Source organism: Cyprinus carpio, chromosome A17 (assembly GCF_018340385.1).
Source record: "Cyprinus carpio isolate SPL01 chromosome A17, ASM1834038v1, whole genome shotgun sequence".
Lineage (NCBI taxonomy): Eukaryota > Metazoa > Chordata > Actinopteri > Cypriniformes > Cyprinidae > Cyprinus > Cyprinus carpio.
The window spans coordinates 26,955,531-27,027,619 of record NC_056588.1 but is presented as its reverse complement, the minus strand read 5'-3'; the positions used below and the strand labels follow the sequence as shown (position 1 = coordinate 27,027,619).

Sequence of the window (72,089 nt, the reverse complement as noted above, 5' to 3'; positions counted from 1 at the left end):
ATACCAACTTTTGGCCACTGGTCAAAGGCGGAAAAATGCTTCCACATCAACTGCCTGGAAATGCTAGCAGTGTGTCGAGCCTGTCAGTTCTTCCTGCCAGTCCTTAAAGGGCACCATGTCATGATCCGGTCAGACAACATGTCAGTGGTGTCCTACATAAATCGCCAAGGAGGCCTCCCCTTGAAGTGTCTCTTCATTCTGGTAGAGCTCCTCCTGGAATGGGCTCAACTCAACCTGCGCTCACTGAGAGCGGAACATATACAGGGCAAAATGAATCAAGGAGTGGACATGTTATCAAGGAGCAATGTACACTCAAAGGAGTGGATGCTACATCTGCAGGCCTCAGAAGACCTCTTTGCCTCAGAAGACAACTCTCACTGCCCAATTTATTACTCGAAGAACAAGGATGTGTTGGCCTACGATTGGCCCAACCTCCTTCTTCACATACAATATGGGACAATATGGAACCCTCGGCCTGATCTATGGGCCCTACACCTCTAGCCGCTCGACGGGAGCCTTCGAGACTCATAGAGTGAGTCTTAAACACAATTTCGGAGACTAGAGCCCCATCTATGAGACGCCTCTACATCCTTAAGTGGTCTGTTTCTCCGCTTGGTGTCTAAACCACGGCAAAGACCCTCCTACTACCAATCTGTCAGAGGTGTTGACATTCCTCAGCTATAGCGGCCTCTGATGCCCCTACTGTGGACCAATCGGTGGGCAGAAACAGCGTGGATATCCACTTCTCAAGGGGCGCCAGGAGGTTGAACCCGCCTCATCCCCTAACTGTCCCTTCATGGGATCTGCCCACTGTGCTGAGGGCCCTGAAGGGCCCTCCTTTTGAGCTGCTACAGTCTACCAACATTCGGTCACTGTCGCTGAAGTCTGCTCTGCTTCTTGCACTAGCCTCAGTTATGCGAATCTGGGACCTGCAGGCACTCTCTATTAGCCCTGCCTGCCTGGAATTTGGGCTTGACGACTATAAGGTCATCCTGAAACCAAGGCATGGTTACGTACCAAAGGTGTTCTACACTCCATTCAGAACACAGGTCATTATGCGTTCTGTGTTTCCTCCCTTTTCCTCCCTCTGAAGAGGACAGAGAGTTAACTTAATTCCCATCATATTTCTGATGTTATCTATCAACCTAATCTGATTAATTCGATCGTTCACGTTTATTCTAAAACCGCAAGTGCATTCGTTAGCTGACCTGCTTGTAATTAGTATTTCCATTCTTGTCCTATTGCTGTTTTCTTTTTCTCTCTCTCTCTCGCTCCATTTCTTTTCTCTCTTGCTCCATTTTTTTTACAAGTTCATCAAACAACTGTGGTAAGAATCATTCATCAATCACGGTGAGTAATTGCTTCTTCTCCTGCTATTGTTGTTTGCACTGCTAGCAACATGTTTAGTTTATCTCTCGCAATGAGGGATTCACATGTGATAAATGCAGGGAAATAGTTAGGCTGACAGAGAAGATTTCAGAATTAGAGACACGCATCCAAACTTTGAGGATAGTAAGAATGTGAGGGGTGTAGATACGGCTTTGGATGCGACTAGCTCAGGGAGTCCTGTACATTGTTCGGTTCTAGTTACAATGCCTCTGCAGCAGGGCAACTGGGTGACTGTGAGGCGGCATAGTCGTGGGTCAAAACACAGCTCTTCCGTTCCCATCAAAACATTAATCAGGTTCTCCCCACTCAGTAACACGGAGAACCCTGATCAAAGTGTTCTAGTTATTGGCAATTCTATTGTACAGAATGTGAAAATAGAGACACCAGCCACCATAGTCCAATGTTTACCGGGAGCCAGAGCGCCTGACATCTTGGCAAATTTAAAAGGGTTGGCTAATGCCGGCACTAATGATGTTCGACTTCGCCAGTCAGAGATCACTAAAAATAACATTAAAGAGGTGTGTGAACTTTCAAGCATGATGTCAGACACTGTAATATGCTCTGGTCCCCTCCCTGCTTACCGTAGTGATTAGATACACAGCAGACTGTCATCACTCAATGGCTGGATGTCTAAGTGGTGCCCGCAGAATAACATAGGTTTCATAGACAATTGGACAAGTTTTTGGGGCAGACCTGACCTGCTGAAAAGAGATGGTCTTAATCCCTCCTGGGATGGTGCCACTCTTCTATCTAGAAATATGGCACACAGTCTTAGAGTGTGTACTTGACTAACTGGGGCCCAAGTCAGGAACCAAACAGACTGGCTAAACCGACCATCTGCTAGTCGCCTCACATCCCAGAAATCAGTTAATTCTCAGCACATAGAGACTCTTTCATCTAGATTTTGCACTATAGAGACTGTGTCTGTTCCCCGAACTAGAAAAACAAAAAATGTCCAAACCAATTTAAAAGTCACAACCTAACTGATGTTCAACAAATAAAATACAGATGTAATACGGACAAACTAATAATAAAGCTTGGCTTATTGAATATCAGGTCCCTTTCTATGAAAGCACTTTTTGTAAATGATATGATCACTGATCATAACCTAGATGTGCTCTGTTTGACAGAAACCTGGCTAAAACCTGATGATTACATTATTTTAAATGAGTCTACCCCCCAAGATTACTGTTATAAATGTGAGCCATGTCCAAAAGGTAAAGGGGGAGGTGTTGCTTCAGTTTATAACAATGTTTTCAGTATTTCTCAGAGGGCAGGCTACAAGTGCAACTCGTTTGAAGTAATGGTGCTTCATATAACATTATCTAGAGAAACACATGTTATTGATAAATCCCCTGTGATGTTTGTACTGGCTACTGTATACAGGCCACCATGGCACCTTACAGACTTTATTAAAGAATGTGCTGATTTTCTATCTGAATTAGTGCTGGCTGCAGATAAAGTTTAATTGTTGGTGATTTTAATATCCATGTTGATAATGAAAAAGATGCATTAGGATCAGCATTCATAGATATTCTGAACTCTACTGGGGTTAGACAACACGTCTCAGGACCTACTCATTGTCAAAATCATACTCTAGATTTAATACTGTCACATGGAATTGATGTTGATGGTGTTGAAATTATGCAACCAAGTAATGATATCTCAGATCATTATTTAGTCTTGTGAAAACTTCATATAGCTAAAGCTGTAAATTCAACTCCCTGTTACAAATATGGTAGAACCACAACTTCTACTAGGAAAGACTGCTTTGTAAACAATGTTCCTGATTTGTCTCAATTCCTCAACATATCCAATAGCTCAGGAAAAACTTGATGTAAAAGAAACTATAAACTCTCTCTTTTCAAGCATTTTAGATACAGTTGCTCCTTTACGCTTAAGGAAGGTTAAGGAAAACAGTCTGACATCGTGGTATAATGAGCACACTTGTACCCTAAAGAGATCAGCCCAGAAAACAGAGTGCAGCTGGAGGAAAACAAAAGTAAAGGTATTTTGTATTGCTTGGTGGGAAAGTAACCTATCCTACAGAAAAGCATTAAAAACTGCTAGATCTGATAACTTTTCATCTCTTTTAGAAGAAAACAAACATAACCCCAAGTATTTATTCAATACAATTGCTAAATTAACGAAAAATAAAGCATCAACAGGTGTTGACTTTTTCCAAAAACACAGCAGTAATAACTTTATGAACTACTTTACTTCCAAGATCAATACTATTAGAGATAAAATTGTAACCATGCAGCCGTCAGCTACAGTTTTGCATCAGATAGTGTGCTATAGATCGCCTGAGGAACAATTCCACTCATTCACTACTATAGGAGAGGAAGAATTGTATAAACTTGTTAAATTATCTAAACCAACAACATGTATGTTAGACCCTATTTCATCTTAGCTCCTAAAAGAGGTGCTTCCAGAAGTAATAGATCCTCTTCTGACTATTATTAATTTGTCATTGTTATTAGGATGTGTCCCAAAAACCTTCAAACTGGCTGTTATTAAGCCCCTCATCAAAAAAACACAACTTGACCACAAAGAACTAGTTCATTACAGACCAGTCTCGAATCTCCCTTCTCTGTCCAAGATACTAGAAAAGGTAGTATCCTCACAATTATATTCCTTCTTAGAGAAAAATGGTATCTGTGAGGATTTCCAGTCAGAATCACAGTAATAAGACTGCTCTAATTAGAGTTACAAATTACCTGCACTTATCATCTGATCGTCGCTGTATCTCTCTTTTAGTGCTATTGGATCTTAGTGCTGCATTCAACACTATTGACCACAACATTCTTTTGAATAGACTAGAAAACTTTGTTGGCATTAATGGAAGTGCATTAGCATGGTTCAAATCGTACTTATATGATCGCCATCAGTTTGTAACAGTGAATGAAGAGGTCTCATATCGATCACAAGTGCAGTATGAAGTACTTCAAGGATCAGTACTATGGCTGTTATTCTTCACGCTTTACATGTACCCGTTGGGAGATATCATCAGGAAACACAATGTTAGCTGTCACTGTTAAGCTGATGATACTCAGCTCTATATTTTTTCGCAGCCCTGTGAAACATACCAATTTGAAAACTAGCGGAATGCATAGTCGATATAAAAAACTGGATGACGAGTAATTTCTTACTGCTAAATTCTGAAAAAAAAAAAACAGAAGTGTTAATTATAGGACCTAAAAACTCTGCATGTAACAACCTAGAACACTGTCTAAGACTTGATGGCTGCTCTGTCAATTCTTCGTCATCAGTTAGGAACCTAGGTGTGCTATTTGAAAGCAATCTTTCCTTAGAAAGCCACGTTTCTAGCATTTGTAAAACTGCATTTTTCCATCTCAAAAATATATCTAAATTACAACCTATGCTCTCAATGTCAAATGCAGAAATGTTAATCCATGCGTTTATGACCTCAAGGTTAGATCATTGTAATTATTTTTTGGGTGCTTGTCCTGCACACTTAATAAACCAACTCCAGCTGGTCCAAAATGCAGCAGCTAGAGTTCTTACTAGAACCAGGAAGTATGACCATATTAGCCCGGTTCTGTCAACACTGCACTGGCTACCTATTAAACATTGTATAGATTTTAAAATCTTGCCTATTATAAGCTCTGAATGGTTTAGCACCTCAGTCTTTGAACAAGCTCTTGTTACATTATAGTCCTACACATCTGCTGCGTTCTCAAACTCTGGCAATTTGATAATAACTAGAATATCAAAATCAACTGTGGGCAGCAGATCATTTTCCTGTTTAGTGCCCAAACTCTGGAACAACCTACCTAACATTGTTCGGGAGGCAGACACACTCTGTCAGTTTAAATATAGATTAAAGACCCATCTCTTTAACCTGGCTTGCACATAACACACTAACACATTTCTAATATTCAGATCCGTTAAAGAATTTTTAGGCTGCATTAATTAGGTCAACCGGAACCAGGAACACTTTCCATAACACCAGATGTACTTGCTACATCTTTAGAAGAATGGCATCTACGCTAATATTAGTCTGTTTCTCTCTTATTCCGAGGTCACCATAGCTGCCAGATCCAGTCTGTATCCAGATCAGATGGTCACTGCAGTCACCCGGATCCAGTACGTATCCAGCCTAGATGGTGGATCAGCACCTAGAGAGAACCTCTACAGCCCCAAAAGTCAACTAGATGAGTCCCAGATTCCCTGTAAAGACCTTGTCTAAGACGGCCACCGGGACAAGACTACAGGAACCAGTTGAGTCCTCTGCACAATGTGACTGCAGCCTGGAATTGAACTGCTGGTTTTGTCTGGCCAGAGGAGAACTGGCCCCCCGACTGAGCCTGGTTTCTACCAAGGTTTTTTCTCCATCATGTCACCGATGGAGTTTTGGTTCCTTGCCGCTGTCGCCTCTGGCTTGCTTAGTTGGGGACACTTCATTTCCAGAGATATCGCTGACTTGATTGCACAGATACTATTTAAACTGAACTGAGATGGATGATGACATCACTGAATTCAATGATGAACTGCCTTTAACTGAAAAATAGGTGTTTACTGTTGTCATTTTGCATTACTGACACACTATTTTCCTAATTAATGCTAATTACAGTTGCTTTGACGCAATCTGTATTGTTAAAAGCGCTATATAAATAAAGGTGACTTGACTTGTCTTGTGAGGTGGCTGGCTGGGCCTCGCTGTCCACATTTGCAAGGTTTTACAACCTGCATTACACAAACAGATCTGACATACAGCCCTTGAACATATCACTCAAGCTCAAGGCATTAGTTAACATCTCAGCTCATGACCCCTGGGTGCTGAAGTTGCAGGAGTACTTTGGAACTATTAACCAGGCCGGGTGTGACCTCAAGAAGCTCAGCCTGTTTTAGCCTTGGGTTGTTGTTAAATTCTCTATAGGCATTGTTTGCTTATGGACGTTATGATACTTATAGTCATTTTCTCTACCATAGCACGCCGTGATTGTACTGTTTTCCCATAGCATCTTAGCAGATGCAGTACGAGTGTAGTATCGACAAGGAACATACTCAGTTACTAACATAACCTCGGTTCCCTGAGATACGGGAACGAGAACTGCGTTGCTAGCCATGCTATGTAGCCACATGACTCAGTCGTCGCATTATTCGAAGTAACCTGAGAATCCTGTGGCAAAGCTATATAGCAAGATGCCCCGCCTATTCTGATGGACTTTGGCAGTCCTTGTTGCTCCACTGCTGAGCCATTGGTTCATTTTAGCAGTTTCACTGTGTGATTGAATAGAATAAGGGCTTTTTCCCATAGCGTCTTAGCAGACGCAGTAATCATTGCCGTATCTCAGGGAACCGAGGTTACGTTAGTAACCAAGTATGTTCTCCCACTGTTAAATAAAAGAATAATAATAGGCCACAGTATGTTCATAAGTGCTAAAAACACTTTTGCATCCACATACAGGTGTCAACCATAGGCACCCATAATAGACACTAAAATTAACAATGCAAAATTCATGCTAAAAATCCAAATTAATTCTAAATTTTCTAATCATTAAATGCTGTATATTATGCAGGATGCACCTCTGTGTGTGTGTAAGTTTAGGCTTTTGCACTTAAAAAAAATAATAAAAGTCAGTGGAATAACAAAAGAATGGTATTTTAGCCAGTACCAAAACTTGTTTTGATAATGAAAGGGACCCTCTGATTGGTGGAAGTGTTACACCTTCCCATACAGTGGAAATGAACTTTGCATGACACAATGTAGTTTGACTAGACAGGTAAGACAACAAATAGAAAACGTCAAAACACACACAATTCATAGTTTTCAGTCACATGATAGCTCGAAGACCTGGCAGACAAAACATCCATTGAACTGCAGCATAAGCCTGTCAAATCTGTTCCAATACAAAAATATTTAGATCACCTCTCAAAAGAATAAAACAAAGATATGTGTTAAAAAATAATTTTTTGGACATTTGAAATGATTATAAAGGGAATTACGCAATATTTCAATCACAAAAAACAGCGGTACATTCTAAAACATTTAATGTGAAACACTTAAAGTGCCTTTAAAACAGTGATATTAAAAAGATCAAATTCAGTACAAACCTTATTGATGATGTGTGCTTTATGCAGGAAAGCAAATGTGCCGGGAATATGAATACAATGCACTAAATGGTTAAGCATCTTCTTTACAATGTTTTTTTTTTTTATGGGAAAACATTTAATATTAAACTTTGCACATCGTGTTTATATTCTTGGTTCATCTACTTGCCTGTACAAAGTATGCATCATCAATAAGGTGTATACTGAATTTCGCCTCTAAATATCACTGTCTTACAACATTACTACTTAATGCACCCTTCGTAAAAAATCACTGGCGGGTCTGTGGAGGAAAGCTTTTTTTTTGCCCTCCATGTGAGCATACCTGTAAGGGTGTGATGTCATGTGAAAACTATCAATTGGAGGGCCTGAACTATGTGTCAGTGACCCAACCAATGGGGTTACCATGGATCACTGACTACACTCACTTCTTGATGTTATTGTCTGCCATCCCTTATAAAAAATAAGTTTATTCAAGTGTGCTATTAGTATACTTCTTTTAAACTAAAAATAGGAAATATGTTTTTAGTTTACTTTTTATGTACTTCTCAGAAATGGGCTTTATGTACTCCTCAGAAATATACTTAAAATGACATTTAAGAATACTTGACATACTTAAAAACTTAAAAGTCTAAATACAGTATATTTGAGCTATACTTGTGCTCCTAGAATCCGTGTTTTCATTGTTATACGGTAAAGAGTGCTAGTACACATCTTCTGTACAGAATTTCCAAAAAAAAAAAAAAAAAACACAAGTGAAGAAAAAGAAACAACAGATATTAACATGTAATCTAACACGATCATCTGACATGAAACAGCATCAAAACTGTAACGTTAACAGAATAAAATTTTGACCGATGAAGAGGTTAAAATTACAGTCAAGCTTTAGGGTGTTGATCGACTTCATCTAAGTTTTGATTATCATTGTGAATCCAATTCATAGTCTTTTTTCAGCTTTTTGTTCAAAATTTTATTTCTTTATTTTTTATGAAACTTACCCACATTAAAGTGTTTAAAAAAAAAGAATGCATGAAGCTAGAATAAAATGTTTTTGTTTACAAGCAGATACTCTGTTCTTTTCTTTTTGATGTTTTGTATATTCAGATATTCCTATAACAAAATATATACAAATTAAAACCTAAATAGGGACATAGTATTATACTTAAACTATGATGTAAAGTTCACTTAAAGAAAACTTATGAGTATACTTGCAGTATAAAACTACTAAACTAGTAGTTTACTGAGACTATACTTCAAAGTGTGCAAAGTATTTAATTAGTAAACTCAGTAAACTCAAAATCAGTATACCTATGTTCACCTTTAGTATAATTGCAGTACAAACTACAAACATAGAGGTAAACAAGTTGTGTACTCAAAGTTTGCTACTGTTATACTTAAAGTATACTTAAAAGTATACTTTTATATACTAGAATGTGGGACAGTTTAGTCCCAAGGAGTATTGAAACAGTACACTTACAAGTATACTACTAGAACACTGATATTTGTAAAGAAAGTGAAGTGAAAATCGTGACATTTGCCAAGTATGGTAACCCATACTAGGAATTGGTGCTCTGCATTTAACCCATCCAATTGCACACACACAGCAGTGAGAAGTGAACACACCGTGAACACACATCCGGAGCAGTGGGCCGCTATATATCCAGTGCCCGGGGAGCAACTGGGGGTTCAGCGCTGTTCATTCACTCCCTCCCACCTACAACTCCTGCCAGTAGCGAGACTCACACCTGCGACCCTCGGGTTACAAGTCCAAATCTCTAACCATTAAGCCACAGCTGCCCCCCTACTTGCTACATAAAGTATACTTAAAAATATACTTGAACTTTACTTATGTATACTTAATAAAATAAACTTGAAGTATACTACTTTTTGGTAAGGGAGATATAATTCTTTTTGGTAAGGGATATCATAAAATTTTACTTGACTTGGTTTGTTGGCAGGCACAAAAAAGAGGGTAAGAAATTACAGACACATACTGTTTTTGACATATGTTATGAGGAAATGTTGAATATTTTGTAGTAAAATCAGGGATGCGTTTAAATTATTTTTAAACTTTAACCACTCAAGCCACTTAACAAGATCTTTATTTACATGGATGATGTGGCAAGAGGACATAGTCTTCTTAAAGGAGGGACCAATTTCTGTAGAAGGTCATGCTGTCACAGCTTTTCACCAAAGATTCCTGTTGCAACCTTGCCTACTTCATTTTTACCAGCAATGCATCCCTTATAAAACAAAAATATATGGGAACATTTTTGTACAGTTTACCTTTGCCCATACCATTGGATTCCATCTTTGGGTCAATTGGATCCTACACACAGTATCATATTTTATTAAATGTACATCTATATATTATGATATAAAAATGCATAGATTATAGTATATAACTAAATATATTTTTCAATATATTAAATTTTTCAATATATGAAAAGCTGCAATTTCTTACATATTTCATATATTGTAATATATTAAAACAATATTATTCTTTATATTTTCAGTATTTATTAAATAATTTAATATATTGATTGTTAATATATAAAGAAATATATTTTATTTGTGTAAATGAAGACCCTGGGTGAAAGAAAGACACTGGGGGAAAAAAACTTTCTTGCTTGAGTACATTATCTTTTAATTAATTTATGGATCCAGCACCAAAGCTAGCAGTTGGTTGGTTAATAGAAGTGTCAATAATGGTTTTCAAAACAACAACCTGAGTGTACAGACTACTACACCACTGCTGCAATGAATGAGCCTGATTTTGTTTGTTCTGAAATTTGGTGAATGCTATGACTCTGTCAGAATGAAAGTGCCTAACCATCCAGCTAGAATATTTCCATTTGCGGAGCTTCAGTGTCATTGGCTCTTAAATTATAAACTCATTTGTAACTCCATTTTCTAAATGAAAATATATTCTAAATATACACATGTAAATACACCCGTGGCCATTTGTTTATTTGAAAATATGTCTGAAACAATTTCAGTTTATTTTCTAATTTACTTTTTTGCAACCATTTAAATTACTAATATTTCATTATATTATAGTGGAAGTTTTACAAGTGTCTGATTTTTTTTAGAGAGCTCATAAAAAAAAACCTGAAGATCAGAGGCCTGTTGCATGAAGCTGGTTTCAGTTGCTACCTAAGTAAGTGTCAGGATATAGACAAGAGGCAGAGGTAAGTGAATCCAAACAGTGTTTTATTTAAGAATCACAAGTCCAAGGTGAGTTTTCAGTGACTTCTGGTGCAGGCTCGGTGCAGATTACTCAGTGCGGGGCTGAATGCAGATGAGCACGTCTACTCTAGATATGTCAATGCCAAGCCGTCACAGTTGGTTAGTACTTGTCTCTTTCTTTCAGATGCGGACGCAACCAAGCAAGCTCGGAGGAAAACACTGGGAGTTCAGATGGAAGCAGGAGGACAATGACACAGAGGTTAGTGTTTCAAAGGTGAGTATACGTTACGTCCTTAAATCCATGGTGCATCAGCAGGTCAGGAGACAACAGCATATGGTCTGTTCCTGTTGGAGGTTTGATCCTGAACTGAGGCTGTGGTGAGTGTTTTATGGTGTACTGTGATGAGGTTGCTAATGGTGAGCAGGTGCGGGTGATTAGTACTCTGGGGAGAGTGATCGTTGTGAAGTGGATGGGACCTGGCTTGACTGGTCCCTGACATTACCCACCCCCTCCAGATTCCACACCAGCGGACCTTGGACCCCGACGTTGTAGGGTCCAGCTGGACCCAGGCCACAGCCTTAATGGCCGAAGGTGGAGCTGACAGTGGGAGGAGCCATGGAGGACTGGCTGCCGACTCCAGGGAGCCGACCAATGGCGGCGGAGCAGGTGGAGGAGGAGCCCGAGGCGGAGACGGAGAGCCGAAGAGCCAGGGTGACGGGGAGGATCTGGAGGTCCTAGGCGGAACAGATGGCTCTGGTGACCGACATGGAGATGTGGATCCGGAAGGTGGAGCCAGAGCGACAGAGGACTGAGGTGGAGCCAAGGGGATGAAGGAGCCTGACGGAGCCAGAGGGACGAGGCAAAGCCAGAGGAGTGGAGTCCTGAGGCATAGGATGGACGACGCCAGACCAAGGTGGAGCCGGAGGGACGAGGGAGCCAGGCGGAGCTTGTGGACTGCTGGGCCATGGCGGAGAGGGAGCTAGGAGCCATGGTAGAGCCGACGGGTCAACGGGCCGAAGCGGAGTCCAGGCCTCGGAGGCTGACGGTGAAGGTGAGGGAGACTCCGGCCAAGTTGACACTGGAGGATGGCAGTCCCGTGGAGCTTGCACCACAATGACAGTGGGCTGAGGGCGAGCAGAAAGGCTGCCAGATGACAGCGGTGGAGGAGGCAGGAGTGGGTGGGAGGGAGGGCATTTTGGAGGAGCGGCCACAGTAGGACACCTTCTAGGAGCCGGCACTGGAGCGAGCTGGGGTTCAGGGGCCCTCCCTGGGCTCGACGGGGGATCGGGAGCCCTCCCTGGGCTTCACTCGGATCTTTTGCCTTGATGTAACTGTAATAATTGATCACAGACAGATAAATTGCCTACTGGAAGCCCAAACACTTCTTTGAAATGGCTGATGAATCTTTGTAATGAAGAGGTGATCGCAGTCTCTTGAAACCACAGTGTTTCAGCCCATCTTAACGCTGCCCCGGATAACTGCAGGATGATAAATGAGATCTTGGATCTTTCCGTGGGATATTGGTGGGCTTGTTGCCCAAGTGCGAGTGAGCATTGTGGTAGGAACTCGTTGCGATCTTCCGCCCGTCCTGAGAAGGGCGCTGGTCGAGAGACTGTGTTGGCAATGTACACCAGCGTGGGAGCGGTGTTTGCGGAAGCACTGTCTTCGGGCTGCGTTGGATTCATAGTGGTGTTGGTCAAACCTTCTGTAAGGATATAGATGAGAGGCAGAGTTAAATGAATCCAAACACAGTGTTTTATTTAAGAATCACAAGTGCAAGGTGAGTTTTCAGTGACTTCTGGTGCGGGTTCTGTGTGACTTCCTCAGTGCGGGGCTGAATGCAGGTGAGCACGTCTACTCTAAATATGTCAATGCCAAGCCATCACAGTTGGTTAGTACTTGTCTCTCTTTCTTTCAGATGCGGACGCAACCAAGCAAGCTCGGAGGAAAACACTGGGAGTTCAGATGAGCATCGGATCACAGGTAACAGGGGATTAAGCAGGAGTCCTGGAAGCAGAAGGACAATGACACAGAGTTTAGTGTTTCAAAAGTGAGTATACGTTACGTCCTTAAATCCGTGGTGTATCAGCAGGTCAGGAGACAACAGCATATGGTCTGTTCCTGTTGGAGGTTTGACCTTGAACTGAGGCTGTGGTGAGTGTTTTATGGTGTGTTGTGATGAGGTTGCTAATGGTGAGCAGGTGCGGGTGATTAGTACTCTGGGGAGAGTGATCATTGTGAAGTGGATGGGACCGGGCTTGACTGGTCCCTGACAGTAAGTTTGAGATTAGTTATGGCAAAAAAATTTTGGGGGGTTGAATTGTGTGTAGCGGTGTTCCTCACTTCCTTTCCTCGCGTCTTGGCTCCAACCCTTCGGGATGCGAGTGAAGGATCCAAGGAAAAGATGCAAGGATGGTGGAATTGAATCAAGTGAAATTATATATCCTCGCTCCCTTTAGCGTCACTTCAAAGCATCATCAGCTGTGCTAAAGCGATCTGCCCTTATGTTGTTAAAGTTTGTTATTTGAGACATTCATAATAAATATTAATTTTTTAGCAAGATGCCCTGTTTGAAATATATGACACGTACGATTTATATAAACTACAAACGTAAAATATAAATTAACATTTTTACAAAATATGTGAAGGGGGAGGAGAATTTATACGTGCGTCAGGTTTTTGATGAAAAACACTTCCGCAAAGGATACACCAGTGTATCCTCGCTCATAGCTCTCCTGGAAGCCTCCTCACTCCTCCATCCTCGCCTCCTTGCGGTGCAATTATAGAATTTAGATGTCCTTCAAGACGGTTGAGCTTGATTGGTTTCCGGGTCATGGGATGGAGGACGGAGGAACAAGGAAACGAGGAGGGATATTGAGAAACACCATAAAAATTTATGGGGCAAACAAGGAAAACTAAATAAGACACAAATGAGACACAGGTGTAAATAATCAGTAACCTAGGAGATCAACAAGGGCATAATAAGTTACTGTTGCTTTTAAGTAATGAGTTACTGTTGCTGTGTCCAAATTGGTGCCCGTATAGCACACTATTTGAGAGGACAGTCATATTTAGTGGTGTTTGAAACCATAGTTAATGTAATTGAGTGCACTCATTAAATTTTTTTAATAATGTACCACAATAACTAGTGTACAACAGATACACTCAATGGCTAGAGAATACCAGTAATGGACTGTGAGGGTTGTTACGAATGTGTGCTGTGGTCAGATGAGTCCACATTTCAGCTTGTTTTTTGGGGAAAAAAATAGACATCACGTTCTCTGAACCAATTCAGACTTTTATCCGCAACAGGTGCAAAAGCCAACTTCTGTCATCATATGAGGGTACATCAGTGCCCATGGGATGGATGACTTGCATATGTGTAAATGTACCATTGAGGCTGGGGCATATATTGGAATTGTACAAAGACATGCGATATTATGTCTTTTTCCCAGGAAGTCTCTGTTATTAGTGTGAGACAATGCCAGGCCTCTGCACGTGCAACAACAGTGTGGTTTCATAAACACAGAGTGGATGTGCTTGACTGGCTTGCCTACAATCTAGATCTAATATTTAAAATGTATGGCTCGTCATGAAGAGGAAAATATGACAACGTTGACCTCAGACTGTTGTGCAGTTGAAGTATTGTATCGAGCAAAAATTCCACTTGCAAAACTGCAGCAATTAGTTTCCTTAGTTCAGAAAAGGTTAAAAAGTGTAAAAGAAAGGTGATGTAACAGTTGTCCATATGCCTCTGTCCCAACTTTTTTGGAGTGCGTGGCAGCCATCAAAATCTAAATTTGTTTATATTTATAAAATTAAAAATACAATTAAGTTGGTCAGTGAAAACATTGGAGATTTTTTCTTTGAACATTTGACAGTTAAATAAAGGTCAAAAATAAATGGTCACAAAACAAAACATAAACTTGTTGTCTGTTGCATGAAGTTAATTGAAGAAAAAAAAAAACAGAGTAGGTTGAGAGTTGACAAAACCTAACAAAGTAGGCTCACAGTGCTTGTTATAAAAGTACTGTTAACTTGAAAGTGTGACATATGCAGTGAACAGCCAAGCACATGAAACTTGGAGAGTGTCAGTTTAATTTGCTTATTGCAAGAGAGTCAGCATAATTCAGTTCTCTGCTGAAGATTAAGGGATCGTTATAAAAGACATTGTGAATTTAAATGCATTTACAAAACAGAAAGAAACACAGGTGATGCCATAAAAGTTTGAAACAGCAACTGAAAGAAAATATCTGACTATATCAATGCAAGTGAATCAACTGATTTAAATAATAATGTATATAGGTTCGACAAAGTGCTTAAAAGAGAGTTGGTAAAAAATATTGGCAAGTCATTTAGTATATTCCAGTCTTAAGCACTGACAGACACAACTTTCAGATGGCACAGCCAGTGCAATTCACCACCCCAAAGCAGAAGCACAAATATGTCCAATGTTCACCTTCTTTCTTACAGTGTTTTAACTCAACTAAAATCAAAGACAAAGCAGGACCATACGTGACCAGGGGTACAAACAATAGTCTGTCCTGTTTGTCTTAATCTTAATGTTTCAGTAAAAATATGATGCACTGCAATGACTATTCATGAGAATCATAAATAAAGAAATGCTATGCCATGTGGATTGTGGAGGCTCTTTATTAGGACATTAAACTCATTGAAGCCAGTATATCTGTGGAATTATACAAGATGCAGGGTTAAGGTTCAGTACTAAATTGAGGCCCTGTAAGTGGAAAGGTACTGAGAATTCTGTAATATGATTGGGTCCTTTAGTTATAGGCACTTATCCTCTAGATTTCCATCACTTCTGTTCTTTTCTTTTCCCCTTCAAAGGATCCAGAGATTAAGGTTGTGATTTCTGTGATTTTAGGCTCAGATCTCTTCTCTATTGTGTGAACATTTGTGAGTATAGATTTCCATGGGAAAGCCTTTATGTAACCTCATCCAGCAATGGTACACCTCACAGGGACAAAGACTGAGCCTGTCTCAGCCTCAAAAAGATCTTAGGTATCTCTGAATAACAGAGAGTCTTATGTTGTAAGCAGTCAGTGTGAAAGGATTAAGGCTAACTGAGGAACTACTGCATGAATTATTAATAAATTAGGCTACTATGAAGACAGAGTAAAGATAGGTAGACAAATCAGGAGGAGGAAGATATTTCCAGTCTAATAGATCAGAAATTTAATTTTGTGATCATAAGACTATCTAAGTTTTACAAAAGTTTTTCAGATCTTAAAAATGGGTTCTCATTCATAGGGACACAATTGATTGGCTTCTGTCAGCAGCCTCTGAGGCATTCCATCACTGCAGCCTCATAAGCCTGCCCCATCAGATCTCAGATTTCTTTTCTTCAGGAAGACACTTTATTTGCCCATGTTTTAGCAGTTTGGATTCACAGTGTTCAGCTCCAGTCAAGACTGCAAAGTCCTGCAGAGAGTTGTGCGCTCAGCTGTGCGCATCTCATGGTCTGCTCTCCCCTCTCTGCAGGACATCTACCTCAAATGCTGCAAAAGCAGAGCTGTTAAAATCATTTAGACTCTAACCACCCTGTTAACTTTCTTTTCATTTTGCTGCCATCTGGTAAGCGCTTCCGTAGCCTGATGGCAAAAACTGAGAGACTTAAGCCTGATTTGTTTTGTTTTCTCCACACTTGTAGGTTGTTTGGTCGCCGTAGGCTATGCGTCAGTTTTCATTTATACTTCTGCATCAGGACTTGTACCATGGCAGATCAACATTGTTGGTCAAGGACAACTAGTGATGTATAATGCTATGTAATATAATAAATGATAAGACACTTGGTCTTTGCTTTGTTTTATTTTATATAAGAAGGTGTAACATTAAAATATATTAAATTGCATATTATAAACACACACCAAACTCAAGTACATAAGGAGGAAGGGGTTCTAGCAGTCCAATCACAGCATTCACGGTCCGGGTAGAATTGATGCGCTGTTAGATTTTTGGAGAGGTGCCCGTCGATTACGGCGTCTATGCGAAGGCCCAACACAGAAGTATAAATCAGCTTTTAGGAGGAGCTTCTTCCCCCAGGCCATCAGGCTCCTAAACTCAAACGCTTAAGTCTCTTAACTTCTACATGACTTCACTTAATTATCAGTAAGATACTTAATATACTGACATTGTCACTTGCACACAGCAATTTCTGTAATTTTTATTTGTATTTATTTACTTTTTTACCTCTATTGCTGCTATGTAAATACTCTGTACAACCTGTTTGCACATTCTTCTCTTGTACATTCCTGCTCATCTTAACATTTATTAAGTCTACAGTATACTGTCCTGTGCATTTTATTTTATAAGCATTTTATTTTATTCTTATTTTTTTATCTTACTTTTTCCATACCATATTTATATATAATTTTCTTGTGTTTGTTTTTTTTTTATAATTGCACTGTCCATGGAGTGGACCTGACTTACATTTCATTGCTGGTCATATGCTCTCCATATAACCATGTATGTGACAAATAAAAATTTTGAATCTTGAATCTCAAGTAAGTTTAGCAAAAGTCAGTGTTTTTTTTTTTTTTTTTTTTTTTCCTGGCTGGGCATCTCTGCTCTACCTTCTGCCTATTCCTGTCTTAATAAACAACGAAGTATGCTGATGACCTTTTTACATCTGTCCCTAATTTTATTCAGATGAACTTTCCAAGTAACTTTTCATCAAACCAAACCCCAAGAAACCCAACAGCTTCTCTTAACTAATATAAACATAACTACTTTGTTGGTCTGTGCTTACCTGATGTCTGACTCTAGGCACAATACAGAGTCCATTCCATTCTGACCCCTACAAAACCCACTCTGATATAGACAACAAAAAAGCTTTACTTTCCAGGAAGTATTTTATCTGTGATCATTTGTTCCATGATTTTGTATAAACGTGAAGTCAAGGCAATTGGTCTGTAACTAGAAATATTTTTTAGCAGTGTTCATCGCCATGGTAACTTATGCTACATGGCTAACCTGCTCTGGAACAGGTTTTATTCTTTGTAAGAGACAAAGCTGGACCAATCGGTTGTGACTAAATCTTTTAAGCTCTGTGTTGAACAGATAACTTTTTGACAAAATAAATTCAGTTACTTCACTTGCATTGATAATGTCAGATATATTGTTTTAGTTGCCTTCTCAGATTTTTCTGGCAGTGTTTCTTCCTGCCTTGTAAATGCATTTAAATTCATGATATATTTTATAACTATCTTTTAATCTTCATTACAGAAGTGAATTGTTCCGACTCTCTTGCAGGAAGTCAATGAACCTGAGGCACTTCATGTTTTATATCATTGGCATTTTGCTGCAGATGTCACACTTTCAAGTGCATGTGCTACAGAGTTCATCATAAACTCTTGAAACTACATCTAAACCAGGTTACTCATTTGGTTTTGTCAACTCTAATCCTACTCTGGGTCTTAGATGCTTTGGCACAAGACAGGCCCAGAGCCATAATGACTGTGCCTTTTCTGCCAATTTGCCTGTTTCCTTAAATTATATTGAGAGTTCATAAGGACAGAGTGTGCCTTCTGCTGGATGGCTCCGTTTTGGTTGTTTCAAGCTGGTTTCTAAGATCTCGTGTCACTTCTGGAGAAACAGCCATGGGAAGTTCTGATCGGGAAGGACCTGCTCTCTCAGGCTCAATGAATGGTCTGGCATCCTCAGCTGGAGGTATGGAGACTTTGGGTTTGGCCTTGGAATGGAGCACTTACTGTAGATTCAGGCCTTTCGTCTGAAATTTTTCACAGATTGGTCAAACCCAGCATTCTGCAGTGAATTTGTAAAATGTTTCACAAGTTCATGCTTACATATAATTAGCTGAAGTATGGTAATGCATATTTGGTGTGCTGTCCAGGGAAGGGCTCCAAGCTCGGGAATGGCCCAAACCTAGAGTACCCCCGTATAAGTGTAATATGAACTCAAAGTAAGTTGATGGGGTGGAAGAGGGATGCTGACAAACCATCAATGAACAGAGGTAAGTCAACTGTATTTATACCATAGTGTTGACTTGGCTCCACCTGTGTTAGTTAGGCTAAGTATCTGACGCGCTCCTCCCAACCTTGCTAATAAAACATCATATTGTGTGTGTGTGTGTGTGTGTGTGTGTGTGTGTGTGTGTGTGTGTGTGTGTGTGTGTGTAATGACAGCTAAATTCTGTAATTGATTGTTGTGCCAAGTACCAATTTCTTTCATTCGTTTGTGTCTAGAGTATAACTTCATGTTCTTTCTTTTCACATAAAATTACAAAAACTCAAATAAATGTTTCATGTCCAACATATATTTGGTAAGTAGCCTAATGAAATGTTAAAAGTACTGTCATGTTGGTTATACTGACTTACTTATTACTTATATTGAGTAACTTATATTCAGTAACTGTATGTGAAATGACATTTCTATAAAATTGTCCCTACAATATTATGGAAGTAACTCTGAAATGTGAAATTACTACAGTCTCAATAATTCTTACAACTACGGTTTCTACGTGTTTTAAGACCTGAAAAAGAAATGAAGACCTAGTCAGCTGTTTCTGAGAAGTCTTTCTGACTCCATGCAAGTACAAGAATTTTTGAAGAATGGTGACTCATCCACACACCTTTTGTAAACAATCTAAAACAGGTTTTGTTTTTGAAGAATGAAACAACATAACTTGCATGTGCATGCATAAGCCTAACTACAAGAGACCAGCTACTGTATATATACCAGTAGGTGCATAAAACATACAAATGTGTGACGTGTTGTTTTAAAGAAGTATGTATTCATAGTATATATAAACCATAAATCTCCCAAGATCCAAACATTTTAGTGCTCACAGAACCTTGTTTTGCTTGTTTGCTCGTTTGTTTTTTTCTCCAAAAATTCTAATATAGGCCTACACAAAAATAGTTTTGAGAATTTCATGGATAAGCATAAGTAATGACCAGGCCAAATACTCAAAACATGCCAATTAAACATGTCACATGTCAAGCATTTTTAAATTAAGAAATAAAAAAGATAAAAAACAATAAAAAGAGTGCATTAATGCCATGCATGTATAGAATAAGTCTTAATGTACAAATTCTGATAGAATCTTCCCATCTTGAATAACTGCCCGGGCTAAACTTGTGGAGGTTGTTTATGAGTTCTGGTAGACTGAAAAACAGTCTTTTGTGTTCTTCAAAAGTTAACCATGGTGGTCATCTGATAAAAGCTAATAGTGAGTCAGGGAACCTGGGGGAATTTATATCCTGAAGAGAAGAGAGACATGATAGGGGCACTTCATAAATCCTACAGCACAGTTATTTATTAAAAATGTATGTCACAACAACAGATTTAATTTTTTCTTCTCGGGTCACATCTTTGGTCATTATCTGAGTGAGCTTTATTATTGCTATAGAAAATATTCAAGTTAATATGCTAAAGCCATAAACTGCCATTAGTCTGTTCATAAAGGCAGATGAGAAGCTGTTAAATTGAAACTACTTCAATTTGAAACTAAAATGGTTGAGATATTAATCCCACATGAAAGATATGTTATCTGTATCTTAAGTTAAACATGAGTGATCTGTTTTTTTACTCTCAGATTTCACAAAATAAGGAGAACATTAGGGCTGAGCCAAGTAAGAGAACTTAGTTTTTGATATTTGATGGAGAGAAATGGGTGGAAAAGAAATATCCACAGAAAACTAACATTCCTTTTCATATAAAAATTGTACTTCATGACAAACATTCCTAAAAAAATGCATTTTTATCTTATCCTTTATTTTATTTTATCTTATTTTAGAGAATGTGATGGATGTAAAAACTAATAGAGGACATGCATATATGTTTGTGTTTTTAATAATTATACATTAGTCTCATTTAGGTAGTTAGTTTAGGTCGTTGAAAAATGTGGAAGAAAATGTGGAATTGAAACTAAGTATAATGTTGTTATGAAAGAGACTGGTAGAGGGGACTATAGTGGGTGGATCTTGGCCAACTTCCTCCTCTCACGGTGTGTTGAACTACCAGACGAGTAAGGAGTTTCTTCAGAACACTACACTAGCAATGCGAGTGGCGCACGTGGACTTGCAAACTGTCCCGGCGACTTTTAAAAAAATAATAATTGCTAAAAGACATTTGATTTGCTGGATATACAGTTTCACACAGTTTAAAATTATGTTTCGTTAGTCTTGTGTTTATTCCGAAAAAGAAACTGTGCTGTATGACGCTGTAAAATTGAGCTCGCGCTAAATTGATTAATAGTTAGAATGTGGGAGCTGTCAGCGTTGTTTTTTTTTTAAGAATCACTCCACGTTATTTGAGCTCATTATGGTGGACAAGGGTCCCCTTCTGACTTCGGCTATCATTTTTTACCTGTCCATTGGGGCAGCAATATTCCAAGTCATCGAGGAACCGAACTGGGAGATCGCAGTAAAGAATTATAAAGCAGAAAAGGAGAAAATATTGAAACAATTCCCATGTCTTACAAAGGCTGACCTGGACCGCATTCTAAAGGTAGGATTAACACTGTTTGAGTGACGTCAGTTCTAACAAATGTGCAAAATGACTTGTTGCAACTCGTCTTCATGTTGGAGTGTAAACAGAAAGCTAAATGCATTCCTGTGTTTTAATAAATTTAAGTTGTAGCCCTCTGTGAGAAACCTGTGCATTGCATAAGTTGAGGTATAGTAATTGTAGGTATAGGGAGGAAATTTATGAAGTGTGCACATATACTACTTGCATTGGGTGGTAGAGTTAGGTTTTTGCTCTCTTGTTTATTGCACCTGCTCTTTTAACCAATTAGATTGATTTAATATTTTAATTTGTAGGCATACTATTCAAGATATCTCCTACAAATATTTCATTCACTTACACCAAACATTGAATGGAGTGTTTTTGGATTTAATAACCCTAACCCTTTTTAAAGTCTTTGAGGCAGCACTGTTTAGGAAACAGAACCCTGTTAATGTTTGATGATTATGGTAGTTACTTATGTGAATGTAATATTAAATGTGTCAACTTGAATATTAGTATTTTAGAACTGGACAAAATGTGCAGGAATGTAAGGAGATGGCACATGTGTCTCTTAGGGTCATTTAATTGCTTGAAACCAGAAAAAAGGCATGTAGAAACAAGTATGTTCTCCTGTCCCATCCCCCTAATATATCTGACATTTGAGTGGATTGGGTAAATGTTGCCCCCCAGTGAAATGACCCTTTTCAAACTGTGGTCGCATTCACTTTCACTTCTTTTGTTCTCTTTTGTTATGAAGCATGAGGGTCAGAGTGGGGTGAAAGACAACTTTGTGGTGTGAGGGGCTTTCACTGTGTCTGGGCTGTCAGCTGAGGAAACTGTCTGACAAATGACTCTAAAACAAGACCAGTGCAACCCCAGGACAAGATTGTTACAGCAGCAGCACCTTCTGAATGCATAACTCACAACAATGAATATTAAATAAGCCACATAATAATTACGCAGTACCAAAAATGATTATATGGTTGGGCAATGGCTTACTGATTTTTTTACATCAGCACAGTTCTAACTTTTCACATTTCTGTAATTTTGTATTCCAGTGTTTTTCACGATTGTGGTTTTATGATTTATGAAGCAACAAGCCTCATGTTTGAACCTTTTTTTTTTTTTTTTTTTTTTTTTTTTTTTTATAAAGAAGTAGACTCATCTCTTAAAAAAAAAAAAAAAAAAAAACTGTTTTAAAGCATTTGACATTTCCATTAACAACAGAGAACCATTATGGAAACATTCTGTGGTCAAATTAAGATCAAAGGCAAGCAAGGGGGAATTATAATGGGTACTAATATGAAATTTGTGCAGTTTCATACAAATGTCAGCCTTACTGTAAAAAAAAGCTAAGTTTTTTTTGTAAGATTGTGCTTTTGTTGTTTATAGGTTTCATTGTTACTGAGTTGGACTTTTAAATTCACAGTTTCTATAAAGTGTGTTGTCTTATCCATAATGATAGAACTGTATACTTTATGACACTAAAATTGTTCATCTGCAAAATACCTGTTTGCTAAATAATTAACTTTCCTCTGCCCTTAGGGTTAACAGCATTCTTGTCTGGACTGTCATGCTTGTGTAAGGCAATGAACTTGAATGAATTTAAAGCAATAACTGACAAGTATGCAATGAAAAGACAGCACTAAAGAAATGAGAAATGTTATACATGATAAGGTCACCTCTGGAAAAGTTTGTCATAAATGGGGAAAGATCCATTTGAAACTGTGTTCATTCCCTCCTCGAGCATTACAAGACATTCAGATTGATAAAGGTGTGGCATGGTGAATGCATTTACATTCATTTTATAGATGTAATTCATATTGCTGTGCAGTTTAGGGTCAGCCTGTTATCTTTTTTTCCTTTCTTTCTTTCTTTCTTTCTTTCTTTCCTACAGTATTTCAGTGAAAGAAAAGAAAGAAATTGGGCTTGATAACCCGTTGAAAGATATTTAGAGCAACATAACTGTGCTGCTTTTCCTTATTTGCTTATTTTACGTCAAATGTAGTTTTACCTCATATAGATTTACTTAAATTTGCATAGGCGGTAAAATGAACAAAACTGACATGGAATTAATCAGTTGATTCTATCATATTTAGATCACTGAGATTATTTTCAGTGGCATTTATTTAACGCTGTTGACTTTTGTTGGCATTTATTTTATTGAAAATTGTAACATGTCATTCCACTCTGGGTGACTTCTAGTGTCAGAACTTTAAAAGATTACGTAATTTTAAACAAGACCAGACTTTAAAATCCTAAAATGAATGCAATTTCTGTAACTGATCTTCATAATCTTCATAATCTATATGATTAAGAAACAGATTCAAGTCTTTATTGAAAGACTTTATTCTCCAGGATCTATTATATCTATAAAATAGTAAAAACTGAAATATATTTGTGACATAAAGCATTGGTTTTGTCCTTGTCGCCCACCCTCCTTTCATTTAACAAAACCTGAGAAACAGAGAGGTTTTTTTATATGTAAGGAGGAACACCTGAGGAATCATCTCTATGTGTCAAATTTATGTTAAAACAACCCATAGGTGTAATTCAATTTAAACAATAAACTTTAAAATTAAAGAAAGAGCTTTATGAGAAGACGCTTTCCTGTGAAGAAAGAGTTCAGAAGATAATGGAAATAGAGTAGGGCATGTTTGCCAAATCAACAGCAGGTACCGTTAATGCCGATTGGTCGGAAATTTGATATAGTAGCTTGAATTACATTACTTTATTTTATTCTAGCCAGTGAAGACCGAGATGACTGACTTCACCAAGATTTTAATATTTTCCATACCTCTAAAGGTGTGAGCATGCCCGTATCTTTTGCGCCATTAAAATATGATCGGCAATCACTGATATGAAGGATTTGTAAATGTTTTACAGCTGTAAAAATGTTAACTGCTTATGTTTTAGATGCTTCTGTATGTCTAGATTTTATATTTCAGCATCTCCACAAATGTAAAAAACATGTTTTTGTACCTGTAAATTGTTACGTATGAATACCTACATAGAAACAGTTAAATCAGGCTGAATACTATGTCAAATAAAGTTAAACAGAGTTGCCTTTAGTCAACTTTATTTGTATAGCTCTTTATACAATACTGTTTGTCAAAGCAGCTTTACAGTGTTAAACAGGAAAATACAATTTAAATAAATGAATCTAATAAAGTGACAGAAAGTGACTGCTTCTCAAACAGTGTTAGGAAGACTTTTCCAGAATTTTAAGTTACTAAATAGGAAGGAACCATTCTACAACCCACAGACAGTTTTGATAATTTGTTAACAGACCAGAATGTTTTCACCCCAGTGAACCTGTTGGATTATACTGTAATGTTAAGGGAGCTCACTGAAGCAGACCATTCAAAGCTTTATAAGTAATATGTAGAACTGCAGCCAGTAAGTGTGTTGATAGAACTGGGATAATATGATCATATTTGAGTATGTGGCTTACTGTAGCTGCTGCATTTTGGACCAGTTTAATTTATTTAAAAATCATGTACATCCACTCAAAAGTGCATTTCAGTAATCGAGGTCATAAATGCATTTTTGTTTTTTTTTCAATTTGACATTGTCAACTTATGCTATAACTTAATATTTCTGATATGGATTTTTTTTTTTTTAAATAAATAATAGGAATGTGACTTTCAAACAACAAATTGCTATCAAACTGTTAACCCAGCTTCCTAAAGATATGGTGAAGAGATAGCAGTAAATCCATAAACAAACAAATTATTGTTGTTAGATGTTATTGAAGGAAGAATGTTTTTTTTTTTTAGGTTGTTTTGAAGTTGAATTTCTGTGTATGTTTTTTTTTTCATTCACAAAAACAAGAATACAAAAGAGTTTTAAAAATGTAATAGATCACCAACATGTTATAGGATAACTCATTTCCTTTGTGGAAACTGATTGCCTAAATTCATTTACTATAAGTTTAGAAATCAACATTTATGAGTTAAATAATATTTCCTAAAATACAATTTAACTCCGCTTAATTATTTTATGTTGCTGAAGTTTAACTCTGATTTAAAAAAAAATCATTAAATATAATAACTTTGAGTCTATTCCCTTTTAGTAAGCTGATCAGGCTAAAGCACACTTGTGCTAATACAACAAGGGACTATCTGCATCAGCAAGTGCCAATTTTGCTTTTAAACAAAGCAGTATAGCGAAAGTCTAATATGCTCTATTCCAGGGATCTCCAGCCCTGCTCCTGGAGAGCTACCGTCCTGCAGACTTCAGTTCCAACCCTGCTCCAACACACCTGTCTGTAATTATCAAGTATCCCTGAACACCTTGATTAGCTGGTTCAGGTGTGCTTGATTGGGGTTGGAGCTGAAATCTGTAGGATGGTAGCTGTCCAGGAGCAGGGTTGGAGACCACTGCTCTAGACCATCTTCGACAGGCTTTGCTCTTCAGCACATTGGTAATCCCCAAAAATTCAGGCTTTTGTTTTTCACAGTTTTTACTGTGGACAAATCATTAAAATGAAACCACTAGTGTAAAAAAAAAATATATATGTCATGTCTTATTTTCTAAGTAGGCCTATCACAACTGAAAAGTCTCACCACCACCTATATTTAAGGATTATACATCAGGGCCAGTGATTTTATGTTATGACAAAACATTTTCTGCATTGTCAGCCTTTTTGTAGTGTGATCTGTCACATGTCAAGTCTAACGGGATGGCTGATCGCTACAAAACAGTGTTTATAACAGCACTGCATGTGCTTGTGGGCAAATGCCAACATGCATAGTTAAATGCATGTTAAATATTTAATTGGTATTTTCTGTTTGACAGCAATATTTTCCTATAAAACTGTTCTGAAACAGTGTGTATTGTGAAAAGTGCTACACAAATAAAGTAATTAGGCAATGGTAAAGTCATTTTGGAATTGCAAGTATTTAAAGAAAAATGTGGCTATTGAAAATACAGAACAAAGCAGCTCTATAACACCTGCAATTTTTGATGTAATGAAATGTATGAGGTTGACCAAAGAGTTAATAAAACATTTTCTGTTCTTAAGCTTGTCAGTAAAGTGTATCAGTGGTGTGCTGACAAGGAAATTCTCATAAGAGGTTCTGTTGTTCAAGTTCCTCAAAGCCTTGAGCCATGGTAAAATGAAAAACTACCTGCAGTGAAGATCACAGGGCCACATAAACTGCTGTCTGATAACAGTTGGAGTTTGTCATTGTGGTTAGGCCAAACAGTGTTATCAAAGCCTAGCAGTGCCCTGGAGTTGAATGCATTATTGAACTTTCATGACTGAAAAATTCATTTATTTATTTATTTATTTATTTATTTTTATTTATTTACATTGATCTAAAGTTTCAAAGCAGGAGAAGTATTACTAATGTATTTAAGGTTCCATTTCCTGTGATTTTGCTGTTGAAATATAAAAGATCATAATCTCACTGGATGGCTCGGTGAAGCTGAGAAATGCATTATGGCTGTACTGCACTAAAAAAGGGTTTAAAATGCCTGGGTAGCCTACTGTGTTGCCGGTTTAGCAATTGGTTGCCTGATTTGACAATTCCTCAAGCCTTGTCCACATTAATACGTTCCTGTTGAAAAGCATCTTTTCCTCTCGTTTTGGCCTTCCAGCCTTTTTAAACACTCTCCAGAGCGGATAAATTTGAGAATGCTGTTTTCACGTTGTAGTATGGACTGTGGAAACAGAGGCTTTTGAAACGATGGAGCATGTTTAGTCTTGTAACATTGTACCAACAGACATGTTTATAGCAGTAACGTTAATTTGCAGTTATGTGCTATTCAAATTCACACTGTTTCTAAAGATATTTACTTTGTACTCTTTTCATATTACAGTCCTAAAAGACAACATAAAATTTACTCACAATTGCTGTCCTGCGGAAAACACGAGGGCAGTTGCGTTTTAGATCAATTCTGAGTGAGCGCGCCAGTTAATGGTGAAATATTTCCATAAATAAATTGATCCTGCCAGAAGAATTGCATGAAACTTATGCCTGTATCATCTCTGTGAGGTTTATACATGCACAGTAAGGCAAATATAATGCCTTCAGACATTTCAGTGTGGATGACAACTAGAGGTGCACCGATCAAGATCAGCCAATTGTTAATGCGCATCTCACATTTCACATAGAGCAGCTGTTACTACACAGAGCCGTTGTTAACTGACAAGCTGCGCAAATAAACGCTGATAATGAACGTGGATTTGCTTGTAACACTCCAAAGAGAAAGGACAAATTGAAATCGCATCATATGACCCCTTTAATGGCAAAACTCACTTTCAGACACCAGCAAGTGTCTGAATTAACTTACGATTGCGACCCCATGGGGAATTCTGATCAGTATGAGGCAGAAATGTATTATACGCGATGCAAAAGGCTGCATATAATCGCTAAGAACATGTTATGCTTATGAAAATAACAGACCGCTTGAAGAACTTAGACAAATCATATATGCTTTTAATCATGTATTTATTTACATCCTCTACACATACCATAAGTGCAGGGTGAATTGGGGGTTGCAGCAGGGGTAGGTGTATGTTTGAAGTGCAGATCACCGTGGGTGTGTGGTGTGAGACAGGGTTGATTATATGCAGTCTCATACTGGCAGTAAAACACATTCAGATCGTCGGTCAGTTGATGTTTCTCCATAGACTGTGGGGGAGGTGTCTTGTACTTCGTGATGGTCCTCGGACAAGTCCAAACTGACGAGGGCTCGTTGGCTGTAAAGGTTTTTTTTTTTTTTTTTCAGCTTTTCGGAGTAGTTTTTTTAGCCACACTGATCTCCTTTGTTAGTCTGTGTCTGGCCTGGTTGTACAAGATTTTATCCCCACTTCTGTAAGCATCCTCTTTGGCATGACGAAGCTGTTTGAGTTTCCCAGTGAACCATGGTTTTTCATTATTAAATGATAGGACTGACCTGGTAGGAATGAACATATCCTCACAGAAACTCATATACGAAGTTACAGTATCTGTGAGCTTATCCAGATCCAAAAAGCATAGTAGGACATATTTAACAATTGAATACCTGGAGGTTTTAGAGTCACTGTGCTGTTGGTTTCTATTGGGCATTCCTTACTGTATCAGGCAGTAAAATACTGTCTTGACTCATACGTATTGTTTCCAGATCATGTCACTTCTCCTTTTATTGATAGTTTTCACCTGACATCACACGCTTATAGGAACGGAGATAATAATTTTCTATCGAATGCAAGAATACTTTCCCTGTGAATACCTCCACATGGAGGGCAAAACAAGGCTTTCCTCAACTGATGTCCAGTTATTTTAAGGAGGATTGCATTTGTAGTATTGTAGTAACACAGTGATATTTAAAGGCCAAATTCAGTATACACCTTGATGATGCATACTTTGTACAGGCAAGCAGATGAACCCAGAATATAAACGCAATGTGCAGCTAAGTTGAATATTAAATGTTTTCCCATAGAACATCATTATAAAGAAGACTTAACCATTTAGGTTAACCATTTAGGTTATTGTGCTCATATTCTGGGCATGCATCATCAATAAGATTTGTACTAATTTGATCTTTTTAATATCACTGTTTTAAAGGCACTTTAAGTGTTTTCACATTAAACGTTTTAGAATGTACTGATGTTTTTAGTGATTGAAATATTGCAACAGGTGCTTTATATGGAATGCTAATGGCCAAAACTTGCATTTTGTTCACATATCTTTTTTTTTTTTTTTTTTTTTGAGAGATGATCTGAATACTTTTGGATTGGAACAGATAGAAAATTGACAGTCTTGTGCTGCAGTTCTATGGATGTTTTGCCCACCAGGTCTTCGAACCAGTCATGTATCTGAAAACTATCAATTAAAGTAGAGCCCAGCAGTGTGTGTATTGGGCTGTGTGCTATTTTTTTTAAGAATGCATTTGTTTCAGATGCCAAAATTGCTGTAATTTTTCTGAAGGACCACCAGATGATCTTTTCATAATAATATATCTCATATTTACTGTATGTCTTTTGGAATGCTTCTTGTTTCATATGAGCAAAATGTTTTGGAAACCAAGACATTTGTTTTTGACGTCACATGCCTGATGCAGGAGATTATTAGGCCATTTTTAATATGTTTTATAAAGTAGACCGTCTTTATTTAAAATAGTACATATCCTTAGCAAAGTTAACATAGATGAACATTGTAGTCTAAATCTCAGCAAAATTAACATAAATGAACATAGTAGCCTAAATCAGGTGTTAAGGAAAATAATTGTGAATTCACTCAAGTAATTATAATGCTATTTATAACACAAAGATATCTTTCCTACCTGAGTATAATAATTTGTTAACTAAAAATATATAATTAAATGGAGCAATGACCAAAGATGTGTATACATGCATTTAATAATAATAATAAAATAATAATTGCTATCGAATGCAAGAATACTTTCCATGCGAATACCCAAAATAATAATTGCTGACCGAATGCAAGAATACTTGAAGAATGCCCATTCACATGGAAAGTATTCTTGTATTCGGTCAGCAGTTATTTTTATTATTATTATTATTATTATTATTATTATTATTATTATTATTATTATTATTATTATTAAATGCATGTATACACATCTTTGGTCATTGCTCCACAATTTCTTAATTCTTGTCTGTGTTTTGCAAACCCGTTTAGCCTTCTCCTGTGGATTACCTTTGTTTTGGCTTAATGAAGTTAAAGGCTGCATTTAGATCTTCCTCTCCTTGCCTGATATGCATTCATGATCTGTTAGAAGAGCTTGTTTCACAGTTGTGTGTGTCATTGGAAGGTGTCAGTGGTGCGATCATGTTGACTGTTTACAATAGTTCTTCTGTGATAGAATTTTTTTTCTGAATACTCTATTCTAATTGCCTGGATTTCCCATAAACATGCTTGTCAATGTTGCATTTAAGTATTATTTTACTTCAGTGTTCTAGATTTAATGACCCATAGATAATTAGCCAAATATAACCACTATTCTTATCAGTCCAGTCAAATATTGCACTGCAAATATCAAGGACAACTTTATTTTGTCCATGCTGGCAAGTGACCGTGATATAAGAAGGGATAATCTATGGCTATGTGTGCATTAAATTATTTATTTAATATGTGACGATGTACAGGAAAAGATCCATCTTTTCTTTGCCTTCCCAAAATGCATTAAAATATGTTAATGCAGATTTAGCCATGAATTATCATTAGAATAGCATATCTTGCTTTATACTCATAACATCTTGCAACATCAATTTGAAATGAAGGACAACATAGTGATAGGCCCACATGGAATCTATACACTGTTTTGTGCTGATTGTGGGAAAACAAATCTGCTGAATTGATTTAAATATATGCAACTGGTACAACTTCGTGAATAAAGGGCGGTAAAATTCTGAAATCTGCTGAGCTTTCTGTGGAATTCTGTGGGCTTGTATTGTGTAGGCCTACTGATTGCACCTAAATTCCCTCTTACTATAGTGTTTTTTTATGTCAAAATCTCAAGTCATAGATGGAAATATGGGATGGACATGTTGCAGTCTTTTACAATTTCTTGGTAAAGAAGAGAAAATTATTTACTGAAGGTAGTAAACAAGCATCGTTCTTAAAATCATAACCCAAATTTGCTCCTGGGCTTTATAGCTAAAGACAACTGTGCCACAAACACAATAGACCCTACAATAGACAGTAAACAATAGACCAAACAAATGACGAAACGATTTTCAGTCCTTCTGAGGAGCAGGCACAATGCAAGAGCAAAGCAAACATTTAGTAGTCACACCTTTTGTCTTAAATTACCTAATCATGTTTGTTCACCTGAACTGTTGAGACCATAACAATTTTTAAGAAACCACTGAAGTTTCTTAAAAAAAAAAAGTATTGTAGTTAACATACTTTATTTTCTTTGGTGAATATGGAAGATGGATGTGAAAGTAGTTGTTTGTAGTGTTTGACATTGTTCATGTTTCCATTTCCACATGAAAACGATTCACAAGCTTGTAATAATGTTTTAGAATTTGAGTGGTTCGGGTCATTTGCTTTGCTTTGTTTGTGTGTGTGGATGCTGCAGGTGGCGGTTCATTTGTAGCCTCTTCATAAAGCAGCTTGAATAATTAAACTTGTCATTTTGAAAATAGTCTTAAACTATTGATGGTGATGAAATGATGGTAATGAAACACATGTAAGTGACTGAAATTAGATTATATTCCAATTTTAAATATGCATCTGACTGATCTGATTACAGATAGATGGGATTACACTGTACTTACAAAAGATTTGTATTTCAAAGAGAACGATTTCTAAGGAACATTAAATTGCTTTTAAAATAAGGTTAAAAGAAGAATTTCTTCTGATGACATTTGAATGGTATGACATTTAGAGATTAGACTACAGAAATTGAGTTCTACAGGTAACACTAATACACACTAAATACATGTAGTCACACAATACTGAGGTTGTTAACATTAACAATTTGAGAACAAAGTATAACAATAATATTAATTTGCACGATTTGACGTGATCTGATCTTACTTTGCGATCGTTAGATTTAATCACCATTTGTAGTGTGATTTATTGTGAAACTTTATTTTTTTTCTTTTTTTGGTCAAAACAAAACCAGCGAATATGTTTGTTACTTGTTCAGATGACATTTTCCGGTGAAACCTCTTAATTCGGACATACTTGCAAGATGTAGTTCACTTCACAGACCGTAGAGACACAGGGAGCCTGTGGCAAGCCATTCAGACCATCAGTGACTACAAGCCCCCGCCACAGGCCTGTGATAATGACACATCCCTCCCGGATGCACTCAACCACTTTTATTTATGTTTTGAAACAGGCGCGCAGATGGCACTAGGGACGGGGGGACATGACGCCACCCAGATTCATAGTGACCCGATCCGTCCCCCTCACTGTCTCAATGAAAGGCTCTATTGGTAAACAGAGGATTAATCAGGGTTTCTGCTATGTACATTAGCCTAAGTAGTGGCGAGTCTGGCGACCCTGCCTGCCGTTCCTTAAACGTGTACTAAGCAATGTTTGAAACACGCTTTTGACCGCAGTGTCTGACAAAGTCCCAAAATACACTTGTAGCCAATCAGCAGTAAAAGCCAGAACTAATGCCGTGTCGTAGTCATGATGCACGTTATCGCGCGACTCTTTTAGCGTGTTTTGAAGGCAGATCAACGTTCGCGAAGAAAACAAATATGTGCAAACTGTAACGAAGCAGAGAAGCGCAGGCATTTTCTCTGGGCCAAGGCTCATTTAAAATGGACTGTGGCAAAGTGGAAAAATGTTCTATGGTCAGACGAATCAAAATTTGAAGTTCTTTTTGGAAAACTGGGACACCATGTCATCCGGACTAAAGAGGAGAAGGACAACCCAAGTTGTTATCAGCGCTCAGTTCAGAAGCCTGCATCTCTGATGGTATGGGGTTGCATGAGTGCGTGTGGCATGGGCAGCTTACACATCTGGAAAGGCACCATCAATGCTGAAAGGTATATCCAAGTTCTAGAACAACATATGCTCCCATCCAGACGTCGTCTCTTTCAGGGAAGACCTTGCATTTTGACAATGCCAGACCACATACTGCATCAATTACAACATCATGGCTGTGTAGAAGAAGGATCCAGGTACTGAAATGGCCAGCCTGCAGTCCAGATCTTTCACCCATAGAAAACATTTGGTGCATCATAAAGAGGAAGATGCGGCAAAGAAGACCTAAGACAGTTGAGCAACTAGAAGCCTGTATTTGACAAGAATGAGACAACATTCCTATTCCTAAACTTGAGCAACTTGTCTCCTCAGTCCCCAGACATTTGCAGACTGTTATAAAAAGAAGAGGGGATGCCACACAGTGGTAAACATGGCATTGTCCCAACTTTTTTGAGATGTGTTGATGCCATGAAATTTAAAATCAACTTATTTTTCCCTTAAAATTATACATTTTCTCAGTTTAAACATTTGATATGTCATCTATGTTGTATTCTGAATAAAATATTGAAATTTGAAACTTCCACATGATTGCATTGTTTTATTCACAATTTGTACAGTGTCCCAACTTTTTTGGAATTGGGTTTGTATTTACATATTATTTTAGCCCAGTTTGTACTGAATACATTATTTACAGACTTTAGCCATGTATATGTTTATAAGCAACTGAAAAAAGCACAAAAGTCAGGGCATGTCAAAACTTCTCCAGGCTCACAAAACCCCCTTAGACCCCAGAGGGTTAACAAAAACCCACCAATTCAACAAATTAGAATACTTCATAAGATTAATAGAAAAAAAAATGAATTGTTGGCCTTCTGGAAAGTATGTTCATTTACTGTACATGTACTCAGTACTTGGTAGGGGCTCCTTTTGCTTTAATTGTTGCCTCAGTTCGGTGTGGCATGGAGATGATGAGTTTGTGGCACTGTTGGAAGGTGGTATGGAAGCCCAGGTTTTTTTTTTTGACAGTGGCCTTCAGCTCATCTTCATTTTTTGGTCTCTTGTTTCTCATTTTCCTCTTGACAATACCCCATAGATTCTCTATGGGGTTCAGGTCTGGTGAGTTTGCTGGCCAGTAAAGCACACCAACAAAATGGTCATTTAACCAACGTTTGGTGCTTTTGGCAGTGTGGGCAGATGCCAAATCCTGCTGGGAAATGAAATCAGCATCTTCAAAAAGCCCCACCCTTCCTTCTGACTCTAGGACCTTGGTTTCCAAATGAAATACAAAACTTGCTCTCATCTGAAAAGAGGACTTTGGACCACTGGGCAACAGTCCAGTTCTTCTTCTCCTTAGCCCGGGTAAGACGCCTCTGATGTTGTCTGTGGTTCAGTAGTGGCTTAACAAGCGGAATACAACAACTGTAGCCAAATTCCTTGACATGTCTGTGTGTGGTGGCTCTAGATGCCTTGACCCCAGCCTCAGTCCATTCCTTGTGAAGTTGACTCAAATTCTTGAATCGATTTTGCCTGTCAATCCTCATAAGGTTGCGGTTCTCTCGGTTGGTTGTGGATCTTTTTCTTCCACACTTTTTCCTTCCACTCAACTTTCTGTTAATATGCTTGGATACAGCACTTTGTGAACAGCCAGCTTCTTTGGCAATGAATGTTTGTGGCTTACCCTCCTTGTGAAGGGTGTCAATGATTGTCTTCTGGACAACTGTCAGATCAGCAGTCTTCCCCATGATTGTGTAGCCTAGTGAACCAAACTGAGAGACCATTTTGAAGGCTCAGAAAACCTCTGCAGGTGATATGAGTTGATTAGCTGATTGGCATGTCACCATATTCTAATTTGTTGAGATAGTGAATTGGTGGGTTTTTGTTAAATGTGAGCCATAATCATCACAATTAAAAGAACCAAAGACTTAAACTACTTTAGTCTGTGTGCATTGAATTTATTTAATACACGAGTTTCACAATTTGAGTTGAATTGCTGAAATAAATGAACTTTTCCATGACATTCTAATTTATTCAGATGCACCTGTATATTTAATATATTTATAGTCAAAATCTTTCAGTAGGTTAGTTGTGAATAGGTTTATGTAAAAAGTGACAAAAAAAGTGAAAGTGACGTGACATACAGCCAAATATGGTGAGCCATGCTCAGAATTCGTGCTCTGCATTTAACCCATCCAAAGTGCACACACACACACCGTGAACACAGACCCGGAGCAGTGGGCAGCCATTTATGCTACGGCGCCCAAGGAGCAGTTGGGGGTTCGGTGCCTTGCTCAAGGGCACCTCAGTTGTGGTATTGCCAGCCCGAGACTCGAACCCACAACCTTAGGGTTAGGAGTCAAACTCTCAGTTATTATAAGGAATAACTGACTCTGGGCCGTTGAATTATTAGAAAAATAATGCACACCCGAGATGGTGATGCATTACGCCTTGGCTGTGCATAATTTTTCTAATAATTCAACGGTCCGGAGTCAATTATTCCGCATATACTACGGTTACCACACTTTAAGACATCAATCAGATGATATATTTAAAGGGATTCGTCCGTTTTTTTGTACTTAAAAGGGTCATATGATGCGATTTCGATTTTTCCTTTCTCTTTGGAGTGTTACAAGCTCTTGGTGCATAAAGAATATCTGTAAAGTTGCAAAGACTAAAGTCTCAAATCCAAATAGATATTCTTTATAAAAGTTAAATCAACCACACCCCCCTAAAACGGCTCGTTCTAACACGCCCCTACGTCTACGTCACTATGTGGGAAGATTTGCATAATGCCGCTCAAATGTTCACGCAAAGAAAGAAGGCATAACTTTTATCCTCTCTGTTGCCGCTGCTGCCTCGTTGTGGAGTCGCTGTGTGTTTCGTTGTGAAAGCGAAACTACTTTCTTTGGCTTTCCAAAAGAGGACCAGACTAGAAATCAGTGGTTAAGTTGTATTTCAACACTGCTCCAGAGCAGTCCAACCCAAATATTCAGATGTGTGCTGCGCATTTTATGGAGGATGAGAACTGTTTCCTGAACTAGAAGCCTGCAATGCGTCTGTTGCGCAACGACTGTTTCTAAAAAGTTGGGTAGTTTAATCTTTGCAAGGACAGTCTGGCACTTCTGACTCGCAGCCTGTAAGTACGTCTTTATTAGGGATGTAACGAGCCAGTTGAAAATCGATTTAAATGTGTGACGATTCAAATCGTTTGAGATGCTAAACAAATCTTGATTCATTTAGGTGTAGGTTATATGAATGCATGTCTGAGGGGAACTTACTGTCTTTAGAAATGTTTAGATGATATTTTTTATATGTTTAGATTGCCTCTTTATAATGCATTTTAAACTTCATTAAACTTCATTTAACTTCAAGTGCAGCGCTGCTTCGTTTACAGTAGAAACCAACGAAAAGCTTTAAGCGCCACCTGCTGGCAGAGAGTGAATCTGCGTCTCATTCAGTCTACTGTTTCATGCAGATATTTTTATGTATAGTTTCACAAAACTGAAGTCAAACCATTCTGTTTTCGCTTCCAAATTGTTAAATTATACAATCTAATTTAAATTAAAAACTGCTCATGTTGCATGTATGCAACATCTTTGTTTAGATCATGATTAAAATGCAGTGGTTGCCTCTAATTTAAATGGAAAGCACACAGACAAAGCCTTATTTTGTTTATATGAAGAGATTTATTTTATTTGTGTTACTTGTTTATTTGATTTGGGGCTTGTTTTAAAATGTGAATTTAGTTTTGTTATTTACATTTACATTCTATTTAAATTTTGTCATTTAGCAGGCGCTTTTATCCAAAGCTACGTACAAATGAGAACAATAGAAGCAATCAAAAGTCGTGAGAAATCAGGGAAGTCGTGGCCTAATGGTTAGAGAGCTTGACTCCTAACCTTAAGGTTGTGGGTTTGAGTCTCAGACTGGCAATACCATGACTGAGGTGGCCTTGAGCAAGTCATCGAACCCCCAACTGCTCCCCAGGCGCCACAGCATAAATGGCTGCCCACTGCTCCGGGTGTGTGTTCACAGTGTGTGTGTGTGTTCACTGCTGTGTGTGTGCACTTTGGATGGCTTAAGATGGTTAATAATAAACAAAATGCACACAATGTAAAAAGAGCTTCATTAATTGACAACGTCAGTAATTTTAAAGGGTGCCTTCTTTACTTGCTTTCATATAATTTAAGTAAAAAAAAAATGCAGCCACATTTAAATGTGTATCATATGTTTAAGAGTGTATCATATTCCTTAAAATATCAGAGTGCAAGATTTGCACGCGTGCATGATGCTGAGTGCGACGCGCAGCATTTATTCTTATCGGTCTACACATTTTATCTTTATTACAAATCTTGTTTTGTTTTTATTTTGGATAATTGCATGTAAAAAAAAAATATTTACTTTGTAATCCATATGCAAAATGTGAAACTGCAATCTTATTCGCAGTCTATAGCATTTTATAATTATTTGTACGATAATATTTAACTTAACCTGCTTCATATCTGTATTATTTAATGCAAAAGAGATTCATTCAAGCAAGTTTATGAAAGTCATGCATCCGTTTATTCTTGATCAAGAACAACTAATGATCAACGAATTGGAGCGGCATCAGCCGTTAGATCATTTTAAAACATTAAATAGCCTTAAATTTACAGGTTATAACTGCTTCTGTCTCGGTTGTAGACTTGTGTAGATTTATTTTTAATGCGGATCCCATACTGTAACCTAAAAGAAATGTGCTGTATTATTATTCATATTCAAGTGTTTGTGCGAAAATTATTAATGTGCATGCATGACAGGGAGTCGCCCTCTCGATCACTTGAATTTTTCCTGATAATGAAATAACTAAAAATTGGGTGTCTCACATACATGAGAAATATATCTACAGAAAGCTTGAAATGTCTACTTTTAAACAAACCAATTTAAAAGGAAAGCATTATGTAATCTGTGAAGGTTGCATTTCTCTTTAAAGGCATGTCCAGTACTCTGGAGATGAGTCAGCACTGTGAATTTCATCTTGCAGCTGACAAGAAAACATTTGTTTATTAATAAATAATTAAAATGTCTCCTTTTTCACAATTATTAGGCTGCCTGTACTTTGTGGCATTAAGAGCAAAAGTTTTTGTGTCTTTGGCAGATGTGCGTCTCTTTCGCCAGTTTCTTTGTCTCTATGTGCGTCTCTTTCATATAAGAGAATTGTGCCGGCCTAATGGTTAGAGAATTGGACTTGTAACCAGAAGGTTGCAGGTTCGAGTCTCTGTGCTGGCAGGAGCTGTAGGTGGGTGGGGAGTAAGTGAACAGTGCTCACGTCCACCCTCAATACCCATGGCTGAAGTGCCCTTGAGTTGCTCACCGGGTGCTGGATACAGCTGCCCACTGCCGTGTGTTCACTTCTCACTGCTGTGTGTATGCACTTGGATGGGTTAAATGCAGAGCACCAATTCCGAGTATGGGTTACCATTCTTGGCAAATGTCACAACTTTCACTTTTTATGTGTGTGTGTGTGTATATATATATATATATATATATATATATATATATATATATATATATATATATAATATATATATATATATATATATATATAGTGAGATCAGACTTGCACATTGGCAGATTATGGAAGGAGGACACGACTCGAGGATGAGGGTAAGTTCCCCGAAGGGTGGATTTTATTCAATGGGAAGGTGGTGATAGGCGTTGCTGTGAGGCGGTTTGGTGCTCGGTGCTTGGCGTCTTGGCTGTCGGTGCGCTGGTGCAGTATGGGGCCGTGCTCTCCCGTGGCTGGTGGGGCTGGCGGTCACACGCTGCTCTCTGTGGGCAAAAGGAAAGACAAGTTTCAGCCGAGTCTTGTGGAGACATCTCTCACCTCTGTGCTGGTTTGCAGGGCTTATGAGAGCAGCGTCTGATGGGGCGCAGGTGTGGCCGCTCAGCCCGTTTCCAGGGCGACGCTGACGAGAGCTCGGGACACGTCTCACAGGTGTGATTATGAGAGCAGCGTCTGATGGGTATGGTTGGTAATGTGTGTATGTGTGTATGTGTGTGTGTGTGTGTGTGTGTGTGTGTGTGTGTGTGTGTGTGTGTGTGTGTGTGTGTGTAATACTCTGTAAGCAGTTGCAAAATTGACAAAAGCCAAACCAAATGAGGCATTTGTCCTGCGTTGCCTAAACCTAAACTGCAAGTTTGAAACCCTCACTGTGACACTGTGTTGTCATGCTACTGGGTTGAAATATGCTGGTTTCACGCACAGCAGCCCTACTCTTTTTATTTATTATTTTCTCGCAGATATTAAGTTAATTATAATATTATAATTTTCACCAGACCATAATAATAACAACCAAATATAACCAAAACAGGTTATTTATATTTTATTTATATGAATAATAAAATAAATACAAGGAAAACTCGCCCACTTGATTTTGTAATATACGATTTTGTATTCCGTATGAAAAGGTGCAATTATTTCTATTAAAGGCAGGTCTATCTGGAGATGGCGAGTCGGTGACAGCATTCATCAACTTCATCTTTGCACCCTACACTGACTCAGAAAGCAATAGTTTGTTAATAAATAATTAAAATGTCTTCTTTTCCACCGACACATTCATAATCACTTTGCCGGTGCTTTGAGGCAGTTGCTTTATGCGCGAGCTTGAGCTCGGCTTGCTTATATATTAAAGGACAACTTATTATATTAATCAATTTAATATGACGTGCAACTAGAAAAATCTTTAGTCAGGGGCAGGCCTACTTAGCACAAGGAAAGCGCTCCATTTTTTAAATAAAATGCTATAATGACATTGCGAAAAACGCGACTGCTGCAAATCACGTCTTGCAGGAGTTATGCATGCGTAAGGGGTGCACATAAGTGAAATAAAAATTAAAAAAACGCTGTGTACGTAAGTTCAGAGCGTGCGTTTGCATACCAACATGGTTGACAGCTGTTAATGCACAATTACCATTTTAAAGATCGACAAACTGTACTGTATAAGATTTCTATTCAAACTGAAAGCATAAATATTGGCTACCCGCTACCGTTTTCAAAGCACAATGCAAAACTTTGACATTTCATTCACTGATGCTCTACAGTCGGCAACGCTAAACCCAGAAGCGCATACTGCCAGCAACCTGCCAAAATAAAAGCTGGCTGATTTTCATTTTCAAAATGATGAAAGTTCAAATTAAAATAATAATAATAAAAATATTAGCATTTTATTTTTAAGTTTACTACAAAATAATTGTATTTGTATTTAATATTCACTTTTTATTTTAAAATAAAATAGTATATCCCACTTTATTATTTAGTTTATTTAAATAAAATAAAAAACTAAAAGTGCAAAATTGTCACTATTATTCATTGGATGATCGTATTCACAAGGATGATCGTCGTCTTCTCATACTGAAATTAACACCGATACCTGCTTACCTTTTGATTTGTTTTTGCCTTGAAATTAAATAATCTAATTTTTCATGGTATCGTTTACTAGGAGAAGAAGCTATTTTATTGCATTGCATAATAATTTATGGTTTCACTGTAGTTTTGCAGAATTACGTTCACAATGAATCTGGTAACATGAGTGTCACATGCTGGGCACTCGCTGCTACTTCGGACATTACACAGTAGAAATGACTGAACAAAAATATGTTTAACAAGCTGAAAGAAGGCAATCCCTTTCTTTCAGTCCATTTTCACTAGCACATGACCTTCTATAATGCCGACATTTAGAAAAGACACACCCCACTTGTGCACGCAAACATGTAAATGTTTGTCTCACCCTTCATGAAATCATAGATGTCAAGCAATAAATAAAAACTCAAAGGTTGTTTAAAAAAACTTGTCCCATCCAGAAAAGTGATACACTGTACATTGCAGCAGCACCACTGTACACCCTCTGCGGGAAGCCTGAAACTGCTTGGGGTGTGTCAGAAATGTAACAGCCCTTAACATCATCAGTTATAGTTAGGGATCGACCGATATGGATTTTTTAGTGCCGATGATGATACTGTTTTTTTTTTTTTTCATCAGCCTTAGCCGATGACCAATACGGGCTGCCGATTTTATTGAGCCGATATTTGGAGCCGATACTGCTTTTGCTCACTCAATTTACATAAAAAACTGACACAATGATGATACCAAATGTTACAAGTCTCAGTTTAAGAAAGGAACATGTATTGAACGTAAAAAAAAAAAAAAAAAAAAAAAAAAAAAAAAAAAAACTATATTTAACAAATAGTAAAAACTGGTGAGGTAGAACAAGTAGATAAACAATATTTAACAAATATTAAAAACATGTGAGGTAGAACATGCAAGAACAAGTAAATAAACAATATTTAACAAATATTAAAAACGTGAGGTAGAACAAGTAAAAGAGTTCAGTGCTGAAAATAAATTTAAGCATAAATAAAATAATTAATAAAACATTTGGGGGGGGGCAAACATTTGAATAATAAATATTCAATATTTTTTTTATTGTTGATTTTTTTATTTTCTTATAAAGATTGTGTTGATTACATTACTCCAGTAGGTGGCAAAAATCGACTGTTAATTTTTTTTTTTCATTTAATCATTTATTCAAGAAGACTCAAGAGATTGATTCAAAAATGGGTATTTATTTATTAATTAAACAGGTATTTATGAATGAGACTGAATTCATTTTAAACGTGTTTGATTCAAATGAGTATTTTATTTTTATTTTTAATAGACTGAAACATGTTCATTTTTTTTTCCTCATTAATGTACACACAGCACCCCATATTGACAGAAAAACATTTTTGCACATTTATTATTTACATTAAAAAGAAAAACTGAAATATCACATGGTCCTAAGTATTCAGACCCTTTGCTCATTATTTAGTAGAAGCACCCTTTTGATCTAATACACCCATGAATCTTTTTGGGAAAGATGCAACAAGTTTTTCACCCGATATATCGGTCGATCACTAGTTATAGTACCCCAGGCTTCATGAGCAGCTGTTTCATCAAGAAGAATCAGTTATAATTTGAGTGTTTATTTGTTTAACAACTCACCAGATCCTTTTGTCTGTGATTGTACTAGTGTTTAGGGACATATTAAGCCTTTTTCACTATATCTCTAGGATAGCTTTGCATGATCTGAGATCAGATCCATAGCCAAAAACCTTTTAAGTGAGGGATGCCCCACTCATGTCCCAGAAATGACTGATTATGATGTCCCAGAGATGACTGACTATGTCTGGCCAAGTATATTCAGGCAAGTGCCAATAACATTACTGGCATGAGAGGATAGAAGTTCTGGTCTCAGACACACAACAAATTCACAATGCTTCTGAAGAAAAGTCTCTTTGATGTTGTATTTGAATTGAATGTGTGACTGCTCTCACATTTTTTTTTCTTTCTTTCTTTTGAAATAGGTGGTGTCTGATGCTGCAGGACAAGGCATCACCATCACAGGAGACAAAACCTTCAACAACTGGAATTGGCCGAATGCTGTCATCTTTGCAGCTACAGTTATTACAACTATAGGTAAGGATCTAGTCTATTAACTCGGCGTGAAAATCAAGTGAATCTGTTTCAATAGGAGAAATAATCAAAGGAAACATTGATTTAATTAGCTGAAAAGAATCAGGAAATGGATGAATATTTATGCTACAGTCATAAACAAACATTATTATTATTTATTTTATTTTATTTTTCACAGAGAACTTTTAAGAGACTTTTTAAGCATTGTTTTCCTCTATATATTCTTTTGTTCTTTTTAATACTCAGATAAATATATGGATGCCATGTCTTAAGATGTTCAGACTGTAATGAGATAAATTGTATCTATTGTAATCTGAATGTTTTCACCAAAAATTATTTATTTCCACAGGTTATGGAAATATTGCTCCCAAAACACCTTCAGGGAGGGTGTTCTGTATTTTTTATGGTCTTTTTGGAGTGCCACTGTGTTTCACATGGATCAGTGAACTTGGAAAGTTTTTTGGTGGAAGAGCTAAACACTTTGGGCAATATCTTACTAAGAAAGGGGTAACACTGGTAAGGAATAATTACAAAAAACATTATATTCGAAATCTTAATTTCACTATAATAACAGCTGTGAAACCTCTAACTGCATTTTGCTAATTTTTCTATTATATGTTTATTAATTGTGTATGTTTCTTCTTCTTAAAGCGGAGAACACAGTTCACCTGCACAGCTGTCTTTCTGTTATGGGGTGTGTTGGTGCATTTGGTGATTCCTCCATTTGTATTCATGTCTCAAGAAGGCTGGACCTATATTGAGGGCTTGTATTTTTCTTTTGTCACTTTGACAACTATTGGATTCGGTGATCTTGTAGCAGGTGGGTGACCGTGTTGTACTGTTACTGTTTAAGCTTATTAGTGGCAGACAAGGCATCACTATTGTTATCTCACATGCTTATTATTAGCACCTATTATTATCTCATACACCAATAATAATAATAATAATAATAATAATAATAATAATTACATTAAAAATTACATAAAATTATTATTATGTAACAACATGCAACATACTATGTATAAATTAGGGGTGGGCTATATGGAAAAACAATATCATATCACGATTTTTTCAGTAAAAATCACGATTTCACGGTTTTATCACAATTCTTTTTCATGTTGGTTTTTTAAAAACTATTTTGCCATACTGAGCCTCAATACAGCCAACCTTATGCCCCTATTTAAAAAATCCAGTCCTACAAGGTAACAAAATATAAAGGGGGGGGGGGGGGTTATATACCATTTAGGCCAAAGTAAACTTTCAAGCATATTTTAATCAAGTGTTGATTTAATGCAACTGCAATTCTGCAATGTAAGAACATTCAACAAAACTTGCATTCAATTACAGTCAAATACTTCTCATCACAAAATGAACATTGGTTTAAAAATAAATCTAACATTGGCAATGGCTGTAACACTCAGCTTATTAGACACAGATCCTCTTTTCTTTTTTGAGGTAGTAGCATCTTACATAAAGTATACAATAAATGAAGATATGCATATCAGGTTGAAAATAGCTTATTTTAAAAAGGTAAAAAAAAAAAAAATGTTTCAAAAAAAATGTTAACTTAAAGTTAAATAAAGTGTAAATAAATGTAAGTGCAGTCATAGCTCCCAAAATAAACAATAGCTTCAAAAAGTAAACACACAAGATTATAAATATATTTTAAAAATTTAATTAAAATTAAAAAAATTAAATTAACTACCTTAACTGCCTCAGATTGTTGTTGCTTCACTTTCACAGCACGTTAATCATCACACTCTGGACAAACTGTTCAATCAGTAGAAAGATTAAAGACTCTAGTTTCGATATTTGACCACTTAATAAAAAATTGTTGTTAAAACATTGTTGCAGTAACAGTAATTTAGTAATTTAGTAATTTATTTATGTCAGGAGTGCAAAATAATAAATCCGTATTATGTCAAATTTTGAATAGAAATTCACCACTCATTCATATTCAGTCACGTCAGCAGCGGTTTATTTGTAATCACATAGATTCACTGAACAGTGTCAATAAGGGATTATAGTCCAAAGCTGCATGTACATGCAGATATATGGATATATTTGCTCATGTTTACTTCATATTTCTTCTGACAGAATCATCATTTCTATTCATTTTCCACTGATTTACGCAATCTGATGATAAATAGCCTCTCCCAATGCTGTGTGTGTGTGTGTGCACTCCTGCGTGTTTGTGCTGTGACTTGTCAGTCTTTAGAGTCCCATAACAAGACAACTTCATCGTGTCACATGCTTCCTTCACTCTTCCGCATTGATATCTGACCACAACAACACAGAGAAACCTCTGTACCCACGATATATCCAAATAATAAACACACAATTACAATAGTAAATGGCTGGTATGTGATTTTCTTGAGATTTGGGGCATGTGTATAACAATATTGAAAAATGTAAGTTTTTGTTGTTATCTTTTGTATGTTTTTTCGGGTCTCGCAGTAGCATATTTTTTACAACAGTAAACAACCAAATTCCACCTGTGATCGCAAAAGGAAGTTATTACAAACACTCGATCGGGGTTTAAAGTGAGTTTTGAGTAAAAGTGTACTAATAATTTCATAAATAGTCTTATGTAGCTTGATGCTAACGTTAGCTCTAATGCAGCTACATAGCAGGTGCAGTTCTTCTTCATATTGCATTTTGACATAATAATTTACTTAAGGATGTAACAAAATGTTTTGTGGTATTTTTATAGTAAGGCTTTTAATAATAGAGGGGTAAAAGTATACTGGGAATGAAGCGAGGTGGCTTGGTAAACCTTGAAATACCAGAACAAAGGCTAAAAATGGCGGAATAAAAACAAAATAATAATGATAAAAGAATAATGCAGATAATGTCTCATACCTGACGAAGGTGTGAAAGGCTCGTTTCATTAAAACAATAGAATCATGAATGAGGCAGTATTCGGAGCCAAATTTTGTTTTTACAGCACACAGGAGAGCTTACATGAGAGTTTACAGGAGATGACAAGGGCCATAAATCAATTTTATTAGCCTTCTCTAAAAACACACGACATAGCCTTAGAAAATATTTCATAAAATTTACAGTTTTACAGATTATATTATGAAATTTCAAGTGAAGCATTGGTAGACTTGTGGCTTTAGCTGTATTGTGTTTCTAAAGTCATATCCTACATCAACAATTTTTGAATATTTTTATTTTTGTTTTTATGTTTGAGCTTATATATATTTACTATAATAACAGTCTGAGTAATTCTGATTCTTGAACAGTAAACTTTGAAGTGTCAGCTTTGTAAACATATGTTGATTATGTATCTAGTCAGAAAGAATCATGACCAGAAACCTTTTTATATTTTTTTTGTTATTTCTTTTTTGTTTCCGTGAATGGGGTGTGGGTTGTATGGTGGTTTTTTAAGCGTAATATGAGAACCAAAACAAATCAATCAAAGGTGCAAAAATATTTCTGAATCCTGACTCTTGTAAACTAAGCAGCTTTAGAACATACCTTTCATCTTCTTACAACTTACATCTCCTTCTAAAAGAACGCAAAGTATGACTGATCACAAATTTTTAGAGAGGAAAACCAATTGATTGACTCTATCTGGCTTGAGTTGCCCTTTGGCAGCCAGGTGACAATATTGCCACCAGTGCTGAAGGCTCTTTCTGACTGAGCACTTGTTGCTGCAAAGCATATGTACCTTCTAGCAAGTTGGCTAACTCTTGGAAAGTTTGCCTCATGACTCCACCATTCCAGAGGATCCACCTCACTTTCTGCATTTGGTGTGGACAAGTAGCCCTTCAATTCCCCTTCTATTGTCTCTTTTAGAGATAAGGAAGCTGATCCTACAGCTGCAGATGCACTTACTGTACAGCACCTGCGGTTTTCAAAAAGCTGGCAAATGTTTTCTTTGCTTTCATGGGTTGTGTTTATTCTGCATCAGGGCTCTGTGATGTGGAGGTAGATGTAGGCTGCTGATTCGATGCTGCAGAAGCTGGATACTGTATGGTCAGCAAAGACTACAGCTCAGACACAGCTCTGGCTTGTATTCCCTCCTATGGCGTTATTTCCCTGTCAAATGTCGAGAGCGCATTATTGTAGCGCGAAAGTACATTAATATAATGTGCGAGCGCGAATCTCTCTGCTAGCGCGCGGAATATAATGTGCGGAGCGCGAATCTCTCTGCTCACGTGCGGGAACTGGGCGCGCGCTCTCAGATACATGTTGCTCTTATAAGAATTTTCTCTGGGCTCGCTCAGAGAGTCTGCCTGCACTTAAAACGTGTTCAGTGCAATCGCGAATCCTCTCTCCTCTTCGCTTAAAGTAAGCGTGTATGTGCTTAGACTGTGTCCCGTGCATTCGCGCATGGCCAAGTACTCTTCTCTTCGATTTCTTTCTCTTTGCTCTTGGCATAAACGCTGTCAAAACGGCAACAACCAATCAGAAATAGGCTTCAACGACTAACCAATGAAAACGTGACATCGTACATGGAATCTTATTGGTTGATGGGCATTTCGGCTCTTTTTCATGAGCCGGCTCGTTTGACTCAGCTCACTGAAAAGAGCCGGCTCTTTTGGCTCACAAACGGCTCTTTAAAAAACAATAATGTTTTGACTATGATAGGTGTGAAAACAATTTTAATTAAATTATTAAATGAAATCATACTCACAATGTCTCACAATTTCTTTAAAAATGCATTGATTTGTTATGAAAAAAAAATACTATTAAACATTTGCATTTAAATTACAACTTTTTAATGTATAGAAACAACAACATTATAAAACAAATACAATCTGATTCTGAACAACATAATAGAACCCATATTAAAGAAAAATAAATAACTGAAAGGATTAAACTGGTCCCTCTTTTTTGGCATGTTATATAACCAGCATGAACTATCTCACTAGTTATGTTTTGTATAACTAGCATGAACACACACACACGCACACAATGCTGATCATATTTTTATTTTATGAGAGATTTGCATTCAGAAATGCAAGCTGCCTTACATTCGAGGGGCTGATGCGGTTTCTTCTCCGAGTTTGACACTGTGTGTGTGGTGTGTGTGTGATGGCTCGGCCCCTCCCTCATGCCATATAATTGGTTGACACCTCTTGTATGATTGACAGGAACAGAATGTGAGGCTGATCAGACAGTTGAAACGAATATGTGCGCCTTTAGGCCTATATAATATTTTTTTTGTTCTTTGAATTAGTCAATTATTTTAAATAAAATAAAATGCATCCATTATTTCATTATTACATAATGATTTAATTTCTATAGGCTATATTTTTTTTAAAATAGAGTCGGCTCTTCAGATCCTTCAGAACCTACAAGGGCTCTTAAGAGTTCGCGAACGACCCATCATGGAATAAGTTCACTGAAGTTCAATCAAGACGAGCCTAGATGGATCCGCCGAATCGACGATCTCAGGTAACCAGTTTTATTTGTTTTTATGTTAAATATGTCAAATGTATCTTAGAATTGTCTGGGAAGAGGGCGATTGGATTATTTTACATATAAATTACCTAGACTGTCAACCACATTGTTCACACTACGTGCCATGCCCATTGACGGTTAGATTTTTTAGATTAAAAAAAAAATAATAATAAAAAAAAAATAAAATTAAAAAAAAACAGTGCGTGTTTGATTATAACACTCAACGCTGCAATCCGCGATAAAGAAAATCCATTGCAGATGACACTTTTCATTAACTTCACATCACTTCACTTCACATCACTTCATTCGTAACATAATTTTACTGGGGCATTTTGCCCCCTTATTCCCCCAAAATATTTGTTCAGATTTGAATTTAGCAGTTGATCTCGCTACGTACTTAATGTTTAATCGCTGGTGTGATTGCAAGAGACAATGTGTTAATTATCAGACGTAAAATATTATTTTTGCCTTTTGGAATCGGCTTTCAAATATATTTGGCTAAAAAATCTCACTTTCAATGGTCATGGCATGTAGTGTGAACAATGTGGTTGACAGTCTAGGTAATTTATATGTAAAATAATCCAATCGCCCTCTTCCCAGACAATTCTAAGATACATTTGACATATTTAACATCAAAACAAATAAAACTGGTTACCTGATATCGTCGATTCGGCGGATCCATCTCGGCTCGTCTTGATTGAACTTCAGTGAACTTATTCCATGTGCGGTTCAATATCAACCAATAAGATTCCATGTACAATGTCGCGTTTTCATTGGTCAGTCTTTGAAGCCTATTTCTGATTGGTTGTTGCCGTTTTGACAGCGTTTATGCCAAGAGCAAAGAGAAGAAATTGAAGAGAAGAGTACTTGGCCATGCGCGAACGCACGGGACACAGTCTAAGCACATACACGCTTACTTTAAGCGAAGAGGAGAGATTCGCGATTGCACTGAACACGTTTTAAGTGCAGGCAGACTCTCTGAGCGAGCCCAGAGAAAATTCTTACAAGAGCAACGTGTATCTGAGAGCGCGCGCCCAGTTCCCGCGTGCGAGCAGAGAGATTCGTGCTTGCACATTATATCCCGCGCGCGAGCAGAGAGATTCGCGCTTGCACATTATATTAATGTACTTTCGCGCTACAATAATGCGCTCTTGACATTTGACAGGGAAATAATGCCATAATCGTCATTTTTGTGTGTAATAGTGTAATGGGTTTTTGGTTTTTTGTATGAAATTTTAGAGTTATCCAGCAGGTCATCAGTGGTGGGATCCTGATATTTGTCAATGAGGTAATTGAGAATGGTTGTCGTCATTGTTTTTGTTAGTTCAGTGTCATCATCATTCAGGCTCAAGGTGTTGAATTTCAATAGGTAAAGCACTGAATTTATGTAGGATGCACTCACATAGTCCTCACCTGAGAGTGCATCAGTAAATTTCTGTGGACTCAGTGCCTTTTTCACAGACTCCATCACGTCAATGTCTTGCCATGAAGGTACCAAATGTCTTGTCTTCCTGTCTGCCTGCAGGACCTGAGAAATGGCCTTTTCCTGGTCAAGAACTCTCTCAAACATTTTGAGTCTGGAACCCCATCGTGTTGGGGATGCGGTGATGAGTTTTTGTTGAGATCGTTTCAGCTCAGTTTGTGTATTTCTTAGCTCCCTCTTTTTCTTCCAGCTGAAAGAGAAGGTACTGACAACTTTCTTACAGACAGATGTTATGCGTTCAACATGAGGGTGTTTGTCACTTTGTTTTTTAATAAAAAATTAATAATTCTGTTTATTTATTCAAAAATGTGTGTTTTTAAATTGCACTGTTTTACTGAAACCTAACAGATCTACAATACCATACTTCTTTCATAAACAAAACATTTAAATATAATAATTCATTTCATATTGTAAACTAATCCTATAATAATGCACTTTTCATTGCTCCTAATGCAATTCGTAATTATTTCTTATTACGAACAAACTCCTAAATGCCAGTGACAATATTTTATTTATTTATTTATTTATTTTTCATTCACAGATAGTTAGGTAATGTTTTTGCCCAAAGTACTGCAGATGCGTCCAACTGTTGAGGTCCAAGACCATGTTAGTCCCACTGTCTGTAGTCAAGCAGGTCATATTCGCTTCTTTCAGTCCCCAACATTCAAGAGTACTGCAGATGCGTTTTGCTGTTTTGGTATTGGTGCATGTTTCGAAATATAGCCGTGGAATGGCTGTGGCGGAAAAATATTTGTCAGCATATTCTTTGGGTGCTTTCTTTTGAGGTGCTTAAAAAGATTTGTTGTATGGCCATCTGAGGTGCGAATCTCATCGTTGGAGCATTTGGAAATAACTGTTGTTTGCGCTGTGTCTGTTGGGGAAAATCCAAACCATTTCCATTATCGATGTTGATTTTTTTTTTTTTTTTTTTTTTTTTTTTTTTTTTTTTTTTTTTTTTTTAGGGACTACCTTTTTCTTATAGGCACTAACTCCTTTTCATCTATTGTCACTGCATTGCTAAATTATGTTTTATTAACAAATTTCGGGAGGAGCACGCGCAGATCCATCATCAGTAATTACACCATATATCCAATCAGCACAAGAGAGAACCCCTATAAATAATCAAAGCAGCCTTACCTTCATTATCTCTAGTCTTTCAGCATTCGGTTCGCTCCATTTGCGATCTTATCACAGACCCAATTTCCCGTCCAACGAAGAGAGCTACACCGGGGATTTTTTTAGATCTGCCACAATTTTGCCGGCCCCATGATCACTCCTAACCCGCCAGACACGGCCGCCGAGCACCAGGCTCATCATCGAGCGCTGGGTCGCAGCAGCAGCAAAGCCTCACTCGCTTCCCACTGCAGCACAGCCTTTCACCGTGGCTCTTCCGGCCGCAGCGCAGTTTGTTAAACGACATTATGACATAATTATGTTGGATGTTGATGCCATTTTTTAACCATGAAGCAAACAAGGCGTGTTTTCCAAAGTTTATCATCCACACTGAAATGTCTGAAAGCATTACATTTGCCTTACTGTGCATGTATAAAACCTCACTTAGATGATACAGACATAAGTTTCACGCAGTTCTTCTGGCAGGATCAATTCACAATTCACCATTCACTGACGCGAGGCTGCCTCCATTTGTAACTCACTGAGAATTGATCTAAAACACAGCTGCACTTTGTGTTTTGCCGCAGGACAGCAATCATGAGTAAAGTTTCTGTCGTCTTTTTAGGACTGTAATATGAAGAGCATGCAAAGTAAATATCTTTAGCAACAGTGTGAAAGTGAATAGCACATAACTGCAAAATTAACGTTACTGGTATAAACATGTCTAATGGTATAATGTGTTACTTGATAAACATGCTTCATCATTTTCAAAAGCCTCCATTTCCACAGTCCATACTACAATTTGAAAATGGCATTTTCAAATTTATCCGCTCTGCAGAGCATTTAAAAAGGCTGGAAGGCCAAAACGAATGGAAAGGATGCATTTTCAACAGAAACGTATTAATGTGGACAAGGCTTAAGGAATTGCCAACTCTAGCAACAAATTTCTAAGTCGGCAACACCGTAGGCTACCCAGGCATTTTTAGCTTGTCCCGTTAAATGTCACTAACCCTTTCACTTTCCCGCGGCTTACAGCTACAGCAGCCGAAGCAAGCATGAAGCTGCTTCTACTTGCGACACAGGCCCGCACACTCAATATTTCCACCCTGTTACTTCTAACCCCCTTTTTTCTTTTCAGTGGCCTCTAGCTCCCGTAGCAGACATTAGCATGAGGCTGCCTCTGCTAGCAGTGCAGGCTACACAGGCTCTTCAGGAGGTCACACCCCACCCCCTTCCCATGGCCTACAGCTACATCAGCTGAAGCAAACGTGAGGCTGCCTCCATTTGTAACACTTGCCCACATCTCTTACACTCCCTCATGCTAGTAATAACCATTTTTCTGTTCAGTGGCCTCCAGCTCCCGCAGCAAACATTAGCGTGAGGCTGCCTCCACTAGCAGTGCAGGCTGCACACAGGGTCTTCAGGACTCCCTTCCCATGACCTACAGCTATAGCATGTGAAGCAAGCATGAAGCTGCTTCCGCTTGCAGCACAGGCCCTCACATCTCAGACTTTCAAGTCAAGTCAAGTCACCTTTATTTATATAGCGCTTTAAACAAAAAAGATTGCGTCAAAGCAACTGAACAACATTAATTAGGAAAACAGTGTGTCAATAATGCAAAATGACAGTTAAAGGCAGTTCATCATTGAATTCAGTGATGTCATCATGCAGCTCAGTTCAGTTTAAATCGTATCTGTGCAATAATTTGCAATCAAGTCAACGATATCGCTGTAAATGAAGTGTCCCCAACTAAGCAAGCCAGAGGAGACAGCGGCAAGGAACCAAAACTCCATCGGTGACAGAATGGAGAAAAAACCTTGGGAGAAACCAGGCTCAGTCGGGGGGCCAGTTCTCCTCTGACCAGACGAAACCAGCAGTTCAATTCCAGGCTGCAGCAAAGTCAGATTGTGCAGAAGAATCATCTTTCCTCCTGCTACTTACCCCTTTTTCCTTTTCAGTGGCCTCCAGGTCCTGTAGCAGATGACAGGCATTTTTGATTTAGTCTGTCTTTAGCTTGGGATGAAAATATGCTCATTAATTAAAAATTTTATCTTCGTCAATCCAATTAACAATGATCCCAAGCGTGCGGACGCCTCTGCAAGCTGTTCCGGCAGCTATCTTTCCTCCTCCCCCTCGCATGCTCACCCTTCCTTCTCTCTATCTTCCACTACGCCCCTACCCATCCCTCTGAACACTCTCGCCTTGGAACCACCCCCCAGTAGCTAGCAACATCAGGACACAGATTTCGTCAGAAGGCAGAGGCCTTCAGGATCTACGTGCAGTCAGACTGATTCCATATCAGAAGCTCACCGAACCCTCATCAGCCGACCCCTTTAATGCCAGTCCATCCCTGTTCAGTCGTCCCAGCAGCACCCCGCTCCTGCAGGGGCCTTACCTAATTCCCACACTGCCGCAGCAGTTCCCACTCCCGCAGGAGTCTTGCCTAATTCCCACACTGCCGCAGCAATGCTCTCTCCCACAGGAGCGTTTCTGTTTTCCCCACTGCCACAGCAGTCCCCACTCCCGCAGGAGCTTTTCCATATTTTCCCCACTGTCAATGCAGCTCCCGCAGGAGCCTTACCTAATTCCCACACTGCCGCAGCAGTTCCCACTCCTGCAGGTGCTCTTCCATATTTCCCCACTGCCGCAGCAGTTCCCGCTCCAGCAGGACCCTTTTCTCCATTTACCCAAAGCAGCAGCAGTTCCCGCTCCCGTAGGAGATTTTCTATATTTCCCCACTATTGCAACAGTTCCTGCTCCCGCAGGAGCCTTACCTAAATTCCCACACTGCCACAGCAGTTACCACTCCCGCAGGAGCTCTTCCATATTTCCCCACTGCCGCAGCAGCTCCTGCTCCTGCAGGAGCTCTTCCATATTTCCCCACTGCTGCAGCGGCTCCCGCAGGAGCCTTACCTAAATTCCCACACTGCCGCAGCAGTGCCCGCTCCCGCAGGAGCTTTTCCATATTTCCTCACTGCCGCAGCAGCCTTCGTCTGTATTTTATTCTGCTGCAGCAGTGCTCGCTTCCGCAGAAGCCATTTTTTTTATTTTCAGATGCCGCAGCAGTGCTCACTTCCGCAGAAGCCAATTTCTCTTTTCAGATGCCGTAGCAGTTCCCACAGGAGTTTTCTTTTCAGATGCTGCAGCAGTATCTGCTCGCGCAGGAGCTTTTCCATATTTCCTCACTGCCCACAGGAGCCTTACCTAAATCCCACACTGCCGCAGCAGTTCCCGCTCCTGCAGGTGCTCGTCCATATTTCCACACTGCTGCAGCAGTTCCCGCTCCCGCAGGAGCCTTTTCTCCATTTCCCCACTGCAGCAGCAGTTCGAACTCTAGTAGGAGCTTTTCTATATTTCCCCACTGTTGCAGCAGTTCCTGCTCCCTCAGGAGCTTTTCTATATTTCCTCTCTGCGGCAGCAGTGCCTGCTCCCGCAGGAGCTTTTCCATATTTCCCCACTGCCGCAGCAGCTCCCGCAGGAGCCTTACCTAAATTCCCACACTGCCGCAGCAGTACCCGCTCCCGCAGGAGCTTTTCCATATTTCCTCACTGCCGCAGCAGTTCCTGCTCCAGCAGGAGTCTTCGTCTGTATTTTAATCTGCTGCAGCAGTGCTCGCTTCCGTAGAAGCCTTTTTTTTTTTTTCAGATGCCGCAGCAGTGCTCGCTTCCGCAGAAGCCAATTTCTCTTTTCAGATGCCGTAGCAGTTCCCACAGGAGTTTTCTTTTCAGATGCTGCAGCAGTATCTGATCCCGCAGGAGCTCTTCCATATTTCCTTACTGCCGCAGCAGTCCCAGCTCCCGCAGGAGCTCTTCCATTATTTTCCCACTGCGCAGCAGTTTCCACTCCAGTAGGAGCCTTTGTCTGCACTTCTCCACTGACGCAGCAGTGTCTGCTCCAGCAGGAGCCTCTTTGTATTTCTCTACTGCCGCAGTAGTGTCTTACTTTTTGCTTTAGCCTTGGCTTGTATCTGGCTGCTGTCCTGTTCTAATTGCATTTTTGGGGGAGCGCTTGGATCCGGCCTAAACGCCAAGCTCGGACCCCTCTTCCCGGACAGGGCAGTACCCTGGGCTCGAGGTTAATTACCAAACTCTGAGCCCTCTTCCCGGTGGCACACCAAATATGCATAACCTTTACTCTGTTCATTATCTGTAAGTGTGAACTCGTGAAGTAATGTTTTATTAACAAATTTCGGGAGGAGCACGTGCAGATAATTAACATCCATCAACAGTAATTACACCATCTATCCAGTCAGCACAAGAGAGAACCCCTATAAATAATCAAAGCAGCCTTACCTTCATTATCTCTAGTCTTTCAGCATCCCTCCACCACCCCAACTCCTCACCTTCAGCGCGTTCCTACCCCAGCACAGGGAGGAGCACTCGGGGGGAGTGCTTGGGTCCGGGCTAAATGTCAAGCTCGGAGCCCTCTCCCCGGACAGCACGCCAAACATGCATTACCTTTGCTCCGTTCAATATCTTTAAGTGTGAACTCGTGAAATCTCACTGAACTCGGGAGCAAAGTATACGAGCCTGTTTTATTTAGCCTTTGTTATGTATAAATGTTTGAAATATCGTAGCAGCATGTTAAAAATGTTAACATGCTAAAACATGTTAAATTCACAGTGAAATCAAAACTGACTATTCTTATTTTTATATGGTATATTGCAGTATTTTTTTTTAATAAAAGATTTATCAATGACGTTTTTTTTTTTTTATTCAAGTGCCCTCATAGCCTTTACGAAAATAACTTTCCCATCCATCTTGTGACCATATTCTCTTTCAAATCAAATATGATTTCAATTAATTTTTTTTGTTTGTCTCATACTTAATAATACATAGTATGACAGAGGTTTCTTAATCTTGTGCTTAAAGCATTGTCATATTCAGATATTGCTTCCGGTTCCTGTCTGCCGTGCTGCTGAGTGGTTTGTGATTGTAGCTCTTTGTAGCTTTGTTTTTCTCTTGGAATTGCTATCATACTATCACTCTCTGTTGTTTAAACTGCTAAAATATTACTTAATCACATAATCACCATGCTTCTGATATTATCTGACACATTTTAATCTAAACCGATAGCACAGCGCACAAGAATTCCCTTAGCTTGTTAGCTTATCATTTGTGCCTACCGTTTCTTTCATCTCTCTCGCTCTTCTTTTCATGAGTTCATCAGACAGTCCTCTAGTAAGTCGTAATCATTCAACAAACACGGCGAGTTATGGCTTCTTCACCTGCTATTGTACCTTGCACTGCTTGTCACATTTAGTGTAGTTTTCTCTGTCAGTGGTGAGGGATTCACATGTTATGAATGCAGGGAAATAGTTCCCTTATCGAGTCGGTCTCTCGACATTACCTATTAGAGCTGTCAAAAGAAAAAAATCCACTAAATTGGGCCACTAAATAAATAGATTGGTATAGTGTGTGGAAAGCGAGTGGGTGAACTGCATGTCCTCTTTGGCTCATTTTTAAAAAGGTTATTTAATGAAAAAATGGGGCTTATTTAAAAAAAAAATATATATATATATATTTATCCCTTCTGCTGACATTTTGGTCAGTATTGATAATTAAACAATATTTTGGTGAATGCGTTTTTGTGCTGGCACCTTGGCTCGTTTAGGACTGTCATGAATAAATAAATATGACAATAAAACTGACAGTAGGTGGTAGGGATGGGTCACGATTTTTTAATATTCGATTAGTTGATTTAATTATAGAATATTGAATAGTTTTTACAATTATTGCCTTTAAAAATTTCCCCATGTTTTCCGTGCTGGTGCAGTGGTAATGCGTTCATGTAAGCAGAGGGTTGCGCTGCCAATAACGCACCTAAGTTAAAGGCACGCTGTAGAAAAAAAGCCATGTGTAGCATATAACGGTTACAGTAACTTAGGACGATGTCAAATTAGAGCTCTGTGTGGACCACAAACACCCCTGACTGGGTTAGAGGTGTGGCTGAATCCGTATTCAGAAAGGCGCGGAAAACAATTAACGTTCTACGGAGCGATTAAAGGGACATGGTTAACCGCTTGCTAGCGGTTGCTGGTTACATTGCAGTGTATTATATTTCACTTACCACATAGTAAGGAGAGTTGACTGATAGGATGATGGCTAAAGATTTGGAGATCCTGAGCACCACTGACAAACATCTAATCTTGTAAAATGCATGGTAAGTACTGCCGAGTGCTGCTTCGTATGTGTTATTGCAAAAACGCATTAATAATGGCTCCCTGATGCCCACAGTTTATATACAGTATAATTATCCAACAATATAATTGCGACAGAATATATTGAACTATATTTTTCCTCCCATCTTGTATCTATAACCTTTAGGGGTTCATTTTTTGAAATGGAAATGACCTAGCCTTATGAGCAGTTGATTTATGCCAGTTGATGGACTGTTATGTTAATAAGTGTCGTCATTCGGTTATGTTTAATATATTAATGTTTCAGCATGTTACAATCATTAAATGGCCTGAGTTAAGGTAGCCTATCTTCTGAATTAAACAGTTTATCATTCAGATTGAAACCATAAATCCCATCTCTCTTTGTTTATGGGTATTTGTGCACACAGGGGTGTGATTTTAGAGTAATAATAGAATAATACACAGCAATTTTCGAATATTATTTTTGGTTGGAATGCCCATCCCTAGTAGGTGGCAGCAAGTCCCTGTTTTAATAAATGATTTATTGAATTATTCAAATCAACTGATTCATTCAAAACGGCTGATTCAGTCAGAAACTAAACAATGGAGTCCATCTGTTGAATCACTGGCTCAGCCGATTAATTCAAAAACAGATTAATTCAAGGAACAGAACACTGTTGCCCTGCACTGTTGTATAAAACTAATAGCACATTTGTGCTAGCGCACATGTGCTGATATTCAGAAAAGAACATTGCTTGTGTACTGAATTCATTGCTGAAATTATAAGGGCATTCTTATTGTATTCTAATAGAAGAAGTGAATGCTTTTGGACTCTCAAGACCTGTTTTTTTGTTTTTTTTTTTTGTGTTTTTTTTGTATAGTTTGTTATATCATCTCTCACAGTCACACAGCACAATAATGTCATGTCAGGGGAATGTCTTTAAATTCTAATCAAGGAAAAATCATACCTTCTGTTGTCTTTTTAAAGAACTTCAAAAGTTGCGCTTGAAACATTTTGCATGAAAAAATGGGGGTTTACGGAGGGGATGCTTTTTGTCATTTGTTTTGACCGGGGGATGCCATCCCCCCACATCCGAACTCTGAGAATCAGAGATAATGCACTATAGATCCCCTGTGGAACAATCCCACTCATTCTTGGCTATAGGAGAGGACCAATTTGTATAAAATTGTTAAATCATCTAATCCAACAACATGTTAGATCCTGCACCATCTAATCTTCAAAAAGAGGTGCTTCCTGAAGTCATAGATCCTCTTCTGAATATTATTAATTCATCATTGTCATTAGGATATGTCCCAAAAACCTTCAAACTGGCTGTTAAGTTTCTCATTAAAAAAAAACTTTGATCCTAAAGAATGTTAAATACAGACAAATCTCCCTTTTCTGCCAAAGAAACTAGAAAAAGCAGTATCCTCACAACTATGTTCCTCCTTAGTGAAAAAATGGTATATGTGGGGATTTCCAGTCACAATTTAGACCAGTTACAAATTATCTGCTCTTATCATTTGATCGTGGTTGTATTTTCTGCTAGTGCTACTGGATCTCAGTGCTGCCATTCGACACTGTCGACCACAACATTCTGTTGAATAGACTAGAAAATTAAGTTGGCATTAGTGGAATTGCATTGGCATGGTTCAAATCATGCTTATCTGACCATCATCAATTCGTAGCAGTGAATGATGAGGTATCATATTGATAGCAATTGCAGTATGGAGTACCACAAGGGTTAGTAATAGGACCGTTGCTTTTTGTGTTTTATGTTACCCTTAGGAGATATCATCAGAGGCCCGTTTCAGAAAATTTTAGTGAAAACGCTGAAAAATCCTGAAATGAGGGAAACTCTGGTTTTACATTTCAGAATGGGAGGTATGTTAAACCCAAGAAAGCAGGTTAAATTAAGCCCGTTTCTGAAAGAGAGGTAACTTATATTCAGAGTCAGTTGCCATGGCAAATTTCAATGTACACCTAACCTGGTCGGTAGCAGGTTTTCTTCATTAAAACCAAAGTTTCTTTCAGTCTCCTCCCGCTTTTTAAAGTTTTAGCGATGTTTAAATACTTCAGTCATTCATTCAAGCTGCAAAAATATTTTTTCTTAGTGAGTATTTTGGAATCTAAATTAAGTGCATTTTACTTTAAAAAATAAATAAATAAATAAATAAATAAATGAAAATCTGTTTCAAATGGAAACTAGATTATTTTTTTTTACCCCACTGGCAGATAATTTATTAAATAAGAAAAATACACTTAAAAGACTAAATACCTTGAAAGACAAAAATATTAAGAAAAGCATTTTTGCAATGCTGATGCATTCATTCATTGCACATATTTTCATCATGCAGATGCTGTTAAATACAAAATTACAATTATAATATACTAAAATATTATACTAAACTGAAATAGTAACAAATTGAATTAAAAGATAAAAAGCAGAAATATGTACAACATAAAGTGCAATAGAAATAGAGTATGGTAAATATACAATAAAGTGCAGCTGTAAATGTGCAAATTTAGATGAGTGTAAAAAGTCAGGATGAGGTAGTGCACGTTTCACATGTCCAGTTTTTAGTCCTTTGGGCCCAAATTGCCTGCTCCTCATTCTATATGTGTTGGCCTTCAGGAAGCAGAAACGTTTCCCAGACTGCAAAAAAGAGAACAATTCATTGTTGGGATGGCTCAGGTCCTTCATTATCTTCCTGCCCTTGGTCCAGTTTGTAAAAAATATATTGATATATTATACAAACTCAATATACTGCCCAGCGCTAGCTCAGCTGATTGCACCACCCTCTGGAGAGGTCATCTGTCTTTGTGCTGTTCTCAAACCAGGATCAGGAGCAAGATGCTCTAAGTGGTGCAGGTTTAAAAGTTCCTGAGCACCTTAGAGGGCAGTTTAAAGTGCTTTAAACATCTGTGGTGGAACAGACACTCACAGAATTTCTTCACCAGGGTGTTGATGTGACAGGACCTTGTCAGGTTATTAACATATTAAGATGTGCTAAACATATAAGCAACAATGTTAAATTGTTATCAATGCCTAGCTAGCTAGCTGCATGTTTAGCCGCCTGCACCTATGTAAATATCAAACTTTAATCTTTTTTTTTTTTCTTTTATTCCTTTCAAAAAAGGATTTGTCAAGCCAACATCAAAGTTTGTCATGTCAAGCTATACTTCTCTAGTTCTTTTTAAGAGCCATAACAGCCATATTACACTCGTCAATGGTCTAGTTCAGGGGTCGGCAACCTACGGCACACGTGTCAACAGTGGCATGCAGAGAGATAATCACTGGCACGCGAGCAATAGGGGAAACTGCATACTGAAAAGCTTTTTAAAGCAATAACTTCTCATAGTCAAACAGCTTGTTAGGGGCTATAAATACTATTAAAGTGTGAGAATTAACTTGCGCTAGTCTACGGATGTGCGCGCCAATGCTACACATACTAGGCACTTCGGATCAAAGCCTCACCCAGAGCTGTAGAGAGAGAGTTGCGACAATGGAAGTTCAAAACGCTTGATCGTCACGTGATTCATTTAGACCTCAAATAGTTCCAGGAGGTTCATAGCGGGCAATTGGAATACATTGAGCTGCGATTTTTGGTAATTAGTAGACAATAAATGCATTTATTTACAATATTTATATAATACATCAACACGTATATGTAGTATGTATTTGTATTTATATCGGTGCTGTTTTTAATGGATAAAATCCGCTAATATTTGAGGATTAATGTGGTCAGCTATCCTCACCTGCCTTGTTAACATATTTTAGGCTAATGTTACCATGGTAAAAAACTGTTTGCGCTATATAGTTAACATGATTGTATTTTATGTTTGTTAGTTAAGCCTCTGTTTATAGTTAATGTTATAGTATTATAGTAAATCATAGTTGAAATAAGTATTGAACACGTCACCATTTTTCTTAGTAAATATATTTCTAAAGGTGCTGTTGACCTGAAATTTTCACCAGATGTCGGTAGCAACCCAAGTAATCCATACAAACAAACAAAACAAAACAAATAAGTTCAGAAATGTATAATAGAATGGAATGACACAGGAAAAAAATTATTGAACACATGAAGAAAGGGAGGTGCAAAAAAGGCATGGAAAGCCAAAACACCAGCAGAAATCTATCAGTAATTAGAAAGCAATTCTGCCCCAGTCATGTCACAGTGTCTGGTCTGTGTTTCCCTGAGTGTCCACTAGTGGTCTCACTTCCCCATAGGCACCCCACTGCAGGCACTACATTTCCCACAAAGCCTTGTCCCTTCATCACGGTTAATTGCACTCAGCTGTCTCCACTTTCATCGTCTTCACCTATCTATATAAACCGGTCTGTTTTCTATCTGTGTCATGGAGTCCTTGTTTTCCGTCACCCGGTTTTCTCGCGGTCCCTTGTGTTTTCTTGTTTCTTGTTTCTGGACTGACTTTGTGTTATGACCTCTTGCCTCTTGCCTTGCCTGTTATCTCTCGTTTCCAGTGTGCATTCTTTACAGAAGGACTCCGTCATGCCCAGATCCAGCGGTGTGGGATTTCGTGTCCGTTCCCCAGCCAGCATGGAGGAGCGGAGGGGGAGATTCCTAAAATTAACCACCCTCCGTCAAAAGGGGAGTGAGGTGGGTGGTTTGGCACAATTATTCTGGACCATGGCGGTAGGCATGGGGTACAATGATGAGGCACTTAAAGACCTTTTTAACGCCTGCCTGGACCACCCTGTGCCTGAGTGGGAAATGAGTGAGCTGGAGATCTTGGATTTTTGGGGGTTCACAATGTACCTGCAACATCGGTCTCAGTGGGATACCCCAGCCACACCTGTCTCTCCAGGTGTGATAGCCGACTCTAGACCGGTGTCTCCAGACAGGTGGACTGCCAGCCCAGCGCCACTGCACAAGATGGCTGCCAGCCCAGCGCCACTGCACAAGATGGCTGCCAGCCCAGCACCACTGCACAAGATGGCCGCCAGCCCAGCACCACTGCGCAAGATGGCCGCCAGCCCAGCGCCACTGCACAAGGTGGCCGACAGCCCAGCGCCACTGCACAAGGTGGCCGCCAGCTCAGAGCCATTGTACAAGATGGCCGCCGGCCCAGCACCACAGCACAAGATGGCCGCCGGTCCAGCGCCACTGCACAAGATGACAGCCACAGGTGACCCTCCAGAGTCGAGTCAGGTCCCCACTGACCAGGTCCCTGCTGATTTCACAGAGTTGAGTCAGGTCCCCGTGGACCCTCCAGAGTCGAGTCAGGTCCCCGTTGATCCTCCAGTGTCGAGTCAGGTCCCCGTTTACCCTCCTGAATTAAGTCACTCTTGATCTTCATGGGCAAGGTCAAGTAACCAATGATCTTCATGAGCAAAGTCACGTCACCAATGATCTTCATGAGCAAAGTCAAGTCACCAATGATCTTCAAGAGCAAAGTCAAGTCACCAATGAACTTCATGATCAAAGTCATGTCACCAGTGATCTTCATGAGCAAAGTCACGTCACCAATGATCTTCATGAGCAAAATCACGTCACCAATGATCTTCATGAGTCAAGTCAAGCCACAGTTGATCTTCCTCCATAAAGTCAAGCCACAGTTGATCTTCCTGAACCCAGTCAAATCACCACAGATCTACTGGAGCCTTGTCACGTCTCGGCTGAACTTCCAGAGCCTCATCACGTCTCGGCTGAACTTCCAGAGCCTCATCACGTCTCGGCTGAACCTCCAGAGCCTCGTCACGTCTCGGCTGAACCTCCAGAGCCTCGTCACGTCTCAGCTGAACCTCCAGAGCCTCGTCACGTCTCAGCCGAACTTCCAGAGTGCTCATCCTATCCTGTCATGGCCATGGAGGCCATCCATGAACTCACCCCCTGCCCTGTCATGGCCATGGAGGCGATCTACCATCTCATCATGGCCAAGGAGGCCACCCTTAACTTGTTCATGTTCTCTATTTCAGGCTTACCTAACTAGACTTGCTCTCCTGTGCCATCGATCCCACTGTGGTGGTCTTCTGCGCCGCCCTGGTGGGCTGCTGTCTCGACCGCACGGCTGTGGTGCTCTTCTGCGCCGCCCTGGTGGGCTTCTCTCTCGACCGCACGGCTGTGGTGGTCTTCTGCGCCACCCTGGTGGGCTTCTGTCTTGACCGCACGGCTGTGGTGGTCCTCTGCGCCGCCCTGGTGGGCTTCTGTCTCGACCGCACGGCTGTGGTGGTTTTCAGCGCCGCCCTGGTGGGCTTCTGTCTCGACCGCACGGCTGTGGTGGTTCTCTGCACTGCCCTGGTGGGCGTCAGTCCCGTCTGCTCATTTGTGGTGGGCTCCAGTTCCATCTGCGCCACCCCGGTGGGCTCCAGTTCCACCTGCTCCACCCTGGATTCCTGCCCTGTCGGCTCTGCCCTGGGACCCTGAACTTTCCGTTCCCTCCTGGCCTCGTTGTTTTATTGTTGTTTTGTTTTTGTTTTTTTTTCTCTTACAGTACCAGGATGATGAAGATGAAACAAGGGTGGACATTTCAGCAAGACAATGATCCCAAACACAGCCAAGAAAACTTTCAATTGGTTTCAGAAAAAGAAAATAAAGCTGCTAGAATGCCCTAGCCAATCAACTGACTTGAATCCAATAGAATGGGCCAAAATCACACCTGAGCAATGTATGCGACTAGTTTCTCCAAACAGGAGGCATCTTGAAGCTGTCATTACCAAAAACAAAGGCTTTTCTACTAAGAATTAAATAAATTTCAGTAGTTCAAAACTTTCTCCCTGTGTCATTCTATTCTATTACACATAACTTAATTTATTAACTTGTTTTGTTTTCGTTGTATGTATGGATTACTTGGGTTGTTAATGACATTTGGTAAAAATTTGCTGATGCTCCATCACATTTCAGTCCTGTGGCAACACTGCTCCTTCAACACAGTACTTCTAGTAGCTAAGACGTTTAAGTATAAAATACAGTTATAATGTACAGGTATACTGTGATTACTTCTATAATATAGTAATGGGATATAATACATTTTTGGAAATTTATTCTAGCATGATTCTGAAATGACAACTGCTCACTTATTTTAAACTTTTCATTGTCACTTAGATCCATCAGCATCCTTTGTAATAAATCCAAGTCTATTAAATAACTCCTCACCAGCAAAAATCACGTTTAAAAGTCTTAATTACACAATGATAGATGAAACTGCATTAAGAGAATGAATAGCATCCTGTAAATCTACTAATTAAGTGTCTAATAATAATCTGTTTTAATGCACAAGGTAATTTGATTAGCTGTGCTGATAATATACAGTTGTATTTTATAAATGCCTTACCTTTTAAAAGTTCATTACAGCGGTCTCTTCTGCTGCATCTCTACAGCGCTAATAGTATTAGCGCTAACTTCTGGGAACTTAGTGGCTACACAATCCACCATTGCTGTAAAAACTGGTCCACGGAGTTGTCGCAACTCTCTCTCCCTACGGCTCTGGATATAGGCTGACAGCTATATCCAGTGATGCAAACTACTTAATTTAATTTAATTTTTTTCTCAAATATGGCCATTTTGAGAGAGAGTGTGTTGGCACAGTGGTTAACCAGAAGAATAAAAAGGTTGCCTAAAAGGTTGCCGACCCCTGGTCTAGTTGCTTTTGGGAAATTCAGAGTCTTCAAGTTTAAGTTGTTTTAGTGAAACATAGATAGGAGTCATTTTGAGTTCATGAGAAAGGCATATAGGTATAGTAGAGTTAATCATAAATGTATAAATTGTAAATTTTTGAAATTTTAATTATAACTTTGCTAACTATTTTCTTTGTATCTGTTTTGTTTAGGTGTTGACCCCAATGCTGACTACCCTACTCTGTATCGGTACTTTGTAGAGGTGTGGATTTATCTTGGTCTGGCATGGCTCTCTTTGTTTTTCAATTGGAAGGTGCGCATGGTTGTGGAGGCTCACAAAGCTCTAAAGAAGCGCCGTAAAAGGCGCAAACTTTCTCTGGATGAGTTACAGCGCATCAAGGAAAGTCACAAGACGCTACATCTGCCACCAACTCCCAATGATGCCAACATCTTTAGCTTCCTGTCCAAGAGAAAAGAATGTTATAATGACTTAATCAAGCAGATAGGTGCCGAGAAGGAAGGAGAAGATCAGCGTGTCAGCTTTATCACCGGCAGCAAGAATAAAGCACCAAATCGCTCAAAGAGCTGCAGTGATAGTCTTTCCATTAATGGAAATTCCATTCTCAGTCTAGACCGTTCACCACGACAGAAGCGCCGCTATAGCTTCAGTGACCGAGTTACTGTAGCTCTCTCAAAATCCAAGAGCTACCTTCTTAGCCAAGAGGAATGTCTTCTCATGAATGAAATACATGGGGAAGGAGAAACAGACACCGACCTAGACTGTATAACAATGTATGAGAATCAGTTGGACAAGGAGGCAGGAGAGAACCATAAAGGTCTTGAACCTAGAGGCTGCAGTGATGGCCGGATCACATGGGACTCCAAAAGTTACCAGACCCTCATGTTTCCCAGTGCCAACATTACCTTCATTGATGAAGAGAATTTGCTAATCAACAACTTGGAGGATGATGATAATGACTTTATATCTAAGTTCTCAACTGCTGATGAGACAGATTTCAAAAAGGGACAAAGCTCAGAATCTGAGACCTCCGTATTCACCACAGAAGGGTCGGACCATGGCTGCTCCTATGAAAAGCTGGTGGAAGAGTATTCCAAAGAGGACAACACTGACATTTGATTCTGTCTCCTTTCTTAAACTTCTGTAAAGTTTTTCTTTCATGAAAAACCTGAAAAGGTTTTACTCGCACCCCATTTACACTTTTCAAAGTTGAAAAGTTGTTTTGTTTTGCAAGTGATACAACAGTCGTCTAAGCATCTAAACTGCAGGGTTTAATATTCACTATGACTATAACTATAACAATGCATGTTCACTGCATATTTTTTCCCCACCATATTGGTGGAAGTTTTTTCTTTCTTTTTTAGATAAAGAAAGAGAAGAAACTGTCAACCTGTCAAAGCTTAATCCTTATTGGATGTTGAACCTATTTTTATTGTCTTCCATTTTAGCCAAAGGTTTTCTGTTGGGTAACCATGTTGACCTGTTAGGTTTTAACTTGGGATTTGTTTTAAATGGTATGTCATGGTTTGACTTTTTAACACTGTGATTTTTATTCCAAGTCTTGTATTGATGCTGGCATTATGTTTTTATGTTCCTTAAATTTGTTAACTCCTAGAACTGTCAATACGATGATAATCTACACTGAAAAACTCTGTGTCCCTGTCAAGTCAAGAAGACAGTAGTTGAATAGGACCAAGATTACAGGAAATCAGCCAAGATAACAGGAAATTATTGGAATGTTAGTTTTACTAACATAATAATGACTGTTTTGGGGTCTGACTCATGTGTTGACATTATGCTGGTTCCATGTTGACATAAAACCAACATGCAAAATAACCATTATAATACCCCATGGTATTAAAAAATAAAATTGTGGTTCCCTTCACTGAGCTTTAGCTATGTGTTTTCTCACATGATCCTCTTGCGTCAGTTTACTGAATGCCCCTTGTGTGTAGAGAGTTGCATCCTGAGCAGATGTAATTGTGTTTTAAGAGCAATCTCCCTTAATAATCTTTTGGATTTTCTTTCTTTTTCTTTCTTTCTTTTTTTTTTTTTTTTTTTTTTTTTTTAATATAAGTTGATTAAACTTACATACAGTATGCACTCTAATTTGCTACTCTATGTCTAATATTTATTGGCATGTGCATAACGTAAATACATTTTGCACCAATTTACCTTTCATCTAATGAGCTTTAGTGTTGTCTGTTGTTCAGTCATTCTCCAGTGTACTCTTGACCAAAAATTAGGCTCTTTGTTGTGAGCCTGTGTTATTGATCTGTGCTACATTTGGTTGAATGTTACATTTCAGTTGAACTTTTGGTGTCATTCTCAATTGTGTGCAAAGAGGGTTTTCACAAGCTCAAACTTTGAACAAAATTTTACCTAAATGATGTTAAGGGTAGAGGGTTTTGATAGTTTTCTTCACATTGTGTTTTAAATACCCTGTACTTTGTAATGCTGTATTTTTGATAGTGCTGTTTTACTCTGTTCAGATGATCACTGCATGGACTTGAATGTTGGGATGAATAAACATTTTCCTTTTGAAATAAACAAGAAGGGTTCCTGCCTTAGTCTTTTTGTCTCTCATCTTTGAGCAGTGGTTTCAGAAAGATGCTTGGCCTTATTTGAAGCTGAATATTTTCTGAATCAATTGTGAAATAATAGATTTATTATTTCGCTCACAATTGTTCTCTGTTTGAATTCTATTTCTAAAACACGAAGGCCACTTATTCAGACTTGATGGTGATTATAAGGAAAGGATGTGACAATAGGGACATGTCACATGTTTATTTATGTGATACAGTACCTAAGGATTCAATCACTATATTTTAATACAGGAAAGTGCTGGGCTGTTTTATCTCATTACTCATATGCTGAAAAGACTCAGATTAGAATTTGCATGCCAGCAACAGTGTGAGGCTACTAGTACTTTGTTCAGGTAAGGCCAATTAAATAACATGAACTCCTTGTGACCTCACTATAAATACACTTCTTTGAGCCCAGAGGTCAGTGTTGCTTAAAATGATCTAGTCTTAGTGAGACTCCACCATTTTTAGCCTTTCAAATACACCATTATTTTCTAACAAAAAATTAGGAGATAGTTTTTTGGTAACTCAACATAAGTTAAGTTTGTAATTAGACAAGTTATTTTGGTAAAGCTGCAAATAATTGCACTGTATCATGTCAGTTCCATCAGGAAAATGCCAGCATTGTAATATGAGGCGATAAAACTTTTCTGCTGAATTGTAAAACTGCCTTGCTTGATAAAGACTCTCCTCAGAAGTGATAAAGGTTCACAAACAGGGTGGTAAAAAGGAGTTACTATTTTACATGGAATGATAAATTGTACCTCAATGAAATGTAAAAGTACAACTAAAGGTGTAAAATTGTACAGTCAGAGAAGATCATTGGTTTACTGTCATGTCATTAATGCCAAACATTAATCAATAAGTCCAATTAGAATGATACCAATCAAATTAAACTAATAACAAAATCCATCTTTGCACTGCAGAGTTGGCACAGAAGCTGCATCAATCCCACAGTGTTACCCTAAAACCCAAGCTTACATGCCTCCCTGGAACAAATGTCACACAACCCTATCATTTCACCAGCAAGGGGAAAGCTTGTCACAGTTTGAAATCGCTAGAACACATTTCTCAATACTTGAAAAGACATGAAAAGAGACTTTCATTCATGTCTTAAATCAACTCATTTTTTCATAACACTAGCAAAGGCTGTCACCCAGCAAGCACACTTAAAAACGCTAACAAGCAGCCTTACATGGTATATTCTTTTGTAAAAAATGTATTTACAGAACAAGAATAACAGATCTGTACTGTTTAGAATTCACTGCAAAAAGTTACATGGTCTAGTTTAAATTACTGTACAAATGTATTTTTAAATTGTCCACTATTGTGTAGATGGTAATAAAATTGACTAACAGTTTGTAGGTATTCAGGTTCAGGTTTTAAAGTTTAATATAATTTTTTTTTAGGTATTGAATATATTTCAACATTGTATTATTGTAAAAATGTAACAAATTGCTATCTAATTAAATTTTGTATTTTGAAGAAAACTAAATTCAATTGTAATGTCCATCAATTGTGGAATGAGTTTAATTAATCTATAAAGAAGCTGTAGAAAAAACAGTAATGTCGTGATCCAGCCCAACTCATTTCAGTTTTCATCCAATAGTGTCCATGTGGTCAAGTCAAAAATATTGCCAAACAGGTAACACTTTATTTATTTATTTATTTTATTTTTTATTTTTTGTGATCAAGTTTTTATTTATTTTACACACAACAAACACCACAAAACACCAAAACAACACAACAGACATCATCCACACAACCAGAGCCACTATACATGCTGCATGAATAACTCTATATAATATATAAGACGATGAGCCGAGTTTTCAGAGGTCAAACTGAGGTTTTGTCGACCACGCTAACCTGAGCCAAAGCAGACTGCACATTACCGAGAATATAGGTCCGCCTAAGAAATCAAAAAAACAGAAAAATATTTGGATACGTGACCGATCCACACCAGCACAAAACCTGTCCCCAAAAAGCACAGTGTCTCTCCATTAGCTCCCCCCAAAAAAAAAAAAAATTCAAAGCTTATCAGTTACTAGACAAATTTGCAGGATAGATCACAGCAGAAACTTAAGTGTCCATGTCCACCTTGTTATTCTCTTCTCCTGGGCAGTTAAGATGCTTCTTTTATGGCAGTGAGCTGATAAAATCCTCCGCTTTCTGTGAAGAGTCGAACATCATCTTCTCACCGTTGTGCCGTAGTTTAGTTATCGGCCGCAGACCCAGCACTGCTATCCTTCCAAGGACCAGCCTGAGGCTCCCCCTCCTAGCCGACGTGGCTGGACTGAAGTCAGAAAAAAACAGCAACGTGACATTATCCTGTGTATATTTCACCAGGTATGCCTGCCGTGCACTCTTCAGGATCGCCGATCTGTCTTGCCATCTCAGCACACTAAAACTAAGCATACGTGTCTGCTCTGAGTTACTTTTTCTTCAGTCATACATGCGATGAGCCCGCTAATTCTCAATATCGCGTCCTTTCAGTGCAGGAATCCACTTGGAAAGATTAGCTCTGAGAAAGCCGGCTGGACCGGAGCCTTTTTCACTGTAATGCTGATGATACTCAGCTCTATATTTTTTCGCGGCCCAGCGAAACATACCAAATTGGAAAACTAACGGAATGCATAGTCGATATAAAAAACTGGATGACAAGTAATTTCTTACTGCTAAATTCTGAAAAAACAGAGGTGTTAATTATAGGGCCTAAAAGCTCTGCATGTAATGACCTAGAACGCTGTCTAAGACTTGATGGCTGCTCTGTAAATTCTTCGTCATCAGTTAGGAACCTAGGTGTGTTATTTGATAGCAACCTTTCCTTAGAAAGCCACGTTTCTAGCATTTGTAAAACTGCATTTTTCCATCTCAAAAAATATATCTAAATTACGGCCTACGCTCTCAATGTCAAATGCAGAAATGTTAATCCATGCGTTTATGACATCAAGGTTAGACTATTGTAATGCTCTATTGGGTGGTTGTTCTGCACGCTTAGTAAACAAACTCCAGTTAGTCCAAAATGCAGCAGCTAGAGTTCTTACTAGAACCAGGAAGTATGATCATATTAGCCCGGTCCTGTCAACACTGCCCTGGCTCCCTATCAAACATCGTATAGATTTTAAAATCTTGCTTATTACTTATAAAGCCCTGAATGGTTTAGCACCTCAGTATTTGAACGAGCTCTTGTTACATTATAGTCCTCCACGTCCGCTCTGTTCTCAAAACCTAGAATTTGATAATACCTAGAATATCAAAGTCAACTGCGGGCGGCAGATCCTTCTCCTATTTAGCGTCCAAACTCTGGAATAACCTACCTAACATTGTTCGGGAGGCAGACACACTCTTGCAGTTTGGATATATATTTAGTGTATTTTTCTTTATCTTGGTTTATACATAACATACTAATACACTTCTAATATCCAAATCCGTTAAAGGATTTTTAGGCTGCATTAATTAGGTAAACCGGAACCGGGAACACTTCCCATAACACCCGATGTACTTGCTACATTGTTAGAGGAATGGCATCTACGCTCATATTAGTCTGTTTCTCTCTTATTCCGAGGTCACCGTAGCCACCAGATCCAGTCTGTATCCAAGTCAGAGGGTCACTGCAGTCACCCGGATCCAGTATGTATCCAACCCAGATGGTGGATCAGCACCTAGAAAGGACCTCTACAGCCCTGAAAGACAGCGGAGACCAGGACTAGAGCCCCAGAGACAGATCCCCTGTAAAGACCTTGTCTCAGACGACCACCGGGACAAGACCACAGGAAACAGATGATTCTTCTGAACAATCTGACTTTGCTGCAGCATGGAATTGAACTGCTGGTTTCGTCTGGCCAGAGGAGAACTGGCCTCCCCAACTGAGCCTGGTTTCTCCCAAGGTTTTTTTTCTCCATTCTGTCACTGATGGAGTTTTGGTTCCTTGCCGCTGTCGCCTCTGGCTTGCTTAGTTGGGGACACTTCATTTACAGCGATATCGTTGACTTGATTGCAAATTATTGCACAGGGTACTATTTAAACTGAACTGAGCTGCATGATGACATCACTGAATTCAATGATAAACTGCCTTTAACTGTCATTTTGCATTATTGACACACTGCTTTCCTAATTGATGTTGTTCAGTTGCTTTGCTGCAATCTTTTTTGTTTAAAGCGCTATATAAATAAAGAATAAAAATTCAGCTTTGCATCACAGAAATAAATGATAATTTAAAGTATAATAAATTTAAAAACAATTATTTTAAATTGTAATAATATTTCACAATATTACTGTTTTTTCTGTATTTTTGATCAAATAAATGCAGGCTTGATGAGCAGAAGAGACTTCTTTCAAAAACATTAAAAATAGTAATGTTTCCAAACTTTTGACCTGTATATATATATATATATATTTTTTTTTTTATAAATTTGATGGTTTGTTAGTTTATTGATTTGTTTGGTTAACTTTGGATATTTTTTTTATTTTTAATACCGTGCAGTGCACAAAATTAAGATTCGAGAGATGGTTCAAGTCAGTGCTCAATAAATGATGATAAGTTTAGAAATGTTGTGCATCCACTTATTATTAGTGTGACATTTTAGCATGCAAATGAAGGGGAAAACTTCAAGATATCGGCCCTAAAAATCGGCAGCACATATTGCCATCGGCTGACCCTGACCTCTAAACATCGGCATCGGCTATAGAAAAACCCATATCGGTCGATCTCTAGTTTGGAGCGAAACTGTTCTGTTGCCGATACTAAAGTGCGGGTGGTGTCTGAAAGTGTACCAGATAACAGACAAATGGAGACCCTTTTGGCAGTAGTAGAAGGATTGAGACAGGAAGTAAGAACTTTGCAGCAGACAGTTCAGTCATTACAGGTTTGTGCTGAGATCCCACCACCTGGGGGATGAAATGTATCCTTTGAGACTCGGGAATGATGGGGTGGGCTATGGATCGGCCATCTCATCATCTAGAGGCCTGCTGTGAGACTCAGGGACAGTCGGGGTGGGGCATGGATCGGTCATTTTTCAATTGAGAAAGCAATATTATGGAGAGAGATATTTTATGAGTTTTCCCCTATTTTGAGTCTCGGGCCTGCAATACCACAAATAAATGGCTGCCCACTGCTCCGGGTGTGTGTTCATGGTGTGTGTGTGTTCACTGCTGTGTGTGTGCTCTTTGGATGGGTTAGCAGAGCACGAATTCTGAGTATGGGTCACCATACTTGGCTGTATGTCACGTCACTTTCACTTTCTATTTGCAGGGAAACTAGAGGGGGTGGGCACAGAGGGCCAAATGCCTGCCCCCTCATTAGTGAAGTCCACAAGATTGGCCCTGTGTAATCAAACCAGCTCTGGAGTGTACCTCAATGCTAAAATAGGTGGGTCTGATGTGCATTTGTTATTGGATACGGGTGCGCAGGCATCAATTATCCCTAAACATGTGTGGTTACGATTAACAGAGCGGGGCATCCATTGTTTGATTACGTGGGGGAAGCCTCTGCAGCCAATGAGTGCACTATGTTGGTTTTAGGGTGTTTTCTAGGTATTTGGGTTTGTATTTGTCAGTTTGGTTCTTTGGCATTAATAAATGAGTTTTTGGTAGCTGATATATCTACCCCAGATATTTTGTTGGGTATGGTATGGGGTTACTATTGATTTGAGGGAGCAGTGCTGTTCAGTCATGGGTAAGCAATTTCCCTTAATTGCATCTGGGGATGCCTGTCAG

At 38.6% G+C, this 72,089-nt stretch overlaps 1 protein-coding gene across 1 annotated transcript; it reads left to right on the top strand.

The window, feature by feature from the left end:
• Positions 1–20,629: 20,629 nt before the first annotated feature.
• On the top strand, positions 20,630–65,892 carry LOC109055942 (potassium channel subfamily K member 5-like). The gene is made up of 5 exons (XM_019073157.2): positions 20,630–21,145; positions 41,929–42,040; positions 42,387–42,553; positions 42,689–42,857; positions 63,983–65,892. Exons 1-5 carry the CDS (start codon positions 20,960–20,962, stop codon positions 64,906–64,908), a joined length of 1,560 nt encoding a protein of 519 aa, XP_018928702.2. The 5' UTR covers positions 20,630–20,959; the 3' UTR covers positions 64,909–65,892.
• The last annotated feature ends 6,197 nt before the right edge of the window (positions 65,893–72,089 follow it).

Excerpts from the sequence above, each read along its gene's own strand:
- LOC109055942 (XM_019073157.2), top strand. The coding sequence starts at position 20,960 with ATGGTGGACAAGGGTCCCCTTCTGACTTCGGCTATCATTTTTTACCTG. Across the intron at positions 21,146-41,928 it reads ACCTGGACCGCATTCTAAAG|GTGGTGTCTGATGCTGCAGG; the intron begins GTAGGATTAACA and ends CTTTTGAAATAG. Across the intron at positions 42,858-63,982 it reads ATTCGGTGATCTTGTAGCAG|GTGTTGACCCCAATGCTGAC; the intron begins GTGGGTGACCGT and ends TGTTTTGTTTAG.